The 72,089-nt window shown below is 37.7% G+C and overlaps 5 protein-coding genes and 1 long non-coding RNA gene across 8 annotated transcripts; 4 read left to right on the plus strand and 2 right to left on the minus strand.

Moving 5' to 3' along the window:
- The first annotated feature begins 9,397 nt into the window (after positions 1 to 9,397).
- Positions 9,398 to 10,450, plus strand: LOC113339370. Its single transcript, XM_026584657.1, has 2 exons — positions 9,398 to 9,558; positions 9,716 to 10,450. Exons 1-2 carry the CDS (start codon positions 9,477 to 9,479, stop codon positions 10,273 to 10,275), a joined length of 642 nt encoding a protein of 213 aa, XP_026440442.1. The 5' UTR covers positions 9,398 to 9,476; the 3' UTR covers positions 10,276 to 10,450.
- A 24,378-nt stretch (positions 10,451 to 34,828) lies between these two features.
- LOC113339600 lies at positions 34,829 to 35,347 on the minus strand. The gene has a single exon (XM_026584841.1). The coding sequence runs from the start codon at positions 35,345 to 35,347 to the stop codon at positions 34,829 to 34,831; it is 519 nt and encodes a 172-aa protein (XP_026440626.1).
- Positions 35,348 to 38,928: 3,581 nt separating this feature from the next.
- On the minus strand, positions 38,929 to 41,159 carry LOC113339816. 3 transcript variants are annotated; one of them, XR_003355142.1, is made up of 6 exons: positions 40,898 to 41,159; positions 40,752 to 40,814; positions 40,131 to 40,225; positions 39,899 to 39,998; positions 39,502 to 39,635; positions 38,929 to 39,387 (listed from the first exon to the last, which is right to left on the minus strand). It is a non-coding gene; the product is annotated as an uncharacterized LOC113339816 (long non-coding RNA). The 3 variants fall into 3 exon arrangements; XR_003355143.1 differs by having other exon boundaries at positions 38,929 to 39,628; positions 40,898 to 41,158; XR_003355144.1 differs by having other exon boundaries at positions 38,929 to 39,635; positions 40,898 to 41,157.
- Positions 41,160 to 47,937: 6,778 nt separating this feature from the next.
- LOC113340323 (pectinesterase-like) lies at positions 47,938 to 50,353 on the plus strand. Its single transcript, XM_026585530.1, has 3 exons — positions 47,938 to 48,709; positions 49,118 to 49,480; positions 49,573 to 50,353. Exons 1-3 carry the CDS (start codon positions 48,001 to 48,003, stop codon positions 50,262 to 50,264), a joined length of 1,764 nt encoding a protein of 587 aa, XP_026441315.1. The 5' UTR covers positions 47,938 to 48,000; the 3' UTR covers positions 50,265 to 50,353.
- A 353-nt stretch (positions 50,354 to 50,706) lies between these two features.
- On the plus strand, positions 50,707 to 53,093 carry LOC113340232 (pectinesterase-like). Its single transcript, XM_026585441.1, has 3 exons — positions 50,707 to 51,781; positions 51,916 to 52,076; positions 52,211 to 53,093. Exons 1-3 carry the CDS (start codon positions 50,856 to 50,858, stop codon positions 52,903 to 52,905), a joined length of 1,782 nt encoding a protein of 593 aa, XP_026441226.1. The 5' UTR covers positions 50,707 to 50,855; the 3' UTR covers positions 52,906 to 53,093.
- A 10,003-nt stretch (positions 53,094 to 63,096) lies between these two features.
- On the plus strand, positions 63,097 to 66,065 carry LOC113339944 (pectinesterase 3-like). The gene is made up of 2 exons (XM_026585164.1): positions 63,097 to 64,495; positions 65,286 to 66,065. Exons 1-2 carry the CDS (start codon positions 63,376 to 63,378, stop codon positions 65,963 to 65,965), a joined length of 1,800 nt encoding a protein of 599 aa, XP_026440949.1. The 5' UTR covers positions 63,097 to 63,375; the 3' UTR covers positions 65,966 to 66,065.
- Positions 66,066 to 72,089: the final 6,024 nt, after the last annotated feature.

The following is a 72,089-nucleotide window of genomic DNA, read 5'->3' on the forward strand; positions in this document are numbered from 1 at the left end:
ATAACGTACCATATGTAAATTCGCTCTAACTAAATCTGGATTAGAGCTGTCAAACGGGCCAAGCTAGGGTCAACCCGTCCCTAGCTTGCCAACCCGTACTAGGGTTAGGGTCAACCCTAGCCCTAGTACTATTCACAAACAAGCTCAAAACCCCAACCCTAGCCCTAGACGGGTCAACCCTGACGGGTTGGCGGGTTGGCTTGTTAATGTTATCAATTTAAAGGTCAATTTAAAGGTCGAACCTAGGTCAATTTGGTGTTTAACTAGAAGCCCCACCACTGAGTTGTAAAGTGGACGTTTTTATTGCCACTTAATCAACGATATAGCCGGTTACGGCGCTTTAGTTTTCTTAGGCAGAGAACCCTAACATCAACTAAGCATTTTACTTTTTTTATCATTTTATAAGTTTAAATTAATGTGAGTAAGACTAACTCACTGTTTAAATTATGCTAGTCTTTTTATCAATTTAGGACATCCTGAATAAATATGTGATTGATGAATCTAAGTTGTAATTTAATTTATTGATTGATTATTTAAAATCTAAAAATTGTTATATTTGTTTGGGTAGATCCAAAATTAGGTTTATTTATTGATTTAAAATTAACTAATTCTAATATATGTTTGCAAATCATGGATTTTAAAGAGTTGGTGGGATTGAGGGATATATTTATTAATTTTGACGGGTTGACGGGTAACCCGCGGATTGGCCCTAGCCCGGCTTGTTTTCTAGTAGGGTTGTATATGCCAACCCTAACCCGGCCCGTTTATACAACAAGCCAAGCCGAGCCGGGTTGAAACAAGCCGGGTTAGGGTCAACCCGCAAGCCGGGTTATAAATTGACAGCTCTAATCTGGATGAATCCAATTTCTTCCTAGTTCGAATGGGTTAGAGAGAAAATCAATTCACAACATACAAATGACAATTTTGTAAACCTGGATGAATGATTCCGGTTTCATCCTGGTTTAATGGGTTAGAGAGAAACGATTTGGTATGAAATCAATTTCACAGTATACATATAACCATTTTTGTAAACCATGATGAATGATTCAAGTTTATCTTAATTTAAATGGGTTAGAGAGAACCAATTTCATATGCAGATGAAACCAATTTCATTATTATAAAATAAATTTCAAGGAAAACCTAAATTGAATAGATAGGAACAATAATTACCTTTTTTGTGGTAACGATTAAGAGATCAATTGGCTAGGGTTTCTGATGGTGGTAACATAAACTTCCGATTTAAAATCATGCTGGTGGTGGTGGTGATTAACATAGATGAAACTAATGTGGGTTTTTGTTGTCGGTGGTGGTGGTGGTGGTGGTTAATATAGATGGAAAAGAGAGTTTGATCTTTTATGGTGGTGGTGGTGGCGGTGCAGGAGAAAGTTTGATGTACAAGAAGAGAAATTTTGATGTTAATGGCGGAGAAAGCTTGAGCAAACTTTGTGCTCCTGAAGAAAGATGGAAGACGACAGATATTTTTGAGATGACGTAATACAAAATAAAAGATGCTTCAAGGGTACAATAGCCAATATACTATTTAATCTTTTCCCGTCCGTTTTACCCAGGCGGAAAGTTTATCCGTCCATTTGACCCAGAAAAAATACATTTTTGGCTAAATAGTCCATTTTCTGTAATGATAACAGCATACCGAATTGATCAAAAAAATAAAATAATAATAATAACAGGATACCGAAGAATAAAATAATAACGCATAAAATTATATGTGCGGTTGATAAAAACGGTAAGAATGCTTCCAATTCAGACAACAGCAAGACTCTTTAAACATAGTAACACTAGTTTTACCTCCATAATAGTAATCAAATGGAGCCTTTTTTTTAATCCTCAACGGCGTCGCGTCTACTGATGTAATCACTAAATAGGGATCAAGCATACCATAGTCAGTGTTAACATCATATTCCAATCAATTAGATAGCAACCTATTTTCCTACCAATTAGAATAATTGGCAATCTAAAGAATACTTTTTACACATGAGTTCATTATCCATGCATAATCAAAAAGGAAATCCGACTCTAAATGGCTAGCATGCTTCTACTAAAATTGACAAAGCACAGAGGAGGAAGGATTAAAAAAATCTTACCTTAAAAATCATTTGCAGAGGCAGGGAGAGTAAGATCTTCTTCTTCTTCCACAGGGATTAATGCGGAAACCCTTTGTTTCCTCTGGCATAATTTGATCTATTCAGTGTTTTTAGGAACTGGGGATTTCCCGAATTTTGGTTTAGAGATTTTGGAAGAAATATAAGTTTGTTAAAGGATAGAAGAAACTTCATTCTGTGACAAATATAGGGGTGAGCAAAAAGTCCGGAATCGCGGACATCATCCGTATCCGTCCGTAAAAATGCGGGTGAAATTCAATCCGCAAGATTTATGGATCGGACACGGTTGGATTATCCAAATCCGCACTTTTAACGGTTTGGTTGCGGTTGGATTTTGAAATCCGCGGATTCATCCGCACCGTAGGGAAATAAACTTCTTTATCTTCTTATCTACGTGCAGACACATGAATGTCTCAACCAAAACTTACACTTTTTCATTTCTTCATGCATTTTAGTTATCTTACTTACTGAAAAACAAAAAGTTGTTCCAAGTGTGTTTTACAGCTAGAAATGGAAGAACAAAACACAGCGCATTCTGCAAAATGAAAGACAATGTTCATTTTCTCCCTATGTTAGTATTGAGATCTATAATTTGAAGTATACATGAATGGTAAGATTACCTTCTCTTGTTCACATATACATCACCCTTCAATTCTGCATCACCGACCCTGGAATTGGTAGACTGAGTACGTTGTTTCGGTCTGATCACAAACTTGCTGGAGCTAATGACTGATCATGAACCTTGAACCTTGAACAATTTTGCTTTTGAAAGGCAGATGTGCGTGCCACCAGAAGAATCTCACATTCAAGTTTGGGACAAAATAATAAGACACCACTAGTTAATGCTACAGACAAATTCTGTTGGCTTAGTTTTGTTTATGAAAAGAAGAAAACAAAACGATGGGTGTTACGATGAAAACAGATTCACAGATAACTAAAGATATACTCGACAGAGAAATAGTAAGCTTGAAACCAAAAAACAAACTAACGATCGAACACCTCAAATTTGCTTCATTGATCACCGCTGCAGCCATTTTTTTCCCTTTCCCACTATTGAAAATTATTGGCTAAATCCGCGGTTCATCCGCATCCGGACCGTATCATCCGTTGATCCGCAGATGGAAAATCCGCGGATGATTGGGCCGAACACGGTTGGATTTTTCAAATATGCAATTTTGACGGATTGGACGTGGGTGACCCATAATCCGTATCCGTCCATCCGTTGCACAGTCCTAGACATATATAAGGGATGTAAAACGGGCCAAGTCAGTCTGCCCAGCCCATTTACTAACTCAGATCATGCTGCTCGGCCTAATTATTGAGTGAGTTTTGTGCCGAGTTCCAGCAACATTCTATTTAAGCAATGGCAATGGGATACAAAATTTGTGAAGATATAGGCCAATAAGTGATTATCCCACCAAAAAATTTTTGGAAAAAAAGAATATATGGTAAATTATTGGTTGAATGATTAAAATTCTAAAATTTGTAAGTAAAAAAAGAAATAAAGTTTATAAGTAGGAAGATTTGACTTTTTTTCTAAAAAAACAGAAATGCTTTGTGAACCGTGGTTTAAACTACAAACGGCTAGACACACCAACCCATTAATAGGATCCCCTGCTTTTCCTTGGTTTTATACCACAATTCATATAGTGTCGAGGGATGAATATAATTTTGGTTCTACGAGTCATAGCCTACACACCCAATTCCTAAGAGAAGAAAGAGAGATAAAGAGAGAGAAAAGGATCATTTTCTATTATATTATACTAGAAATAACCCGTGCCGTGACGTCACGCCATGAAGTTAACAGAGAGTTCTAATAAATATCTAGAGATAGCTCGTGCAGCAATGACATTACTTTAATATGATATCTGACTGATGTAATTTTTCTTTTTTTACGGACTTTAAATTGTGTTCCTTTGCAAAATAATTTGGCAGTGACTAAATACAACCCACAGTTGACTTAAATAAAACCCCGACTAAATGTAATCCCCTTAAATATGTAATTAGCTAATTACAACCCTTATCATTTTAACAATTCTTTTATATACAACCCTACACAGTTGACCGGTTTAATCAAATCTTAAAACCTCTTTCATGTTCTCCATCGTAAAATCTCCAAAATCATTCGTTTAACTGCTTATCATCTTTCGTACTTCGCCAAGCAAATCAATAGAAATTATTAATCGATCACGTCCAGAAATCACAAAACGAAATCAATTAAATTGATATGTAAAATATGATTCACGCCCAACATTTTATGTGTTCGTTCCCCCTCATAACGTGTGTCATTATTAGGGATGCACATACCCTACCCATACCCGCCAACCCTACCCTATCCGCCAGTTTTTTAATCGTATCCTATCCTATCCACTATTCGGCGGGTAGGGTGGCGGGTAAACATTTTCTTAACCGCCAGTAAACGGGTAGGGTGGCGAGTATAAGCCATATCCTACCCACCCTACCTAGAAGTGCACATACCCTACTCCTACCCGCCAACCCTACCCTACCCGCCAGTTTTTTAACCGTATCCTACCCTATCCATTATTTGGCGGGTAGGGTGGCGGGTAAAGATTTTCTTAACCGCCGGTAAACGGGTAGGGTGGCGGGTATAGGCCATATCCTACCCACCCTACCCGTTGTGTAACCCTAGTCATTATCTCCACTATACCTTTTTTGGCATTCATGTAGTTATTTGATATCCAATTTCATTATTAACATAGGGATCTCTTTACATGTTTTTTTTTCAAACACAGGCTTCGTTTTCTTTGTTTTAACGTCTGGTCACAAGGAGAGGGACGATCAGAGGCGTAACTTTGATGTGTATGAAATTCCATAGGGAACACAATTTGCTTCACTCCTAGATGCAGATCAAGTGGAGATAATCCCATCTCATGAGTCAGTCCAATGCAAATCTTTTTGGTAGTTATTTTTAGGTTATGAGTAGGACTTGACATTTTTGGATTGTATTTAGTTATTTTTAAAATAAAATAAACTAAAAATTTAAAAGTGATACCTTGGTTGCATTTAATCCAAATGTAGATTGCATTTAGTCACTGTCAATAGTTTTTTATTTTGTTTTAAGCGAAAATAATGTTTATACATTGTAAAATTATTCATATACATTATCCAAAAACGAACACAAAATCATTTAAGTAATGTGTATGCATATCTCACTTATGAGTTATGAATAGAAATAAACAAATAAACCTCATTTCCCATTAGATTCATCATGCCACCACTAAATACAATTAATGCACGTATGACATATTATGATTTCATTTAATGTTTCTTTGAATATTTTGAGTTAAGAGTTTATGCAATAATTAAAGATTAATAAATTTTGGTTCATAATGAGAGAGGTTACAGAAACGACCACCGTCGGATGTCTTTCGCTGGGATGAGACTGGGATGGTCAGATGCAATGTTTGTCTCTCAAAATATTATCCGTCCGTCCAAAGCTCAAAAACATATGTTGTTTTGTACTACAGATGCCTCCTTTTATAAAGCCCTTCCTTTTATGACAACATGCCACATGTCCTAAACCTCCTAAATTACCACTAATTCTATAATACTAACTTTCTCCTTTTTCTTTAATTCCCTCCTTGTCCTTTCCATTTTATGGATACCTTTTAGTGGATTCGGACCTTAATCTCTAAGTCCCCTATGTTTCATGTTGGGTTTGCCTCTCCTTTAGGGGCTCCCTAGCCCTGTTAAAGAATAGTTATTTTCATGTATCAACATATACAACCACTGAAGAAATTTTTTTGTCATTTATCTTACATTTTCTTTGTACGGCACTTCAATTGCCATCCGGTGAAGATTAGAATTCTTCGGCTAAAATTGTGTTTTGTTGAGTTTGGGAGAAAGGGCTGTACCTGTTCCCGTGGTAGTACCAAATATACCATATTTTACTGGACTCTTTCATTTTGAAGGAGACATATTCGGTCATTCATATCTACCCACTAAACAGTAGTTTAATCATCATGGCTATATATCTACATAACTGATACACATGCAACATGTGACTTTACCTGTGCACCGTTGGTCCTTCGTAATCGTTCACTAGTAGTAGTGATGACTCTCTAGTCTCTTATCAAGTTAAGCAGCAAAATCTGAGATCTTTGCCTTAAGACACGGTTTGTTATCTAGAATCCTAAAACTTTGAATTCATTTTGTTGATTTTTAATCTTTGAAATAATTGTTTTCACCAAATTATTCCATCATTAATAATATTACGTACAAACAATGCAAAGTGGCGAAGGTGTGGAACGGTGGATCCAATTTGACTTATAAATGTACAAGTCATTGAGTCTACTAATGTACTCTTTTCTGAGACTTCTACCGTGAATTATTGAATCGTGATAGGCGCCACGGCATTTGCAGGCGGCTTTCTCGGGTGCCAGCCTAGACCATAGTCCTTAACTTTTTTTTTAATTTTCTTTTTTGATGTGAAAGATCATATGTTAAAGCTAGCAAACGTAATACAACAGATTTACAAAATTATTTTTATCAAACGAATTAAAATCTATGCTAGATTTATGAACTCTTTGGTTTAGGTTTACTGACATGTATTGTAGCCTTTTAATCCCCTCCTTAGCGATGTAGTCCGCTGCATTGTTGTTCTTTCTCTTTATAAATCTCACTTTAGGTTGAGGTAGATCGTCCAATATTATCCTAATTTCCTGCAAGGTATTTTCTGCCGACCACTGAGATTTTGAGATAACCCTGTTTAAGTTGTCTGTCAAAGCTTTGCAGTCAGTTGCAATGACTACACTTGATAAAATATTTTCTTTTAACCACATATTTGCCTTCAGCAATGCCTTTTCTTCTGCGTGAAAAGCTGACGTTTCCCAGTCCAAACCCGCGGAAAGGTGCATGAAAACCTCTTCATCAGCAGAGTACAGGATGAAAGCGTATCCCATCGAAGAATCCTCTTTCTTATAAGAAGCATCAACGAAGATTATCCAGTCTGAATTTAGGTTGGACCAAGAATTGGTGTTTGATATTTTCTTTTGATTCTCCTTATTGCTTTGTAGGGTATTCGACGGGGAGGAATTTAGGAAATTATTTATTTGTCTTATTAAACTGACTGGGTCTGGGTGGATTTTCTCAAAAACTACCGAACATCTGTATTTCCAAATGAACCAAAGTGTGGTGGATATTTTTACCTGAAAATGGCTCAAATCAGCTTCCATAATCCACTATTTAACCCAATCAATGGCCGTGCTTGGAGAGTATCTAAGGATTAGGTTATGTAGAGATAGACCAAACCAAACGACTCTTGCAAGAGGACACTCGCAAAAGAGATGAACCTCCGTCTCTTGCACTTGATTGTTACATAGTTGGAAAATCAGGTCAATTTCCGTATTGTGAGCACCTAATCTAGCCGACGTTGAGAGAACTTTTTGACTATTTTCTATTTGAAAAGTCTAATTCTAGGAATGGCTTGAATTTTCCAAATCTTACTCCATGGAAAATCTAGATTATCATTATTGTCGAGATTCTGATTGGCTAGAAAAGTATAAACATTTTTGGCCGAGAATTTTTCTGATTGATGGTGTCTCCATCGAATAATGTCTTGCTCATGTTTCCTTGCATTTAAAGCTTGGATTTTTTCCTTGTTGGTAGAAGAATTGGTTTAGCTTTTCTTGATCCCGTATATTCTGATCCGTAATTAGATCTTTAACTCTTGTTGGTGCCTGTTCCTGACTGTTGGGGATTTTTTGGATTATCGCTGCCTCAGGTAACCACAATGTGTTCAAAAATTACATTCCTGGATTCTAGGGATGTGAAAGTGGAACTCGTCGGGAGAAAAGTGAAGATGACACGAGTAATATTTAGCTACATCCGAAGGGACGAGTAACAAGTGATTAAATCCGTTGTTTTGCATCATTTTCGTAATTAAATTGATAATGAAAACATTATTTTTTTCTAGTAAGAAAGAGGAATATGATAAATTAAACTACGATTACAGGAGGGAAAATTATTTGGATAGAAAATATTAGGTGTTATAAGATCCTAGGTTGTTGCCAAGAAGTTGGTTTCTAGCTGTTGTCTGTGGCGAGATCGGCTAATCCATCCGCAACTTAATTGGTGTTTGTACCTCATTAAAATGGTGTACGTGCGTACCGCACAAGCTACTAGATATCGGTGAAATACGGTTTATTGGAGAAACCCGTTGGTTTATTATAGAAACCCATCGGTCTATTAAAGAGACCCGTCTGGTTTATTATGGAAACTTATCGGTTTATTAAAGAAACCGGTTTGGTTTATTATGGAAACAAGTCGATTTATTAAAGAAATCCAAGGCTTATTAAAGAAACCTAGTTGGCTTATCATGGAAGCCCAGTCGGTTCATTGAAGAAACTCAAGGCTTATTAGAAAAAGCTCGGTTGGCTTATCTTAGAAGCCCAATCAGTTTATTAAAAACACCCAAGGCTTATTAAAGAAGCCCATTTAGCTTATCTTGGAAGCCCAATCGGTTTATTAAAAAAACCCAAGGCTTATTAAAGAAGCTGAATTGTCTTATCTTGGAAGTCCATTCGGTTTATTAAAGAAACCTTGTTGGTTTGTTAAAGAAACTTGTGGCTTATTGTAGAAGCCCAGACGGCTTATTTTGGAAGCCCAAACGGTTTATTAAAGAAACCCAATGCCAATGGCTTATTAAAAAAATCCCGTATAACTTATTATAAAAACCCAAAAAATTTATTTTGGAAGTCATTTAAGATAGCCACAAATCTTAGAAATGTAATATGGATCCTCCAAGATTGATACAAATCTTGAGAGATAGATATGGATCTTTGAAGATAAATACAAATACCAAAGATTGCAGCACGCGCAAAATGGGTGTTCTAGTGGGAATGAGAAAACGAACTACCTAATATAAGTGGATTTATTATCTTGTGAAGGCTGGTTGATACAGTTGGACATGTCCGGATAACCTCGACACCACCGACACTATACTTGTAGCCTTTATAAACCAACTTTCAATGGAATTACTTTGAACTGAGTGGGTTGATATGTAGTTGAACATCCTTACCAGTACGTGTGCAACGGCCAGTCTCTAGAAACCACATGTAACTTTCTCCCACTTGTATAGATTCATAAAGTAGCAAACTCAATTAGTAAACGTGGATTAGACTGGTGGAAACAAGTTGCAGCACAAATCTTATTCGAGGGTATCCAGAAGAGAGAAAAGGATAATGCTTTCCATTCCTATGGGGACGGTTAATTTATTTATTGATATTGATACAGTAGTAAGGCCATATACATCTAAATCCTCAATGTAATATAGATCTTGAATTGAACTATAAATATACATCGACTTTCAGTCGAATAAACACAAGTAAGGTGATCATGGAGAAGTTTACTCAAAGAAATTTCGCATCTGCTTGGTTTGTGCTGTTTGCCGGCATAGTAGGGTTTCCATTAATGCTGCGTAAGTAGTATTGTTGTACCTCCTTTTCTTACTTTCTCTTCTCACCAAGTAATTGGTGTGTCTATACACTGATGCTTCTACTACTCATAAATTTGGTTTGTGCTTAATTGTTTACATTTTTCTTTTTGTTCTTTTGTACATACATATATACGTGTAGAGATGGCGTCGGCACAAAATCCTTATACATGTTGGATGGGAGGGACTACTCATGTAGCAACAGCCTACCATACAGTCTCTGGATATGGGACCGAAGCTAAATGCACTGCTGTCCTACGTGAATGCGCAGCTTTATGTAATAGCCAGGGAAGAATTGTAACTTGGGACATTTGCCAATGGTATCCTAACACTCAGGAGTACGCATGCACAGCTTGCTGTGGATTTGCTGCTAGTCCACCTCCACCGTCACCTCGTCTTCCATGTTTGCCACCACCTCCATCTCCACCATCACCATCACCACCACCAGCTCCGCCACTTGACCCAAGAGATATGTGCGAGCCAGGTCGGATTTCTGCTTCATGGAAAGCTGCAAGTTGCTCGTCTTGCACACGTTCTGATTGTTCAACTAGATGTGGGGCAGTTGAATCTGCATTGTCTGAGTACGGAAAGTATTGCCGTCATGATACTACGTACTGCATCTGCTGTTGCAGTAAAAGTTCCATTTCATCATCAACAAGGACTCATAGTCTTGTTTCAACATTACTCAACGCAGCATGGTAAAACTATCACCTGGTCATTAGGTAGCTTAGATGCTGCCAATGTGGGACGTTATAATCTGTATTTCTCATTCTATAAAAGCAGACATGTACTTTTGTTTGTTAGAATCTGTATTTCTCATTCAATAAAAGCAGACATGTACTTTCGATTGTTATAATCTGTATTTTTCATTGATGAATTGGTGTTTGGTATCATAAATCAAGATATGTTTTTATTATTTTATTTTTTTTGACAAAAAAGATATGTTTTTATTACGAATTAGATGTATGTATGTTTTCATTATCCACTAATTCAAACTACGTCTAGTGCACCCTAGATTGGACTTAAATGTGCTTTTGTTTGTTATAATCTATATTTTTCAATGATGAATTGGGGTTGGTATCAATAAAATATTATATTGATCTATCACTTATTTTGTGAGAAATCCAAGTATTCTAAGATAAGATTTAGTTTTATTATTTATTAAACAAAAACACCAAGTTGATCAAATTTGGAGTACAAAAACTCCGTTCAAATGTTGAGATCCATTAAAATTTCATGTTAAACAAAATTGATACAAAAACTCTAAATTTTTAAAAACTGATACAATAACCCCAAACAAAATTGGTTTCAACTTATTTTTGCTTATTTTTTATCATGAAACCAAAGATTTTAATGATAAAACTATAAGTTTATGATGAAACCAACTTTTGGTGGTACTGTTTCTGGTTAGTGGTGGTGTTGGACGGTGCTTTTTATGGTGATGGTAGTCCTAGTCTCAACCATAAACGATGTCGACCAGGGATCGGTGAGTGTTTCTTTTAGGACTCCGCCGACACCTTATGAGAAACCAAAGGAATCGACGGAAGGGCACAACTAGGAGTGGAGCCTGCGGCTTAATTTGACTCAACACGGGGAAATTTACCAGGTCCATACATAGTAACGATTGACAGACTAAGAGCTCTTTCTTTTTTCTATGGGTGGTGGTGCATGGTCGTTCTTAATTAGTTAATGAACGAGACCTCAACCTTCTCACTAGCTATGCGGAGGATTCCCTCTGCGGCCAGCTTCTTATAGGGACTATGGTCGTTTAGGCCACGAAAGTTTGAGGTAATAACAGGTCTGTGATGTTCTTAGATGTTCTGTGCCGCAATCACGCTACATTGATGTATTCAACGAGTATATAACCTTGGCCGACAAGTCCGGATAATCTTTGAAAATTTCATTTGATGAGGATAGATCATTGCAATGGACTATGTCCAAAAGTAATCGGACAAAACCATAAACTTACTAGCTTTGACTGACCAGTGACAAAAATGATGATAACATAAACAAACAAACGGTAACCAATTCCTGTGCTATGCTATTTACTGTATCTTGTTGTTTTTGCAAGTTAAAGCCATCTGTCTTCGATTGGATGTTTCATTCATACTTTCAAACATAATAACTACTCACCCGTTAGAAAACAGGTAAGACATTAGGAGGAAAAGAGATTAAGAGGTGACAAAGCATTCTTACTGGCCATAATGAAAGCATCTCCACCAAATTCATAACCATGGGTGTGGCACATTAGCATCTCCAGATGTACAAAATAACAGCATCTCCACCAAATTCAAACCCATGGATGTGGCACATTAGCATCTCAGATGTACAAAATAACAGCATCTCCACCAAATTCAAACCCATGGATGTGGCACATTAGCATCTCCAGATGTACAAAAGAATGATTTTTTAGGGACCATGGTTTTTTTGAGGGGACCATGATTTTATTAGGCCACCTTCCCTATAGTGATAAGGGGTGTCCTAAAACGTTGAAATGACTAACCTATCCTTAACCTAATTTAATTTAAAACCAACCTAATAACCAACTATATATATATATAACCACCACCTCCTCCCACCACCGCCAACCACCACCGCCGATTACCACCGCAACCACCTCCGATTATCACCACCACCAACCACCGATTACCACCACCACCACCTCCAATTATCACCACCACCAACCACCGATTACCACCACCTCCTCCTCCCACCACCATCACCGCCTATTTAAAAAATGTAACAACATCAATGCAATCACAATTAAGTTGGGTTACATAATAATTTTATCGAGTATAAGAGACGCCAGCCGCAACCTGATTCTACCATGGGACCACTCCGGAGGTATTTTCCAACAAACCCTTCGCTTTAATTTGATTTTGATTGCTTCAATCGAATAGAAATCATCAAAATAGGGTTTTAATAGGAGTTACAGAGCCATGTTCGGCTAGGTTGATTTTTCAAAAAACCCTAGTTTACTAACCGAACTTCTTGAAAATGAAGAACACGAAGAACAGTTCGGTTCTATTTGATTTAAAACTAAGTCATCGAACTCTCTGTTCTGTTGTTTCGCAAAAAAATTTAAAATTACAAAGTAACCGAACTCCACCCTTAGAACCGAAAAAAAAAACAAATCCAGTCTAACCGAACTGTGTTGTTGTGGCCACTATGTTGAGTTCCAAATTAACCGAACTTAGCCAATAGAGTTCGGTTTGTTTGCAAAAAAATTTAAAACTACAAAGTAACCGAACTTAGCCAATAGATGCTGGAACTTCACATTTTTGTTTGTTTGTTAAGTTCGGTAACTTCACAATTTTATCGCACCAACCGAACTCAGAGTTCGGTTGGTTAGCTGTTAGGTTCAAGTTTGCGAAAGAACCGAACTTTGTAAACTTATATACTTTTATATTACGTAAAGTTCGGTTAGATCAAAAGTGCATGAAGTTTGCGAACCAACCGAACTTTGTATACCAAAGTTCGGTTAGTTGAGAACCAACCGAACATAACGCTGTAACTCCTAGAAATTATTAGAGAGTTCGGTAACCTTCGTGTTTGGAACAAGTAACCGAACTACACTTTCAGATGAGTTCGGTTACTTGTTCATCTCACGGGACAACCGAACTACAGCTTCAGATTAGTTCGGTTACTTGTTCTTCATATAAAGTAACCGAACTGTTCAAAATGCAGTTCAAATCCGGATCATTTTGAAGATTAACAAATATTCTAGGAGAGGATGGAGATGAAGAATCAGATGAGTTTTCATCATTTAAATACTCAAACTTAGTGAATTGGAATTTTTTTTTATTTTCCATGTTTTTCTCCTTCATCTTCTCTGACTCTACTCTCTCAATAATTCTACTCAACTAATGATAAACCCATCTTTTAATTTAATCTCACTAATTGTTTTTAACTAATCATTCACTAATCATAACCTAAAATTAATTAAGAGGGTACATTAGGTATTAAATAAATAACTAGATATGGGGTGACCTAGAATTACTTCTAATGCCTTTACCCAAAATAAAATCATGATACCAAAAAAACCATGATCCGCAAAAAATCGTTCGTACAAAATACCAGCATCTCCACCAAATGCAAACCCATGGATGTGGCCCATTAGCATCTCCAAATGTACAAAATAGACAATTGCATCCCCTAAAGATCCAAGTATATCTACATCAAAAATAAGTTCCCGAATAAATTTTGTAGCCAATATTGCGAATGAATGGACTATAATTCATGTACTAACGATTAAAATGGCAGGTTCATGTTAACGCTAAAGTTAATGATAACGATAACAATATATCGAGGATATACCTACGCACTAGGCAAATAGAAGCTATATTTAATGCTCAACGGCATGCAAAAAGTGCAAGAGGTAATAGATTCTGAAGAATCCTAGGACAGTGAGAAACTAGATGAATTTTTTCCTCTAGAAATAAAAGAAAAAATTCTTGCTATTAATCCAAATAAAGAAGACAAAGACCGAATTAAATGGACACAAAACCATTTGGGAGCTTTTTCGGCCAGAGACATCTACAACTTCCTCATCAATAGAAATACAAAAAATGAGAACAATAGTGATTTCCCTTTGAAAAAATTATGGAAGATGCAAGTGATCCTTCAGATTAGACTGTTTCTATGGAAATTAGTTCAGAAAGTTTTACCTACCACAAGTAGACTAGCAGCTCATAACTCGGAGATGTTACCAGAGTGTCCAATGTGCAATAATCAAGATATGGAAACAAAACATCTTTTTAGAATATTTCCTTTTGCGAGATCAATATGGTTTGGTTGCTCTTTGGATGCAGTCAATTCGCAGATTAGCACAGACTCGATTAACACTTGGGTTGAAAAAGGGATCTCATATCCAAAATATTCGCAGTTTAGCGAAAATTTTGACACCATACTTTGGTTCATTTGGAAATCCAGATGCGATGTGGTTTTGAGTAATACCAATCCAGATCCAATATCATTAATTGAAAAAATTAAAATATTTATCCATTCTTTAAATTTCAAGGAAGATGCAAAAAATCAAGGTATTCGGAAATAAAAATCTACAAAACCCTCTTGGACTAGCCTAAGGTGGGATTGGATAATAATCAATGATGCGTCGTACAACAAAGAGAATCTATCCATGGGATATGCTTTCATCATGTACTCGATTGACCAAAAAGGGTTCATGCATATTTCAGCGGGTTTAGATTGGGCCTCTTCGGCGTTGCACGCAGAAGCAAAAACGCTATTGTAAGCTTTAAAATGGATAGAAGAAAATATACTTTAAAGTATCTTTGTTGTAGCTGACTGTAAACTTCTAGCAGATACAATCAACAAAAAAGGATCAGCTGTTTCTTGGCTAGGAGAGAATACTACAGAAGAAACTATTTTTATGTTAGGAAAACTCCCACAAGCACAAGTTAGATATATAAGCAGAGATCACAATGTAGCAGCGGACTCGGTGGCAAAAGAAGTAAGGATTAGAAGACTCTGACATATATAAATGCACCTGCACCAACGAGTTCGAAAATAGAGCACTTTGTCTAATGTATTTGATAAAAATGAAATTGTTGATCTTTTGTATCACATTGCTTAATTAATATTGTTAGAGCATATCTCGGTTGAACCCACCAAGCGTTGGTATGTAAAGTTTTGTTGTCATATTTTAGTGAATCAAAACTCATTTTAAGATTCGCTTGATTATGTACTAGAGTCAACTTTGTATAGGTTAGATTGAAAGTATTACGATATGAGACATTACAAATATTGCGAAGACTTGAAGAAGTGAAGAAGTAAGAAGCTACAACGACAACATAATCCTTCCACCTGAGGTTAGTGATATTTGACTTGAACTGTTTCGTTCGCTAACGTATCTTTCAAGTCGTGCATATTGAAAACAAAACTGTGAAACATGAACACTCCAGATAGACATAGTATTAAGGAATACAATATGAAGTTTATTGCTTAATCATTAAACTTTGTAGATAAGACATCGACATAATCTTTTAAATGTTATTGTGATTATGTATGGGTATGAGGTTAGGATTTCATCCTAGGAAACAATGTTTTACATGTGTTTTAAGGAAGTAAGTTCATAAACTTATTTATGAATCGAAAAGGAAATCGCCAGACGTTTATTGGTATTTTTATTCATTGCATATCTTGTGAACAACCAATATGTGTGATTTAGTATAACCACTCATGACTTGTTTGTATTCTTGGTAAAACTATTCACAAATGCTTGACTTATGTGATGGTGTGACTTGCATCAAGTTTCTAGAAGAAAGGGGAACCGATGACATGTGCAATACAGTTTTAGGCGAAGGCAAAGCGATCCTATGGACATGTGCAACACATATAAGTTAGATACCATATATATGTGGGGAACCGATCCTATTACCTAGTCAACCAAATTTTGGAAAGCTAGTGTGACTATGCACAGTACTCACATGGAGGTAGAACCTGAACTTGTTTTGGTAGAACCGTTAAACCCATGATTTGTGATTGGGTGTTCTTGATCAATCACATAGTTCTTGAAAGTCAGATGAACCAATTATAAACTTGTTTAGAAGTGTGGCAAATCGGTTTCAAGGTTGTAAGTATGAAAAAGGACTTGCAAAGTAAGGATGTCGAAATATAAATAAGTTAAGAATCCCAGGATTTGGTTGAAAGAAATAAGTGTGGCAAATCGGTTTCAAGGTTGTTCAAAGTTATTCCTTAATAGCTAAAGAAAGAAAACCCCAGGATCGAAATATAAATAAGTTAAGAATCTTTTATTTAAGTTTGTTAATTTTATTTTAGGAAAATGATAATTAGTAATGTGCATTTACTAGATAAAGATTTTCCAAAGAGATTTTCGGTCAATATTTTGGACAGAGCATTTCCAGGAATTATGGAAACCGAATTTGGAATATATTGCATATCTTCAGAATATTTTCGGTTTTAGAAATTCCATGGTGTCCAAACTTCCTTGTCTATAAATACTTGAAGTTTGCATTTCTAGCAAACTAATCCTTCGTGACAGCAAACTTCCTCGGTTGTGTTGTTACTGGTGTAACCGCCTATTCGGAGAGGAGAGTAACCTAATTCGGCGAAATCTCTTTCGGCTGTTCAGTTTAAAGTATTCTTTGGGATTTAAAATCTCTATTAGTACCGTTGGTGGGAAACTAGATAATTGCGGTTTATCTTATGTTTTCGATTGATTTGATTGACTAACTGTGGTTGAACTTTGATTGCACCTAGTTTATTTATGCTTGAGAATCTTCTCTTCTGATATAAGATTCACTCAAACTAGATCGAAGTTTCGACGGGGATCTTTAGACTGTTTTTAGTTCTAAAGACGATCTTGTGATAATCCATTGTTAACAGACTCCGTTCTGTGCGTGATTGATCAAAAGAGATTCAGGTTGTTGTGTTCAGGTGTTTATTAAAGATCTAAGAATATTTGAAGAAAAAGAAGATATTGAAGATTTATGATTTGGGTTTCATAATCTTTGGTGTGCACAATACTTGTTTCGGTATAGAGGATCCAACTATAATCGATTTATCCTTGTGGTAGATTGGATTGATTAGTTGTGTAAATCGGCGTCAATACAATTTTTTGTGATTAAACGTATTGATTGCAAAATCTTAACAATTACCTTTGGTAGGTGAGAATAAGATATATCTAAGAACCTGACGAAGGAGTTTATTGAGATAAACAGAAGAGCCTTTGTCGAACTCATATCACTTGGTTGAAGAGAGTTGCTAACAGACAGATTTGTTGTTCCTTTACTGTTTGGAATACGAACCAAAAGAATTGTTCCAAGTACGTGACTTATTCATAGGTCGTAGGCGTGGGAATACAGACGAAACTAGGTGAACTATAGGTTTACTTGCTTGGTTTCAATTATACGAAGTTGGTTTGATTTTGTGTAGGGGCTTAATCCTGAGAGTATTCAATTCTTGACAAGGTCCCTGGGTTTTTCTGCATTTGCGGTTTCCTCAATAACAAAATCTTACTGTGTCATTTACTTTTATTTTCCGCATTATAATTGTTTTATTATAATTAAAGTAAATTACACAAACATTAATTCCTATTTACTTGATAAGCAATCGTATTGTGTTTTGTTAAGTCTGAACCTTTTTATCAAGTAAACATACTTCGTTGTTGTATTGTCTCGATCTCGTATCCATAGAAGATCACACGAAGTGTGAACCGATTAGTTGCATTGTCTCAGTTCAGTCCATAGACAACCACTTTCGGAGAAAGGACTTATTGGTATGAAAATTTTTAGCTTGAGGTATATTTGGTTATCCTCGCCTTTTCAATTGGTATCAGAGCAGGCAAACACGAATTAAATCTAACGAATGATTCAATTAACGTAAATCAATACATCAAGAGTTTTGAATTAACACTTGATGATGGCATATACGATTCAATATATGAAGAAATCATCTCTAGAGATTCTACGAGACAAGTTAATCTTGTTAATAATGTATAAACCGATGACGAGTGGAAAATACGTCTTCAGGGGTAGAGGAAGAGGAAAGAAGATTTCCCATAGTACTTTTGATCGAAAAAGAAATCTGATTTATTTCGTACCCTTCGCTCGATGATAAAATGGGTCAGATTCTACAGGATCAAACCTATGGGACTAAAGGAATGATGGAAGGGAATAAAAAGAAAATAGAAATAAAGAAGAAAATAAATAAGTAGGAAATAAGAAGGGTTAGATGAAATTTCCGATGATGATGACTCAGATTTTGAACAAGAAGTAGAAAAGGATATCTCAGAATACTCTAAACTGCTGGATCCTTTGAAAAATGAAAAACTGAGAACTTCAGATTTTATTGGTTTTATGACTCCTCTTTGTTGTGAGAACAAGAAACTGAGGAAGGTTTTTCAAGGATATTATATTGGTTACCGCACCAGTGATTATCTTCTTAAAGATCGTACAGACGAGCTAAATTCTAAGAAATTAGAATGTGAAAATATTCGAAGTGATCTCTTTTTGTCGAAAAAGAAACTTGTTGAATCTGAAGCAAGGGTTAATTCTCAACCAGAGAGTTTTGAAGAGAAAGAAGGTGTGTATCTCTCACGAGAAAAACACCTTAAGGCTGATCTAGCTGGTGCTCTTGATAAAATAAAGACGTTGGAAGAAGATATTTTGGACCTTAAAAAGTTCAATGTTAGCTCAAAAAATTTAACCTCAATGTTAGAAGCAAGTAGAAATCATCGTGATACACGTGGATTGGGCTATAAGGGAATACATGCTTCAAATATTAGCAAAGAGGTAAAACTTGTTAAAGCTAAAAATTCTTCTAAACCATAGGCTTCCACTGATGACAAAGATGCTCATAATTCTTGTAAAGAAGAAAAGTTTGTCAAGCCTAAGAATAGTGTTCAACCAGCAGTAATCAAAGAAGGCGTTTTTGCTAATGTCAAGAAAGCAACAAATTTGAACAAAGACAAGAAGAAGAAGAAAACTCGTCGAGCTCCAATGCAAGAGGATCCACAAAAAGGTAACATCAAAACTCATACTTCGTATATTTATTGTTATTATTGTGGTAATAAAGGACACTTGCAATTGGGATGCAAAGTTCTTAAGATGCATGATGCACTTTCTTTTGTATCAAACGAATTGGCTAAGTTTTATCCTCATAAGAACTCAGATCGTTATTGTCCTAAATTTAGGCAAAAGAATTATTATTATGATAGTTCAAATTTTGGATATCGCTCGACAAGGTCATCTCATAAAAGACCCGAATATAGAAAGAGAGATAACTTTGTATATGCAAAGACAGGATCTGATGTTCCAAATTGGAGAAAGGGTGTTTCGCAAAATATTCAAAAAGACAATGATCCTAATGGTATGAAGGAGAAAGCTGCTCCTGCCAAACCCAACTCTAAATGGGTCCTAAAATCCTCCATAGCCAAAAGAGGACCAAAAGTTTGTCACAAGAATGACTCTCAGCTGTTAATTTTTTCTTGAAAATAATTATAAGAGTCTTCTTCAAAGACTTAAGAAATACATCATGTCTGAAATCTCTTGTACTAGTGAACGTTGTGATAATGACACTCTTCATCACAGGTCAAAGAATAAAAACAAGAGATGGAACAAGAGAAAACAAACCAAGCAAGAGGTCAAGAATAATGATTTTGTCTTAGTCATTCGTGGCGAACAATACAAGGATCAACTCAACACAACCTAGTTGTGTTAGAATGTGCATACTCACCTTGGTGCTTAATTTTTTGAAATGTGAGGAAGCACATGAAACTGAGCACATGATCTCTCGGTTATTACACGACTAATTAACATCTTTAAGAGATTTCTTTTCTTCTATGCCCATACTTTCCCTATATATATTTGGGGTTTTGATAGAAACGGTAATTGTGAGTTTATGATGTTGACATCTACTAATCATTTATGTGTATCTCTTTTTTTTTACTGTTAAAACGAGCCAAAAATCACTGAATTCGGACCTCGTATGCAAAAGTTATGTCAAAAACAGTTTAGTGTTGTGATCCGTCACAAGTAACACTTGGGGTACCTATCCTAGTGAGAGGTCCCCATACGAGGAAGTGTAAAACTTTTTTGCCCACAACTTCTTCTTCCGAACTCGGAATGACCTCATTCATTTTAAGTTGTTTTCGCAATTCAATTCCCTACAAGATAGAGGTAATTGAAATACTTTATTCTTTATTGAATATTTATGGTGTATTGCATTTGTGTTTATGGTATGCTTGATTTCGGTTTTCTAACCTTGATATTCGATCTCATAAAGTTGTGAACCCTTATGGTTTGGGTAACATTTGATTTAGCAGGATTAAGTTCTATCCCATGTTGGTAGGCTTTATCAAAGGATCATGAAGGGTTCTGGTAGAAACAATATGTGAAAAAGTCACATCATGTTGAATCGGTTTTGTTTTAGCATAAAAGCATATGTGTTTCGATGGTTTTCAACTTTTGCTTGCAATAGTTAAAAAACGGTTTTCAACCTTTCTCTGGTAAAGGTTGGTTGTTTTTATTCTTTTGTTTTGCATAAGGATGACAACATAATGATATTTCTATATCAATTCTCCCTGGAAGAAGATGAAAACATATTGGAGAAGTGAATGCGAAATTTGAGGTAACAATCTTGTTACTTAATTGTTTTCCTGTTTAAGAAAAGCCTGATTTTATTTCATATAATTTTTCTTTTGCTTAACAAAATTTCGGTACAATTGATGTTTTATTCCATTATGTGTGTATGGATGTGTGTGTGATTCAATTGGTTCCGATTAATAAAAACTATTGTTATCTTACTTTATTGTGTGGTATCAATTGTTTAGGCTTACAAAATTTCGGTGCAATTGCGGTGCTCTAATGTCTATGTTGTTTTAATTGCTTCCGGTTGAGGTGAATAATTATGCAAGTTGATTTATTTGGTTTGTATGAATTTTTTATGGATTAACGAAAGAAAAAGTTTATGGGATGAATTGTTTAGTCCAATTCTATTCCGAATAAGAGAAACTAAGTTTATCTTAGTTAGACTTATCAAATTGGAGGTTTCGGTTATTCAACTCTAATCGAATGCCTTAAAAATAAATACTAGTTAACCTTGTCTTGTTTAAAAGTGAAAGGTATAAGTTATATGGATAATTAGAGCCTGATGATAAAATAGAATTATCTTTATTTTGGTCTTATCGAATGAAGCGGTTGTATTTGTACAATAGGTTTAGCAAAGGGACTAAGGTGCTTAGTTGTTTTTTGGTTTGCTAAACTAAATTGGGAAAATTGCTTCGGACAATTATCTCCTTGATAACATATCAAAAAAAAATACTTTGTAGTTTCGGTTTTGATATTGGTTATCAGAAATGGTGTGTGGAACCCTCGTGCTTAACTCTATAGGTTTGCAAGTCTATTTTGAGATGTGTAAGATTATTTTCGGTTTGTCCTTTATTTTTTTATTTCTTTGTCATTTTGTGACAAAAAGGGGGAGAAATATATGGAGTAAACAAGTGATACTGGCATTGATTTTTATTGATTGGTATCACTAAGGGAAAGGACAATTGTGCTTAAACGTTTATCTAACGAAAGAGTGAAAGCATAGACTAAGGAGGGTAGCATATCATATTAATTGGCATAACAAAGACGTGCGGATTGATAAAATCTACCTATCTCACCTTTAGGGTGAGTATTAACTTTGTTATTATAATGTCAACAACGGTATTTAAGGATTGAATGTATACATGTTATTGTGCTGTTGAATTCGGGAATCAAGCGTATGTATAATTAATTCTTGAAATTTGTTTATCCATATGATTGTAAGAGTTTTGTCACTAAAATTGACAAAGGGGGAGATTGTTAGAGCATAGCTCAGTTGAACCCACCATGCATTGGTATGTCAAGTTTGGTTGTCGTATTTTAGTGAATCAAAACTCATTTTAAGAGTCGCTTGGTTATGTAATAGAGTCAACTTCGTATAGGTTATCTTGAAAGTATTAGGATATGAGACATTACAAGTATTGCGAAGACTTGAAGAAGTGAAGAAGTAAGAAGCTACAACGACAACATCATCCTTCCACTTGAGGTTAGTGATATTTGACTTGAACTATTTCATTCCCTAACGTATCTTTCAAGTCGTGCATATTGAAAACAAAACTGTGAAGCATGAACACTCTAAATAGACATAGTATTAAGGAATACAATATGAATTTTATCGCTTAACCATTAAACTTTGTAGATAAGTGTTGATGATGGTTTTTATTTCAGGGCTAAAATTATAAAACCAGTATTTAATGCGCTATCACCCTACAAATATGACGAGTGCTCCTCGTTCATTAAGCAATTTAATATATATGAAATTCACTCATAACGGTGCGCGTAGTAGCAATCCCAAATACTGTGAAATCTATTTTATACCAGCATTATTAACTAATGCATGACTTTCCTAGTATTTGCGAATGTTATGTTCTCAGCCGAACTCTCATTATTTACACGACATGACGACTAAGTGTCCACTTTCAGCAGAGTAGCATGAATCTCCCGAAGTGCCAGTATTGAGATATGCATGAAAATACCCACACAGGCTACATCACTCTCTGACAAAGTGAATCTCGTATCGACATACTTTTAAATTAGCTCGATCACGCTTGAATTCCTTAAGGAAAATCTAGACTGTTAATATCAGTCTTAGAAACGATCACGGCCACACGATTCAGACGCGTGTTTCAGCAAGCCTAAACCACTCCTAATAGAGTTAGGCAATCACCATAGTGACCACCGATGGACCCACTAACGTCCTAGTTGATCGAATCCTATTCAATTAACTCCCAAGAACTCCGAACATCAACTCTAAGATGAGTGTTCGCGCAAGCTCAAACGAGCTAAGACCGTTTAAAGAGTTCTTAAATACGTCATGACCGTCCAACTTTTCCATCCTTGTTGGACGACCGAGATCTTCTCTGGAACGATCAAAAGAAGTGCCGGCACGTTCACTGCCGGCCCAATTTCTTTCCTGCTCGACCGACTTGCTTGCAGCAAGTCCATAAGGTACCAAATCGCTTTCCCAAACCAGGGCAAACGTGTTATTCTAAAAACTCTAAAATTCGAGTTGCGGCAGTATATAACTATCACAAACCAATCATGACCATCCAACTTATCCAGCCTAATTGGACGGATTAGATCGCGTTGCAGACGATCGAAGAGGTGTCAGTGCATTCACCTCCGACCTAATATTATTCCCGACCAATCGACTTGCCCATGGGAAGTCAATAGCATGCTGATTCGTTCGATTGAACTAGAGTGGACGCGGTTGCATTAAAACCCTAGTTTGTGCTCGCGGCAGCAAGTTACTGTCGCAAATTGATCATGATCTCCCATCTTCGCCGGCCGAAACAGAGGGCTTAGATCTAATTTTGGGCGATCCAGGAGATGTTGGCGTGCACGACAGCATCCCGTCTTCATGCATGGACGATCGGCCTGCTCCAATTAGCGCCCAGCGCTCACGTTCGATTAGTAAAACTATGGTTGACCACACGGTTTCGAAGCCCTAATTTGAATCAACGACGGAAAACATATGCCGCAGACCATCTCGTCCATCCAACTTCGCTAGCTTGTTCGGACGGCTTGGATCAAACATTAGGCGATTGATAAGGTACCTCAATGATCATTGGCCACCCCTCCTTTACAGGGAGCGATCGACTAAGGAATAGCTTGTCCCTAGAGCTACCAAACGGTCACCCAAAGGTGGTCGGTCAGGCTACCTTCTTAAGGCGCTTAATTCGCGACTCATTCAATCAATCTCTAAAACAACGATGCTTCGTACGCATCAATTACTTTGAGCTGCTTAAATGCGATGCTTTACATGCATCGAATACATACGATGTTTTATATTGGCCTCATAAACAACTTAGTTGTTTCATCTAAATAGCACCATATGATATTCTCCGCGGCAAGTCCCACGACTTGACCCACTTACTCGAGACATCAAACATGTCACAAACTGGGTGATACTTACTGGGGTATTGGTCTGGCGGTTTACAGCGTGCGGCGTGCAACACGCCCATTATGAGAACGTGTCAGGAAATGATGGACGGTTGATAACAATGATAGTAGTGGACAAAGATGTGACCACGTGATGATCACCACTTCTTACACGGCCACACTAATCCATTACTTAACTTCTTCCACTTCCTAACGAGATCAGGGTTGCGCTCAAGTGGCTTGTATAAATAGGTTTTCAACTTATTTCACAAAAGAGAACAAAAGTGTTATCAACATAAGTATCCAGAAAAAACCCAGAAATGATAACTTACATTTAGCAAGCCAGTTCCACATTCTGATACAAGTCATAAACAGTCACACCTTCATAATTTCAATCACCTTCTTCGCTTCCCTCCCTAAGATCAACCCTTGTCCTTCACCTTGTGACCGAATTGAATCTGGAACGACCATTTATTGGTTTAGGCCAGAGTCTTATAAATCGATCTCTCGAATCTAAAAGTACTCCCGTGCAGTGCATTTGTTTAGGGTTTGAATTCGTTTCTCATCATTACCAAAAATAGTATAATCATTTTTTGCCATCAAACAATAAGACATCGACATAATCGTTTAGATGTTATTGTGATTATGTATGGGTATGAGGTGAGGGTTTCATCCCAGGAAACAATGTTTTACATGTGTTTTAAGGAAGTAAGTTCATAAATTTTTTTATGAATCGAAAAGGAAATCGCCAGGCGTTATTGGTATTGTTATTCATTCCATATCTTGTGAACAACCAATATGTGTGATTTAGTATAACCGCTCATGACTTTTTTGTGTTCTTTGTAAAACTATTCACAAAGGCCTGACTTATGTATTGGTACGACTTTTATTAGTGAAACTGATCTTAAGTAATCACCTGAGATGGTACGATCGAGTTTGTGATTTGTGTATGACCGAATCTGGGTAAAGGGGAACCGATCCTATTAAGAGGTGCAACACATCACAAAGGGGAATCAATCCTTGTATGATTTGCATCAAGTTTCTCGCAGAAAGGGGAACCGATACTATTGACATGTGCAACACGTTTTTAGGCAAAGGGAAACCGATCCTATGGACATGTGCAACACATATAAGTTAGATACTATATATATGTGGGGAACTGATCGAATATTGATAGTGGTAAATAGAGTTGTCCTTCACTCGGACTTGTTGAGAATTTGTTTAAAGACTTAAAAAACAAAATAAGGAAAATATATACAAATATGATGTCAGGATGAGAGAGGCTGGGACTCAGGATTCCACTGTTTTTCATGTTTAGACATTTATAGCTCAAAACAAAGGAAATATCAACTCTATTCTTTGCCAAAGTAGATTTCATAAAATATTACGCGTAGGTCATAAGCATGGCGCATCAAAATTACTTAGAACTAAGCATGCTCCATCAAACAAAGTCACAAGTAGTTAATAGAAATCATAATTCGTTAAAAAATCAATGCAAATAGTAAATAAAAAATTAATTAAATTACTCCAATGGTGAAATCCAGCTTCCTCCGTTGTCCCAATGTTGGGTTTTAGCTCCTCATATTGTAGACACGCTCAAAGGATAATTTATTGCTCAAAAAGATGTTTACAATTGATGAAAATGAGAGAAAATGATTAAAACCGGGTTTGTAACAAATATAATTGTTACAAAACAAACTGTTACAGAGAATGGTAAATGATAATTGTCACTGTCACTGTCACTGTAGCACTATGACCCTCCAGTGTTGTGTCGTTGTCACTGTAGATGAACGACAGTTCTTTAGGGTCTTATGTTCTTCGTTCTCTCCTTCAATGGCAGCAGCAGAGACAAGCTCTGCAACTCTATTTCTCGCCCTTTTTCGTCCCCTAACTCTCTATAACCCATCTACAACATCCCAGCAGCCCATATATACTGGACAACATCAAAAATCTTCGATCATTAATCCGAGTAATCCTCATTAATTCTGCCAGCTCCTGATTATATTTTTATTCCTTTTTCTTCAATGCATGCGTATATTGGAGGCTTACACACGCCATACTCGTTGATCCTCCTATCAGTCGGAGCAAAACACTGCCTATCCACATGCCAGCTACCCAAAAATATCACCAAAATCCCGAGAATAAAGCCACCGTGTATGACTGCCCTGTTTTACTTCTAACAAATTCTTCAGTCAAATATAGCTGAACCGAACGACTGTAACACGTCTGTTACACTCAGAGGAACAAACCCAATCAACTTCACTCGTTGAATCTCCTTAAAACTCCTCCTAATCCAAAACAGGGTTAATCGGGTTTTTAAAAGAAAAATACGCAACTCCCTGACTTCTTCAATCTAAATCTCCAGCCAATTATAACTCAAAATGTCTATCATACCATGCCTGTTAAGCCTAAACAGGCCTTCCCATGAAATTTCAGCCATTGAGTCTCCTTCAATTCTGCCCAAACCGCGAACCCTAAATTCTGTCATTGATGAACATAGTTTCCCGCCAAACTGAAAATTCAAATGAAGGGGACGACCTCCCGCTAACTGAGATGGGGGTGCGAATAGCAGTTGGTGCCCCTGAGGTGTAAATAGTAATTGAGGTGCCCCTTAACCAAAGTGAGAGTCCACATAGCAAATGTCCTCCAGGGGTGCTGTAGAAAACTTTTCGAGCCGATTTTTCCAAAAATGTTTATTTCCAAAAATACCTAAAAATACATAAAAACACAATATTAGTAAAAAAATCGAGTTCTAACAATACAGAAAATTGAGGACAACTTTTCAACCAAATTTTGGAAAGCTAGTGTGGCTATGCACAATACTCACATAGACGTAGAACCGAAACTTGTTTTGGTAGAACCGTTAAACCCATGATTTGTGATTGAGTGTTCTTGATCAATCACATAGTTCTTGAAAGTCAGATGAACCAATTCTAAACTTGTTTGGTAGTGTGGAAAACCGGTTTCAAGGTTGTAAGTATGAAAGAGGACTTACAAAGTAAGGATGTCGACATACTTTGAACACGTACAATAATGTTTATCTTTAATTGTTCAAAGTTATTCCTTAATAGCTAAAGGAAGAAAATCCCAGGATCGAAATATAAATAAGTTAAAAATCTTTTATTTAAGGTTATTATTTTTATTTTAGGAAAATGCGAATTAGTAATGTGCATTTACTAGTTAAAGATTTTCCAAAGAGATTTTCGGTCAATATTTTGGACAAAGCATTTCCAGGAATTATGGAAACCGAATTTGGAATATATTGCATATCTTGATAATATTTACGGTTTTGGAAATTCCTTGGTGTCCAAACTTCCTTGTCTATAAATACTTGAAGTTTTCATTTCTATCAAACTAAACCTTCGTGACAGCAAACTTCCTCGGTTGTGTTGTTACTGGTGTAGCCGCCTATTCGGAGTGGAGAGTAACCTAATTAGGCGAAATCTCTTACGGCCGCTCTGTTTAAAGTCTTCTTTGGGATTGAGAAGCTCTATTAGTACCGTTGGTGAAACTAGATAATTGCGGTTTATCTTCTGTTTTCGATTGATTTGATTGACTAACGGTGGTTGAACTTTGATTGCACCTAGTTTGTTTATGCTTGAGAATCTTCTCTTCTGATATAAGATTCACTCAAACTAGATCGAAATTTCGATAGGGATCTTTAGACAGTTTTTAGTTCTAAAGACGATCTTGTGATAATCCATTATTAATAGACTCCGTTCTGTGCGTGATTGATCACAAGAGATTCAAGTTATTGTGTGCAGGTGTTTATTGAAGATCTAAAAAGATTTGAAGACAAAGAAGATATTGAAGATTTCTTATTTGGGGTTCATAATCTTTGGTGTGCACAATACTTGTTTCGTAATAGAGGATCCAACAATAATCGGTTTATCCTTGTGGTAGATTGGATTGATTAGTTCTGGAGATCGGCATCAATACAATTCTTTGTGATGAAACGTATTGATTGCAAAATCTTAACAATTACCTTTGGTAGTTGAGAATAAGATAGATCTAAGAACCTGACGAAGGAGTTTATTGAGATAAACAGAAGATCCTTTGTCGAACTCATATCACTTGGTTGAAGAGAGTTGCTAACAAACAGATTTGTTGTTCCTTTAATGTTTAGAATACGAACCAAAGGAATTGTTCCAAGTACATGACTTATTCATAGGTCGGAGGCGTGGGAATGGAGACGGAACTAGGTGAATTATAGGTTTAGTTTCTTGGTCTCAACTATACGAAGTTGGTTTAATTTTGTGTAGCGGCTTAATCCTGAGAGTATTCAATTCTTGACAAGGTCCCAAGGTTTTTCTACATTTGCGGTTTCCTCGTTAACAAAATCTTAATGTGTCATTTACTTTTATTTTCCGCGTTATAATTGTTTTATTATAACTAAAGTAAATTACACAAACGTTAATTCTTATTTACTTGATAAGCAATCCTATTGTGTTTGGTTAAGTCTGAACCTTTTTATCAAGTAAACATACTTCGTTGTTGTATTGTCTCGATTCCGTATCCATAGACGATCACACGAAGTGTGAACCAGTTAGTTGCATTTTCTGGACTCAGTCCATATACAATCACTTCCGGAGAAAGAACTTATAGATAGGAAAAGTTTTAGCTTGAGGTATATTTGGGTACCCTCGCCTTTTCAAATATATCTAACTTTTCCACAAAAAATAAATATCTAAATAAAAAATAATGCTCAATGGCACCACGTCTACCAATGTGACCACTAAGGGAGGATATGGCACACCGATTAGATTTCAAACTATTTTCCTACCAAGTAGAATAATTGGCAATCTAAACACTACTTTTTTACTCATCAACCTCATGTATACTACTTATGCACATAGGAGGAAATCATACCCTAAATGGCTGGCATTCTTCTAATAAAATTGACTAACCTATAAAAAGGAGAGAGGATACAAAAAATCTTACCCTAAAAATCTCTAGTCTTTTCATTTACAGAAGTTTGGAGGAGAGTAAGATCTCCTTCTTATTCCACAAAGATTAATGCAGATATCCTTTATTTCCTCTGCTGTCATTTGATCATAATCTAATGATGACCGTTAATATATTTTTATGCCTGTGCACTGAAGAGAAAACTGAAGACCGTTAAATTATCGAAAAAAATCACTTCTTGATATCCATTGTACCATAAAAAATATAAACGAAATAAGATGACACAGTTGACATGAAAGAGTTTGTAATGAATCAAATAGCTAAACGAGTATTTTTAGGATTATGATATATCTCCTTTCTTTTCTGTCATGAGCTCCTTTTTTTCTGTCATGAGCTCCTCTTTTTTCTGTTATCCTCCTTTCTTTTCTTCTTTTCTTTTATTTTTTCTTGTTCATGATCTTCTTGATTAATGAATTTTAACCTTTCTCCATGATACATGTGTATTTTCCTCTCTCCGGGAATTAGTGATCCTCAAGACTGATTGAGGTTATTTTTATAATTACGAAGGGATTACTGATTTAAGGAAGTATTCATATAGAAGGAACATAAATTGCTAGGAGGTTTGGGAAACCAAACCAAAGTAAGGAAGTATACCTAGATAAGGAAATATATCCTAGACAAGGTAATATACCTAGATAAGGAAATATTCCTAGAAAATAAATTATTCCTAGATAAGGAATTAGATTTCTAGAAGGTTTGGGAAACCGTTAAAGCTATAAATAGAAATGTATAGCTCATAGCTAAGACATCAAGAATGTGGTTTGTGATACAGACACAATTAGACATCTAGAGAGTGTGGTTTTACACCTAGAAAATGAGGTTTAACCCACATACCTAGAGAAAGCTTGTAGACAAATACTTGTGTTATTGTCAAAAGCAAGCTTAGCAAACAGTGTAAGGTTGATCCACTGTTTAGAGAGATTGTGAGCGTAATAAAAAGAGAATAGTGATAGTTTTCTTGTTCATAATCTAGAGAACATATTTTCTTCGAATCTGGTTTCTAGTCTGTTCTGTTTTCTAGTTTTCTTCGAACCCAGTAAACGTATACCCAATTGTGTGTGACAAGCTAAGTTTTCTATCTAATGGTTGAGAAATATTAGCTTGAATCTAAATCAGGTTTTCATCTAACGGTGAATAAGGATTGATTTGCAACTAAGGAAAAACCCTGATTTGAAGGCTATATAAAGGAGACATCTAGCATCGTGAAAAACTAATCCCCACACGTCTGTGTGCTACTAGTGCACCCGCTAGAGTCGATCTCCATTAACCTTTGATTTTCTTCTCTAAAATCAGGTTAACTACTTAAAGACTTCATTGGGATTGTGAAGCCAGACTGATACTACTTTATCGTAGTTGTGTGATCTGATCTTGCATCATCTACCATACGAGTACAGTCGATTGATTGGCTTGAGATTGTGAGATTTCTCCGATAGGCAAGATAAAGAAGTCACAAACATCTTCGTCTCACTGTTTGTAATTCCTCGACAATCCGCTTGTGTAGTCAGGAAGGATTGTATAGAGGTGATTGATTAATCTAGGTTGTTCTTCGGGAATATAAGACCGGATTATCAATTAGTTCCTGTTCACCTTGATTTTATATCTTAAGACGGAACAAAACCTAGGATTTATCTGTGAGAGACAGATTTATCCTTTAATAGACTTTTCTGTGTGAGACAGATCTGTTTATTATCAAGTCTGTGATTTTGGGTTACATCAACTCTTGGTTGTGGGTGAGATCAACTAAGGGAATCAAGTGCGTAGTATCCTGCTGGGATCAGAGCCATAGGAGTATAACTGTACCTTGGATCGGTGAAAGACTTATTTGGGTTCAACTATAGTCCAGTCCGAAGTTAGTTTGCAGTAGGCTAGTCTCTGTAGCGGCTTAATACAGTGTGTATTCAATCTGGGCTAGGTCCCGAGGTTTTTCTGCATTTGCGGTTTCCTCCTTAACAAAATTTCTGGTGTCTGTGTTATTTCTTTTCCGCATTATATTTTATATAATTGAAATAATTCAGGTTGTGCGTTCATGATCATCAATTGGAAATCCAAACTTTGGTTGTTGATTGATATTGATTGATCCTTGGACATTGGTCTTTGGCACCGTCCAAGTATTCCTTGTATTTGATAAAGACTCGCTATTGGTTTTAGCTTGAGGAAAAATCAAATCAAGAGAAGGATATTAACTCCTTGAGATACTTTTATCTTGATTGAGTCTGACTGTCTAGTTGATTCTCTAGCAAAGTATTTCGGAGTTAGTCCATACAGATTGTTAAGCGAAATATTGGGTGGTGTTGTTAGACCCCCGCTTTTTCAAAGAGTGATTTTGATCTTCATGGTTACGACATCAGACTCTTGTCGAGCCAAAGGGGCGTTCTGAAGAGAAGTGATGTTGTGAATTTCCCTCACTCGGCCGAGACGACCGTCATCACCAAAGGTCAATGGGAGCTCGGGCTACGATTCCCTATGTACAACCTTAGTCGTCCATTCATGTATGAGGTTCTTTCAAAGCTTCGTCCTCATCGTGCCTTGGCTCAGTGGAATGGTAATACTTTTTGTCTCATAAAAGAGTGGGAGAGACGAATTCAGGGCAGTTGCACTCCTACGGCCTGATCAACCTATGATCTGCCCGAAGCAAGAGAGTATACCCCCGCCAGTTTTGCTGCCAATTATCGGAGTGAAACTTCCACTAATGGTCACCTCGCCGGTTTTGCTGCTAGTCCTCACCGTAATAAGACTATCCCTGATGGTTTCAAGAAGCTTCTCCTGGACGAGGACCCTGAGGGGAAGACGAGTAACAAGCATGCCCTACATACCACTGATGTGGCTTGGGACCGAGTTCCGCTTCCTATCTACGGTCCTCTTCTTAATGGCCAATTTCCTCCTCCAGCCGAGTCCTACCCGTTCTGGGTAGTCAGTGTTGATAGAGTAAGTCGCTTCATATGTTTTAACTTTGTCGGCCCGGGTATCCAGATGGGCCATGTTTTGATTCATTGTTGTTTTGCAGTCTCAGTCTCAAAGTAGTCAGGTTAAAGCTTCGGTTTCTAAGAAGAGAGATAGGGGTCCTAGCACAGGACCGAGGGAGAGGCAGGGAAGGTAACAAATATACTGCTCTTCCTACAGTACATGTACTTTCCCTTATTTGTTGCCTTGAATGGATCTAACGAAGACTCATGCGCAGAAAAAGCTGATGGGAGAGATGTGGAGAATGCTCCGGCGATTGAGGGTGAGGACCCCGACGAGCGGCTTCCCTTGTCTCATTTTCTGAGGAAGTTGTATGATAAATCTTCTGATGTTTCTTCTACCGTTGTAGGTGGTAAGCCTAGTGGAGGGGAAAAAAATCGAAGGTCGATGAATCTGCCCCAGGGTAAGTTATGCCCCAGCAATCTGTTAGTAGAAGTGTCACTCTTTCCGATGGTGTTGTTCTCCTTGTTTCTGATGGTGAGGATGATGACGATCTTTTTGAAGAGGAGGATAGTACTGGTGGTGTGGGAGAGAAAGAGGATGAGTCTGGTGCTGGTGAAGAAAATGTTGCCCCTGAGGGTGTGTTGTTGGAAAAGGTCTCTCATGTTATTTCTACCCCGAGCTCGGGTAGGGCTACCTTCTTTACCATCTCGGGTACGATGTGCAATTCTCTCGGGGCTCTCACTTCTCCCAAATTTGCCTCATTGCCTGATGATCAGATGGTCAGTGTTGTATCTTTGTACTCTGCCGGTCTGAAGGGCACTTTTGATCAAATGGTGAGTTGTGTTTCTTTATTAATACATTTATAACGTGGAGTGGTTGCCGACGTTCATAGTGTTTTCAGGTTGCAAATAAGGAGTTGTTGGAGGCTTCTCTTCGGCAAAAGGAACTAGCAGAGAAGGAGAGTCTTCGTCTCCAATTAAAGAAAGAGCAGGTATTTGTTTAGAACTTAAGTAGAGAAACGATTGGCCGAGACCCAAGGTATTTGTTTAGAACTTAAGTAGCTATGATTGAATCCTTAGTGCCAATATCCTGAACTTAGTATTATCTTGTTAGCCGAGATGTCTTGTATAGATGTCTATGCAGCTTCTGAATATCGTTTATTAAAGAGAAAACTTGATATTGAGCTGAGCCATGTTGAGAATCTCCGCCAAAGAATCATTAACAAGGATGACAAAGTTGATCGTCAAGAAACTGAACTTGGGGAGCTCCGAGACAAACTATACCGGTATGAGACCTTCGAATATGTGCTCGAGGAGATAGATAATATGCGGGCGAGTCTTTCCCGTGCTCAAGGTGTTGTCGCCGATAGGGCTCTGTTGGTCGATAATTTGGAGGGCCAGTGTGAACGTTTAAGGCGTCAGAACGTGGATTTTCATGCTGATCGTCAACGCATTTTAGAGGAAAAAGACGTTGCTGATATGTCCAATCAGGAATTACAAGGGAGTCTTCAAACTTTGGGCCAAGTATCCGAAGAGTTAGAATGGGTTCGGGCTCAGTTGTTAGTATTATAGAAGGCACATGATCGACAGAAGGCCGATTGGAGTGATCATAAGAAATATTTCCTTACAAATGAGTTTAATGAACAACGTTATCATGAGTTAACTTCCAAGATTTCATCCCTTGAGTGTAGTCTACTTAAATCCGAGGAGACCGTTAAAGTAGTTTTTCCTTTGATAGAAGGTGTTGTAGACCATATTGTGTGTTGTTTCCTCGTGTTTTGGTGTTGTGATTTTGGTGCCCCTGTTACTAATCGTTTTTCTTATTCGTAGTTGAACAAGGAAAAACGAAGTCGTTGGAGGAGGAAGTTGCTCGGTTAAAGGCGAGAAAGACCCATCTACTCGGGCAGGTAGCCATTGTCTAGGCGGCATATCTTTAATTGACTCAGGATCTTGCGGCCGAGAAAGAGAAGTTCAATACTGAGCTTATCATCAAGGTCAAAGAAGGTGTGAAGGAAGTCATGGATAAGAAGCGAGCTGATGCTGCTGCTAAGAAGGTTGGTTCGGGATCAGTTCCGCCAAAGGCCTGAGTAGATCTTTTGTAGTGTTGCGCCATTATTATGCTCCTTATGTTGGGCTATAAATCGTTTGAACATCCTTATTTTATATAACATTTTCTTTTTAAGCGGTGCTGCGTCGGCAAACAGTTTGTTTACTGAACTTCTGACATTTTCATGCTTGTTGTTACGATTATCTTTCGTTGTTTTGTCAAAGCATGTCGACGTTTTCCTGCATGAAAGTGGTTGAACTAGTTAGTATAAAGTCCATTTCTGTCGAACACACTCAACAACGAGGGTCATCGGGCCCAATGCCATGTCCCGATTGAGGTATCTCATCACCGTCATTTAGATCTAGTGGTAGGGTATTCGGTCATTCCTAGGTTTTATTGGATCGATACCCCAAGAAGTTATCAATTAACTAGCTTGGGCAAGTGATTTTAGCTACTTGCGATGGGAGCAATGTTGTATGCTCGACTATCGGGTACTGATGCCCCGATAATCGGCCACTGGTTTCCAACCACCAGGGCCCTTAGACTACTTCGGCACTTGCACACTGCCACTGCCCCGAGTTCGAATAGCCCGTCGAGTGTAAGACACCTCAACACTTGCACACTGCCATCGCCCCGAGTACGAATGTCCATTCGAGTGTAAGTCACCTCGGCACTTGCACACTGCCGTCGCCCCGAGTACGAATTACCATTAGACGCAATTGTCACATTCCCTACCCCACGTGGATTTTTAAGGAAATAAATGACAGAATATCATACCTGTTGATACACCTCTCATGGGTGATATAGCTTCAGATGTTGGGTGTTCCACGGTCTCGGCTCGGGTGTTCCGTCTGGTTTCAATATCTTATACGCTCCTTCGCCGACTTTTTCCACTATAGTGTAGGGTCCGCCCCATCTTGCCGCCAACTTCCCACCCTTCTTATCTCGTTCATAACTGGTAGCTCCTTCAATACCAATTTTCCAAGTTGAAATTCTCTCGGTCGAACCCATTTGTTGTATTCACGTTGTAACCTCCTTTGGTAGTTCTCCATTTTTTGTAGGGCCATTTCTCTAGTTTCTTCTAAATCATCCAGCTTAGCCAAAATGAGGTATGTCGAGATGTTCCTTCTCCACGCCTTAGTCCTTGTAGTAGGTATCATTTCCTCAGTTGGGAGGATAGCTTCGGTCCCATATGTTAGCATGAAGGGTGATAAGCCTGTTGCGCCCCAGCGGGTGGTCCTATATTCCCATAGAACATTGTAGAGCTCCTCGCACCACTCGCCATATTCTCCATCCAACTTCTTCTTTAGGTTGTCGGCTATGGTTTTGTTTGTGATCTCGTCTTTCCCATTACTTTGCGGGTAAATAGGCGTAGCCTTGCTTTTGCGGATGTTATAGGTGTTAAACAACATGTCGATGTTCTTTCCTTGGAGTTTTTTTCCATTGTACGAGACAATTGCCGCCGGCACGCCAAAACGACAGATAATGTGCTCCCAGATGAAGCGAAAGACATCTTTATATCAAATGTTACTTAGAGGTGCCGCTTCCACCCATTTGGTGAAGTAGTCAATGGCCACGATCAAGTATTTTCCCTGCCCCGACCCGACGTGTAAGGGTCCCATGATATCGATCCTTCACTTGGCAAAGGGCCAGGGGCTGATTACCGAGTTCAAAGTTACTGCAGGTGCATGTATCTTTTTTCCAAATTTTTGGCATTCATCGCAGATTAATGCCATGTGTTTGCGTCATAATTCATGTATGGCCAGAAATATCCCATGGTCTTAGCTCGGGCTGCCAGACTTCGACCCGAGCTGTGATTCCCCGCCACAACATAATGTAGTTCATTCAGGATTGAGTCTCCTTCTTCTTTGCTTAGGCACTTCAATAGTAGTCCTAGGCAATGTAGTTAATATCGGATATCGGTTTATCTCGGCCAAGACCGATACATTGGTACGACTTTATATCGGGGATATTATAGTCAAATATCGGTTCCAAATTTAGAAACTATAATTTTATAGCTACCATCAATTTTATCAAAAAAACACAAGAGTAACTTCAATAACTTTAAAGTTGACTATCTAAAATGATAAATAAACAAGTTCTAACTAGAAACAGGAGAGTAACTTCAACAACTTAAAAGTTTACTGCCTAAAATGGTAACTAAACAAGGATATTACAGTCTTATTTTAAATCATACGAGCCACTATAGATATCATCATCTTCAGTAACTCCATTAGCTTCATCAAGTAATCCATAATCTGTGTCTAACATCAATTGATCATTATCATATCCATCATACTCAGAGTCGGTTGGGTAAGTAGACTTACTTCGAGAGCTACATGCACCTCTACTACCAACTGGTCGACTTTCTTCACCAAGAATATCTTGCAAATCATCCAAAGTTACATTATCACATTCTACCGCAAAGTCTTCCAAGTTCTGTGGATCCAACCATTCATCATTTTCATCATGCTCATCAAGAAAAATAGGATCACGAAATATCCCCGATATATCAGTCGATACGGCTAATATCGGACGATATTATCGCCAAGATATCGTATCGCCGATACAATGCCTATCCTACCGCTCCAAGGCCGATATCCGAAATATCCCCGATATGGACCACACTGTTCCTAGGTAGGATTTGCTATACAGAACACTGTCTCGTAGTTCGTATGCCGCTGCTTTGCTTTTAATTTTGTTGATCTCGGGCCGTCCTTTAGGCAATTCTCCCGTTTCCAAATATTGGTGAATGGGTTTACGCCAATCGCCGATCTCGTATTTATTAGCTGTAGTTACCGTTACATATGCTCTTGCGGCTACTGGCTCAGGGACGGATGGCATCATGATTCTCATGACTCTGATGCCCTCAATGCTTGAGTCCGTTAGCATAGAGGCGATATACGCCAGTGCATCTGACTTTCGGTTGTCTTTCCTACAAATATGTCGGAATTTGATGTTTGGTATTTGGCCGATATAGAATTGGGCGAGCTCCCAATACTTCTGTAACAATGGATCATGTATGGCATACTGCCCGGTGATCTTCCTAATGACTAGATGGGACTCACTGGTTAGTCTCACGTCGTGGATCCCCATTTCCACTATCATTCGTAAAGCATGTATCACGGCTTCGTACTCGGTGACATTGTTTGTTTCCTTAAACTCCAGCCTAAAAGAATGAACCATATTCTTCCCCTTTGGTGTGGTGAAGAATAACCCTAGGCCCAACCCATCTTTATTGGTCGACCCGTCGACGAAGACTTCCCATCATTTCGGGCTGCAGGTTTCAAGGACGTCGGAGGGGTCTTCTCGGTCTTCTTCCATGCCCGGGATATCTTCAACTTCTTCGTCATCGTCTACGGGGAAGTCTGCGAGAAAGTCGGACACTGCTTGTGCCTTTACTGTTGTTCTCATCTCCATTTAGAAATCCGTCCTGACCTTGCTGCATTGTCGAGCACTGATTCTATGGAGGACTTCGTAAGCACTCGAATTCTGTGGGTCTGGAAGTACGTTCGAAGTTTTTGTGTTGGAAATACTAGGGCTAGTATTAGTTGCTCAATTCTGGTGTAATTTCTCTCCACCGGGTTCATGGTTTTGCTTATGAAGTACACAGGCTTCTCCTCGGTCACCATAATCTTGACTAAAACTGCGTTTATGGCATAACCTGTTGCCCCGAGATATAGGGTAAGCACTTCATCGGGCTCGGGTCTTGTAAAACTGGTAGGATTGCGAGGTGTAGCTTAATCTTTTGAAATGCATCCTCACATTCCTCGCTCCATTTGGATTTTTCTCCCTTCTTTAACGTCCTGAAGAAATCCTTACATTTGTCTGAGGATCGTGAGATGAATCGCCCTAGTGCCGCCAAGTTTCCGTTCAGCCGTTGTACATCTTTGATTGTTACCGGGGACGACATATCCAACACAACCCTAATCTTTTGTGGATCGGCCTCTATACCTTTATCAGGGATTATGTATCCCAGAAACTTAATCGATGTAACCTAAAAGGTGCATTTGGCCAGGTGCGTCTTATGTTTTCTCATGGTTAGAAATATGTCCCTAAGATCGTCAATATGATTGTATGCTACCTTTCTTTTGACTAACATACCGTCCACATACACTTCGATGGTGTCATGTATTTTGTCCTCAAACATTTCCTCCACAAACCTTTGATAAGTGGCGCTGGCGTTCCTCAATCCGAATGGCATTTTGGTGTACCGATATATCCCCCTAGGTGTGAAGAAAGACGTATGTTCTTGATCCTCGGGTGCTAAGGGAATTTGATTATACCCTGAGTATCCATCCATCAGTTTTATCGCCTTGTACCCAACTATGGACTCTACCAATTGATCGATGCTAGGGAGGGGAAAACTGTCTTTCGGGCAGGCCTTGTTCAAGTCGCCGAAGTCGATGCAAATTCTGACCCCTCCGTTTCTTTTAGGGACTATCACCATATTAGGTATCCACTGGGGGTATTGAGCCTTCCGAATGATCCCTGTTATTTGTAGCTTCTTTAACTCGGCCTCTACCGCTGCCTGCCACTCTGGTGCTATTCTCCGCATTTTTTGTCGGATCGACCTGAATTTAGGATCTATCACTAGTCCAGAAGGCCCTATAAATAACGAATGAAGTCTGTTATAAAACATGATTTATCATGATTTTTGACTGTTATTCGAACCGTTATTTATTTGGTGTGACTTTTTATAAATAACGAATTGAGAATGTCACTAAGTACAACGAATAAAATGTGTGACTTTAAATCACGATCATAATCTGTTTTTTAAGTACCACGGTTATCGAATGTTATACTTAATAACAGTTGATGTCTGTCCTAACAGAGACATTTTCATCAAATGAAAATGCTCCGTCAGCATTCAGGCTGCTGATTCAGACAGTGGTATTCAGATCTGGCGTATTTGAAACTAATTGAATCTAAATCAAATCTTTCAACTAAATATTAAATGAAACGGTTTAAGTTGAACAAAACTAATTGGAAGTTAAGGATAAATTTAACATTATATTGATACTCAAAATAACATACAAAACATAGAATCTCTGACTACAAACTGAAAGATAAATTATATCAAGTATCAACCTAAAATTGCACGCTAAACATTAAAACTAAATTTCTGACTACTAATCTTGCCACTCTAATTTGGTAGCTCTCCTACAAGATTTACATAAGTTTTTGGCCACTTAATCATGTCGCCTCTTGCAACATCTCCAAGTACTTCTTCTCTATCGCATAACATAGCACCTGCATCCATAATTTTATCAAACATAGGAGCCTTTAAGATCATGACCTTCCTAATAAACACATTCTACAATGGGTAAATGCTTGATGTAGCCTTCTCAATATCCTTTCCGATCATCACTAGGATAAATTTTGCCACCAATTATTTATGATCACATGAAGAGGCCTGGTTTACCATTATTTCAACCATCTTGCGACAAATCTGACAAAACAATACAGATGCTACAATCATCAAATAATAAGAAAATGTTGAAATCCAAAGACATAACTTCACTTGTAGAATCTGGCTAGATTGAGCATAACAGGTTCTCTTGACCTGTTTGTCTCGCTTCATGGTGAATCTAATGCAGAACATCCTCAAGGTGAAGTTGTCTGTTGTCTTCAATCAATGTCTGCCACTTTCTTACAAGAGATATCAACTTATCTGTGGTAAAGTCCATTCCCTGAATACTAAACAATTATAAATATATGTATCAGATTCCATTCACTCAATTTTGTATCAATAAAAATCACACAAACTTGTGAACATCAAAAACACATCTAAGACTGTTGATCCAAGTACACTGACCCAGCTCAATCACTAATGCTCAGTGAAAAAAACCCAAAAAATGAAGTAAAAAAAAGCTTACAATGAGTTTCCAATTTCTTCACAATAGCAGGACTAGAAAACCAGAAAATTAGAAGATACTATTGAAATGAATTCACACATATACCTGATGCATGGACTTTCTTGCTCTCCTCAGCTGTACATGCAGTTTTACTACCCCGAACACAAGGAACAAGCATGCAACGATAACCTTCTGCTGAGAAATACTACAAACAACACCAAATGATATTTAAAATCTCCAACTCTAAATAAACCTAAAAGAAATTCATAATCACAACAAAATATCAACAACCAATTACTAATGGATAACTATATATAGAGAACTAAGAGATTATTACATTTAAGAGCTCCTGGAAGTCCTAAGGTGCATTTCCCAATTTTCATCATAACAACAAATCTGCTATCAAGGCTCCCTGTTTTTCGCTGCAAAAATCTACGAAAAAATCAAAACAAGAATATCAGTACATCAGATTACTCCACTAGTACTGAATCTACTGATACATACTTATTAAGTACTAAACTATGGATACATACTAGAACGCTTAATGCCTACTTCGAAACTTCTCCATGGTAACATCAAACACGTTTCCAAAACACTATTCCCCATCGTAAAACCACTTGAAATTACTACTACAATAAACCCTCTTGACTCCCTCTATCAAGGACTGAATTAGGATCCCTAACCACACACATAAAACCAAACCTAACACAGCAAGAACAACTTACAAGGAAAATAGTAGAAAAAACTCACTCATGCACAACTTTCATCCACCCAAGAAACCTCATAATTAAGAAGAATAATGGGAAACCTATACCAAAATTGAAACACTACTGTAAACAATTAAAATCAGTAAGTACCCAGATCCACATTTCTAAACCTTAAATAAGCAAAAACAGATAAATTACGGAAACCCTAAATTGAGAAATTGAAATCAGAAGATGCAATCATAGTTGTATACCTAAGAAGCAGTAACATCAAAATCATTCTCATCATTACCCAACCCATTGAAATAAGTTATTCACTGCAAAATCATCAAAATTCAAGATATTAGAAATGTGACAATCACAAACACATTAAATATTAGAAAATAGAAGAAGAAACTACCTAGAATATAGATTTGTTATGAGAGCATATTAATTTCGTTTACTGGGTTCTAGGGTTTATCTTCTCAAATCACGGATGAAGAATTAAGATCGATTTTTATTTTTTGATTGGACCTTATCTCGTTCGGCTTGTGAAATTGGTTGTCCGAGAAACAACAACGAGAGAAGAGAACGAGACACAGATGAGTTTGTTAGGGTTTGTTAAGAGATGAGTCTCTTAGGATTTTTGAGGCAAAGAGAAGGAGGAGAAACAGCGAAAAGAGCGAGGAGAAATAGAGATGGGACCATATTCGAGTCGGACTTGGGCCTTCTTTTTTTTCTTTTAACAGCACAGGCTGAAATCACCATATCGCAATGGTGAAGGGTTCATGGCATACAAAATTACCACGTTTGAAAGGACGTTTTTATTATGTAAAAGGGTGGGTCCAGTTATTTTCATGTTATATCACGGATTTTGTTTGTAAAATCATATCAACGTAATTAATCCATCATTTAAAAGCGTGATTTACAACTCATTCTGGACTAGTGTATCCTTAGGTGGCGTGAGCATACTTCCGGATCGATACCCTCCATGTCATGCATTTTCCAGGCGAACACATCCAGGTGTTCTTTTAAAAAAGCTATTAGTTGTTATGTTTGTTCGTCTGATAGTAAGGTTCCATTTTTTACTACCTTAGGTTCCTCCTCGGTCCCTAGGTTGATTTGTCGGGTAGTCTCTAAGGCCGAGAATTTGTGCTTTGATTCTTCGACCGACGTAGCTTCCTTTGATTGCTACAAAATTTCTTGCTTGTCTGTTTCGTAGGTCGCAATGGCCTGTGAGAGCACCTTCTCCAACTTTTCCGCTGCTTTAGTCTCTTTGGCTTTGTTATTTTCTCGGCGCTGTTTTGACCGTCTTTCCTCATTTTGTTGAATATCTAACTGCATGCACTTCCTTGCAGCCTGTGGGTCGCCTAGTACCTCCACAACCCCTCGGTTAGATGGGAACCTTCATTTCTGATGGTATGACGACGCCACACCTTTGATTCCCGCGATCCAAGGCCTTCCAAGGATAGCCTCATAAGGCGATACGACATCCACTATGCAGAAGGTGGTAAGTGTATCCAAGTATCCATGTCCGTCCGAGACTCTGAGAGTGACCTCCCCCTTTGACACGGTCACTGTACCGTTGAAGCCGTAGATCCGATATGTTGAGGGGATCAAAATATCATATGATAGCTCCATCCTCTTGAACGTGTCGTAAAATAGGACCTCGACTGAGCTCCCACTGTCCATCAGTATCCTTTTCACCCCCACCCCTCGATGAGTAAGGTACCTACTAAGGGATCTCCATGTGCTTGGCCATTCGATGGGACGTCCTTGGTCGAGAAGGTGATAGGTTGCATCATCCAGGGTTCCATAGGCAAGGTTTTAGCTACACTAAGAATCTCTTTTCCCGTCCGATCTCTCTTTTGGATTCTAGAAGTGATACTTCCCCCTAAGTCGAATCCTTGGGTCGCCGAGTGTGAAATGGTATTGCAGGTGAACTGAGTTCCTCGGTTGATCCTCACTTGATGCACGGGAGCATCGGGCTGCTGGGTCGATGTCGATGTTGTCTTGACAAAATGTCGTAAGTAGCCATCTCAGATCAAATGCTGGACAATGTCTTTTACCTCTCGGCAGTTATTGGTTGAGTGTCCTCAGTATTGGTGGTAATGACAGAACTCGGGATGGTTTCTTGTCTCGTCAAACTGGATTCCCCTAGTCTTTGGGTATCTGAGGTCGTTTCGCTTTTCCACTTCCTTGAATATTTCTTCCAATGGTGCATTCAGGGGCATGTACGTCTTTGGTTCGTGGCGAGGTTTCTTTCCTTTCTCGACCCATTCTTTCTTGCTCGAGCCTGTCTGTGGTTCCATCGGCCTTTTTTCTAATCGTTTTGGGTCTTCTCGAGGAGCAGGTTCCACCGACGCACTGGCTTCTTGTACTCCTCTATCCTGTGCTCCTTCTTGTATCTCTTCCAAGTCAATGTAATGATCTTGCATCTTCCTCATCTCCCTTAATGTATGCGGATTCTCAGTATACATTGCTATCCAAATAGGGTCAGATTTTCCTAAAGAATTTTCGAACCCGAAAATTTGTTGATCGACCGATACATTCCCGATATCGGTACACAACTTCCTCCATCTGTCCGTTAGAGATCTTAAGGGTTCCCTGAACCTTCGTGCCAGTGTAAACAGTTTGTTCACTCTTAGGCGAGAAACACTGTTATGCATGTATGTTTCGAGGAATGTTTCCACTAGAACGCCATAACTTCCAATAGAACTAATTTTTCGCCTCGCCTTCCAAACTGGCTGGGAAGAACTTACACATAACTACGTCGTAGTTCTTCCATTGTAATATGGACATGCTATACATATTGATGTGCTCTCCTGCGTCGCCGGTACCGTCAAACCTGGATGGGAAGGTTAGGAGTGTACACTTTGGAGGGAACGGTGCTCTTTCAAGTTCCTTGGTGAAGGGAGTTTTCTGTGCTTCACTAATCACCTCTGCCAACTTATCGTCCTCGCCACTTCCAACCAATTTCTTAACCATTTCCTCAAGTTAATTAAGCTTAGCCTCAGTCGCCCCCTCGGGTCTCCCAGTATGCACTTCTTCATCGGTCGAAGAATTCTAGGGTGGACCGTACCCGCTTCTGGTTCGGTTAGAGTCGGGTACACGTCCTCGGGCCAGGGACGGAGTGTGAGTTTGTCCTGATCGGGTGTGGATGCTCGAAGCTCCTCGGCTTGATGACCCTCGTGACCCAGATCTCTGATTCCGAAGTTGATAGTTTTCGTGCTCCAGCGCCAGGTTCCTTCTCTGTAATTCCCTCATCATATCTTCATGTCTCCTCTGATTGGACAAAATTGCCAGCAGTGTCGAGTCGGTGCTCTCGTGACTGGAATGCCCATTTCCTTGGTTTCTTACCATATTGGGTGGTCGCACTGGTGGTGCCACTGGAGGAGCTACGAGGGAGCGGTTGCGATTGGTGGGATGTATCGGGTGGTGTTACCCAATTCTAGGTGCACTCGCCTAAGCCTCTTGCCTTCTTGTTCCAAAGCCATCCGATATTTTGCACGTTGCCTAGCTCGTCTACGGTCTTCTTGCATCATTCGTTCTTCCTCGTCTTCCTCAGTGTCCTATGCAGTCATTCCATCTATGATCTCCCCTCGCCTCAGTTGACTCGGGTCGATCCTTAGTTCCCTCGGGGTGAGATCATCGTCTTGGCCTAAGTCGACTTCCTCATCAACAGTTACCATACCTCCACCTGGTGCCTGGAACTCTTCTTGTTGATGCTGTCGACTGTTCTGTTATCGAGAGTCTGTTACTCCTTCCTGCGCGCTAGTTCCTGTTACAGTTCGATTCCTCAGGATCCTGCCCGTTCCGGAAGAACTCTCCATCGTCTCGGGTATGATTGATATTCTTTAGCTCGCCCTTCCCTACCTACGCCATAAAATAGACAACGCCTCATTTTGGACTGTTTTTGAAAAATTTAAGGACGAAGTACAACAACTCTGAATTTCATAAAAGGAAAAAGTTCACCCAAGTACGATTCCTTTTTACTTCAACTTGCTGAACTGAGCAAAAAAGGTTGTTTTGACAAATAAGACAATCTTGTGAAGTACTGTTTTGTTACGTCCCTTTCGGTACTTTTAGTATGCATTAATCATCATTTGTCCTAACATTCTTTATGCCAGAAATCATTAATTATCCGTGTTCGGTCGGAAAATTTCTTTCTTGACTAAGATTTGTGGTGATGATCTCCGTCAATCGATTTATCGGTGTCTCAACAACACAAGTTGTCCAAATGAGTTTTATCTTCCTTTTGGGTTTGTGATGATGTTGTAGGGCTCTTGTGACGGGGTTAAGATGAGACTATTGTCAAAGTGCTCATCGTACCCCTTATAGCCATAGATTTGGAAAACCCTAACTCAATGATTTCGAGCTAATTTTGCTGCTGCTACTGTTATGATGAAGTAACCCATGACGTAACATGACCAACGAGATGGAGTTTTTTCTAGATTCTACCAAGCAGTAAAGATGATTCTTTTCGGAGTTTCAAATCTTTCTAACCACTTGATTTATTCAAAAAAGAAAACACAACCGATCAAAACTTAAATCTGAACTCTTAATCAAAACTATTTCAAGGGTTTTGACGTATAGAGAAAGTTTTCAAAAAACATACATCACAAGCTTTTTTGACTCGAAATCGTAAGATAAAGAAAAGTTTGATTAATATGCAACGAGAATCTTGTTTTACGAGAGCAAAACATCTCTGACTATTGACGGTATTTTGTGAGTCTAAATCAGAACTTTACAAAATTGACGAAAGTTAGATGAAAATGAAAGTAACAAAACCGAGTCTCGAAAAAGAAAGAAAAACAAGAACAAAAAGCTTTTAAAGACTCATCTATCAACTCATATTTCTCAACCATAAGAGTCTTTCACTGAACGTCAACTAACATCAAAAGATGTTTTTAGGAGCTTTTGAATCTCTCTTTAATGGCTTTGATGCAAGGTATCAAAAGTTGTTACACGGTCTCCTTAGTCGGCGTCCGAATGTAGATGCGGAAAACCCTACAATTACATCCGAAGATAAGCATACACACTCATAATGAAGTAAAAAAATAAGAGAAGCACAAGAACACAAGATATATGTGGTTCGGTATGATTACCTACGTCCACGTGGGTAAAGGGATGATCTTATTACTTGATTCAAGGTTACAAAGGACGTCTCTTCTTACAAACTCTCAAGTCTCACTCTTAAGCTTTTGGTGTTCTCTCTTCCCTCACTGATTACTTACCTCTCAACTCTCTACATGGCCCTCTATTTATAACCCTGAGCGATGATACATCTAAGTTACAGTGTAAGCTGTGGTGCATCCATCTTGATGTTCTTATCGGGTTAGGAATAGGATTTATCCCGAGGTTCTGAGCCGAGCCTATCAATACTTCCTCCCGATGTTCCCTTGCCCGACATTGTCTGCTTAATGAATAGTGTCGATGTCGCCCTTGATATATTTAGCCGAGTCTTACTTTGACCAGATTCTTCTTCTCTCTTCAATCACTTTGTCAGTACATTTATTGCTCTTATACTCGATGGCCATCTCTTCATTCACCTCCGACCTTTACACGTATTGCCTTCGCGATCCATCTGCTATCGACGCTTCACTACTTAGGATTGCTCCACTTGGACTCGTGAATTATTTACACCTACACAGACCTAGTTATAAAGAATATTTTGTTTTATGTGGGTTTTTGTAACCCCATTAATTTGGGCGCTCTTGGATGGACAGAAGATGAAAAAGAAGAGGGAGGGGAAGTCTCTACGACACTAAACAGTAGGGTTCAATCATGTCTGTATATAACGCGTCTACTGCGACACTGCTACGTACCCCCACTCGTTCCCCCACCATTCTCCCCCGCAATGTGGCATTTTTTTTATTGGTGATGGAGCAACCAGGGGTCCATTGGTGTTGGATGAGCCACTAATGTGATGACATGTCGCGGGGGCAAAGTTGGGGGCAAGGCCGTATAAAGCATTTTCGCGTCTACTGTGAGGATTGTTACATTCCACACATGCAAATGTATGACTTCAGCTCTGCACATTCTGTCCTTGGTTCACTAGTGATGACTTTGTGCAGCTCTTTGATCAAGTTAGGCAGCAGATTTTGAGATCTTTAGGATGCGACCAAACTGAATTATATCGATGTAGTGGCCCAACCCTTCTAATAATATCCCATTGAATGTGCTGCATCATTTGACTTGCTAAACATTAGTAGGACACAGTTTGCTTTGCTAGCTAGAATCTAAAATTTAGAAGTTGAATTTTATTTCTTGCAAATAATTATTTTGACCAAATTACCAAGTCATTATTACGTTTACGTACTACAAACAAACTGTATATATCCAATGCAAATTGGCAATGGCGTGTGGACCGGTGGAGGTATGGATCCAATTTGACTTATATTTTTGTAACACTGTTTATACTTGCAAGTCGTTGTCTACTAATGAACACTCTTCCGACAACTATTCGGTGAATGAATGCCTGTGGTGTGTACGTCGAATTTGGATTAATATTTGCATGATTGTACAATAAACAAGATAATGGTACTAAATTTGAATGAGTGGAAAATATCATGGTTAGATATCCAAGGGTTGTTCGTCGAAAATGGTGTCCACAATCCCATGGTTTTCGTGTAAGATTAGTCTCAACTGCCCAAAAATAGTTCACAGCAGCTCTCTCCGAATTTTCCCAGTGCGTGTTCCAAAGAATTATTGATTTTGTTACTTTGTAGAAGAAACCTAAATATAGCAATAGCTAGCCATCTAGGTATATAGGTTGCTTGATCTAGGTGATGACATTTATATATAGCTGGCTTGCTGGCCTGCATATGAATTACACTGAAGGTAGTAAGATTAGGTATATATCAATTCCAACTACAGACACCTACATGAAACAAAACACGATATTCACTCTCTTGTCAAGATAGAAAACTACAAACAAGAGAAAAGAAAATGTTAAAAGCAGTGAGCTGTAAATTTTCACCGGAGGTCAAAAGTGTGTGAGCAATAGACTTGTAAAATATAGGTCTTATAAAATATTTGGATATTAAAAAAGTATCTAGAGGAATCTTGGTTATTTGAACCGTAATCATATTTTACATGTCTTATAGATCCAGGAATTCAAATCTAGAGCCTATTTAACCAAAAAACTGAATTTTTACTAGGCTAGATAGATATTTATTGTGATACCAAAGAATGGAACTGTGAAAGCTTAATAGTGGTTGTTTGATTTTGTCATGTGCCATAACAGCCACCATATGCATATGAAAGCCATTGATGAGGATTTGGTTAGATGCACATTTTAGTCAAAGGTAGATGAAATCATGGTAATTAATTTGCTGACATATTTTCAACCACCACCGTTTATATCCCACGCGCTTCCACTAGATCTATTGCCCATCTCCAATGCACCATACCACCACATTCTCTCTATATATAGATTTGCTCATCATTTACATTAATCTCATACTCCATTAAACCAATAGGCATAACATAATCCCGCCACCACCACCACATTATACGGCAATGCCCTCTATATTTTTTCTATCTCTTCTTCTAATAACCAATGCAATACTATTCATACCTTCAACTGCTTTTAACTCTTCACCACCACCCCCACCACCACAATCACGTACCTTAGCATGCAAATCAACACCCTACCCTAAACTCTGCCGTTCCATCCTGTCAACCATCCATTCCTCGCCCTCCTCTGATTCTTACGAAAACTATGGTAAATTCTCAGTCAAGGAATGTAAGAAACAAGCTAGGAGAACATCTAATCTCATAAACCAGTTTCTGAATTCATCAAAGAAGAAACGGTCCAAGTATATGACTCAAGCTGAGTCAAGAGCGCTGAACGATTGTAGCCAACTCTCTGAACTCAGTGTTGATTACTTGGATACTATATCAAACGAGTTAAACTCAGCCGAGTCACCATTATCTTTAGCGCTTGTTGACCGAGTTCAATCACTTTTAAGTGCTATAATCACTAACCAGCAGACATGTTTAGACGGTCTTAAAGATTCTGGAAGCACCATTCCCAGTGTGTTAAATGTACCATTCTCCAATACAACCGAGTTGTATAGCGTTTCACTTGGGTTGGTGAGTCACGCATTGAGTCTGACTCGTAAACGTAAAAGAAAACCAGGGAAAGTCCCAGCAGCAGACCGGTTCACCACCAACGCCGACGTAGACTCTGGATGGGGAGCCGGCATGTTCCATTCTGATTCCTCAGGTAATGAACGTAATTTTATCCACAATGTTGCGCAAGCTAGTTGTGCAAATAACGACATAGCCTAAACACGCCAGACTCATTTCTTTTGTAGCTTTGCCACCACCAGCTGCATACTTAGGATCATCACTAGTGTGGCTTTTGCTCATTATAGCACCGATATTTCCCTATCTGTGACCTATGAATATCTAACCACTCTTGCCTTAGGGGGTATACTGACCTTAACTTTAGACCCCACAAGACAGCTTTCTCTGGATGATGCCAATAATTCTAGTACTGAGATTTAACTTCTCATAATGAGCTTCAGAGACGATGCCAGTCTCTTTTAATATGGCCATGTGGTTGGGAGCCAAGCATATTAAATAATGAGTGTAATAAATTCACTAACTTGGATGTGTTGTTATTCATCAGAACCAAAATGGATTGAGAAGATGAAGAGAATGAGAAAAACCAAGGGCAACAGGAAATTAACAGAAGGTGGCGGGACGCAAGTAAGTGAGGATATTACTGTTACTGTTGCAAAAGATGGATCGGGGAATTTTACGACGATAAGTGATGCTATTTCCTTTGCACCAAATAATACTAAGAATATTGTTGACGGAGATGGGTATTTTGTGGTTTATATCACTGAAGGGATTTATGAAGATGAGTATGTTGTTATTCCCAAGTATAAGAAGTACATTGTGTTAATCGGAGACGGTATTAATAAGACCGTTATCACTGGAAATCGAAGCGTTATTGATGGTTGGACCACTTTCAGCTCAGCTACATTTGGTAAGTGCACATCATCTGTTGATTCCTGTCCGGGGACCGTATGGGGTGGTTATTGAATTTTTTCTAACTTTAAAAGTTTGATTTTATTGTAGCTGTTTCGGGGGAGGGATTTGTGGCCATGGACATAACATTCAGAAACACAGCAGGGCCAGAGAAACACCAAGCTGTGGCAGTCAGAAGCAATGCTGATCTCTCCACGTTCTACCGTTGCAGCTTCGAAGGATACCAAGACACTCTCTACATTCATTCTCTTCGACAATTTTTCAGGGAATGCGACGTGTATGGCACAGTTGATTTCATCTTTGGCAACTCTGCATCAGTCTTCCAAAATTGCAACTTAATTGCTAGGAAACCAATGCCAAGGCAGAAAAATGCAATCACGGCTCAAGGCAGGACAGACCCAAATCAGAACACAGGCATTTCAATCCATAATTGTACGATTACAGCTAGTCCTGAGTTAGCAGCTGACTTAAGCTCAACCAGGACATTTTTGGGTAGACCTTGGAAGGAATACTCGAGGACGGTATTCATGCAGTCGTACATTGATAACGTTATCGATCCAGTTGGATGGTTGGAATGGAACGGAACAGTTGGATTGAGTACACTTTATTACGGTGAATTCGAAAATCATGGAGAAGGAGCTAATACTAGTATGAGAGTACAATGGCCTGGTTATAAGTTGATGAATACTGATCAGGCTGTGAATTTTACTGTCTATAATTTTACCTTGGGAGATACATGGATACCTTCAACAAATATACCATTCTCTAACGGTTTATTGTAATCAAAATATAAGATTTTCTCTCTAATTTGGATAATTGTAATTTAACATGCATTAATCTCATGAAATGAATGATAATCCATTCTTTTCTAGTCGTGCATATTTTTAAAGGGCATATACAACCTCCAGTTAATCTGGATCTGATCGTAGCCGTCATCAAGAACAGACACTACCAAATGCATCACTTGCCATTTCTCTTTCAGTTCAGTTCCGAAGAAAGCGAAATTTGGAAGAGAATTATAAGGGCATGTCATGTCATGTGCATGAAAAAATACTTGTGAGGCCAAGAAAGAACTTGCTATTGTTAGAAAAACAACTAATCTTTATTAATTACCCTCTCACAAAAAATAGACAAGATTTCCCTCCAAAAGCGGTTAATATACGGTTAAGAATCCTTTTGTCATCCGTTGATTTCATTCAACAAATAACTAACTTTTAAAAAATTGAAGAAAGTTTGTCCAAGTATCAATCTCCTTTCATAAGAAAGAGGCAGAAATAAGATTGAAGAAAATAGACGAGAAAACGTGATTTCTCTCTGCCTTAGCTTAAAAATCTAAGGCAGCAGAGAGAAATCCCTCTGCATCATCTGAAAAGATGGCCTTCCAAGACTTTGGTGATTTGTCGGAGCGCCGAAGACGAGAGAAGCAACAAAGGCTGAAACAGAAGATTACAGTTGCGGTAATCTCAGTTTTAGTTCTTATTCTCATTATAGCATCTTGTGTTGTAGCCATTGTTTATCGATCCGGACATAACACGAAAAAGCAAGAAACTGCTGGAACCACAAAACAGGTTACCCATTCCACAAATCGGATCAAAATGATATGCGATGCAACCGATTTCAAACAAACATGTGAAAGTAAGCTAGGTAACATAATGAGTTCAAATTCTACTAACCATCCTAAGGATCTTCTCAAAGCTGCAATCTTTGCTATCATTGATGAGCTCGAAACTTCTTTTCTCAACGTGTCTTCGAAATTTAAAACGGATAATCCTGACGAGAGTAAGGCGCTCGAAGATTGCCATGTTCTTCTAGGAGATGCAATTGAAGAGTTGGATGCTTCCGCGGATCACGTTGGTGGTGACGATATTGAAAAGCTCCCACAAAGAACCCATGACTTAGATAATTGGCTAAGTGCTGTCATGTCTTACCAAGAGACGTGCATTGACGGATTCCCGGACGGGAAATTGAAATCCGATATACAAAAGGCATTTAAAACAGCAAAAGAATTGACTAGTAATTCTCTAGCCATTGTCTCGGAGATGACCACAATTCTATCAGCTCTTCAAGTACCAGGGATTACACATCGTCGCCTTCTAGGGAAAGAAGAAGATGATGAACTTTCTACTATTGTAAAAGATAAACGTCCTAATTGGATGTCCCATGAAGACCGTAGAGCTCTACAACAGGCTCCTGGTACTGCCGACTTGAAGCCTAACGTTGTTGTCGCTAAGGATGGCAGCGGAGCATTTAAGACCATTAGTGAGGCCTTGGCTGCCATGCCTGCTAAATACACCGGAAGGTATGTTATTCTCGATGTGATCATTTTAATCGGTGATTCGGTATTAGATTTTTCAGAGAGCCTTGTCGTATCATAATCCAAGCTTTGTGTTTGTGCTCAATGCCTTTCTTTTCTTCTTGTTTCTTGGAAATCAGATACATCATTTACGTGAAGACTGGGGTTTACGACGAGACGGTAACCGTGGGAAAGAAGATGGTGAATGTTACCATGTATGGAGATGGACCAGAGAAAACCGTTGTCACGGGGAGCAAAAATTTTGTTGATGGTGTTCGTACATTCCAAACGGCAACTTTCGGTAAGTTCCTGGATTACTTGATCGAAATCTCCAGAAAAAATGTCTCATTGTGCCGTAAAAATAAACATATATAGCTTTGATTGTTTTTTCAAATTGCAATTTATAACTTGTTTCTGTTGCTTTCCTCTTTGCAGTTGCTCTAGGGGACGGTTTCATGGCCCGAGACATGTGTTTCAAGAACACCGCTGGTCCCGAAAAACACCAAGCTGTGGCGCTAAGAGTCCAATCCGATCGTTCAGTGTTCTACAACTGCCGAATTGATGGTTACCAAGATACACTATACACTCAAACCCATCGTCAGTTCTACACAAATTGTACAGTTTTGGGCACAATCGATTTCATTTTTGGTGATGCATCTGCAATCATACAAGACTCCACGCTCATTGTTAGAAGGCCATTAGATAACCAGCAAAACTCTGTCACAGCCCAAGGAAGAGCTGATAAGCGTGAAACCACCGGACTAGTTATACAAAATTGTATTATTAAGGCAAATTATGCATTGTTGCCTGTAAAGTTTAAGATTAAGAGCTACCTTGGTAGGCCATGGAAGGAGTACTCGCGAACAATTATCATGGAATCGATGATTGGAAACCTTATAGCACCAGAAGGATGGATGCCATGGCAAGGTGACTTCGCACTGAAGACATTAAATTATGTAGAATACTCAAATAAAGGGCCAGGTGCAGCAACCGGGGCTAGGGTGAAATGGCCTGGTTATAAGAGTAGCATGACTAAAGATGAAGCCATGAAATATACAGTTGAGCCCTTCCTTGGAGATTGGGTGAAGCCTACAGGAGTTCCTGTTCAAATCGGATTGTACGACAAATAAATGAACGATTTTTTAAAAAAAAATGGTATTTATGCCTGCACAGACATGTTATAAACTACTTGTAAAAATACAGCCCTTCCTGTTCAAATCGGATTGAGAAATAGACTCCGTTACTTCTTGTTGTATTGTTCTTGTTGTTGTTGTTTGTTCTGATTTTATCATCAAGAATTTTGCTTACTTTGTTTTGATGACTGAGTATAGAAAACACATACGAATTCTTAAAACCTTCAATGCAATTTAGTGTATGCTACATATTCTTGATCTGCAATATACACATTGGCACAAAATGTATAGTAAAAGAAATGTCGAGTACGTGACAGTTGTGGAAGGCCACAAAATCACGTAATCCTCAAGATATTGCACCATTAATGCATTCATCTGTATATATATTTCTAACGCAATATTGCAATTTTTGGTTTTGCAAAAGAAACAATTCGAGAAGGCTGCCCACTTAAAACTGTTCCCGTTTCTTAACTAATTTGGACACAAAGATATGGCCAAGAGATCTGTATCAGTTGGCTGGAAGAATTCCACTTGCGTGTATTGTTGGTATTTCTCATTCCAAAACATATATTCAAACAAATTTCGCTATGAAGTTTTAGATAACCAAATTAACTAAAAATGTGCAACCGCGTTAAGAAAACACAAAATTGGTTAAAAAGACCAAAATCAACAATTCCTGGGTAAAATAGACAGTTAGATTTTGATATTGTTTAAATGGACAAAAATATAAAAATAGGCAGGTACATCGTGCCAATTTTCAAGTATTTTTTCTTATTTTTAATTTACACAGGATTTATCCAGTTTCATCCTTCCTATTTTTTAAATTTAAGCTAGGATGAAACTTTCATTCTTACTATTTTTTTTTTTGGTCATTTCACCCAAACCATTTTTTACTCGTCCATTTGAACCGTGATTTAAAAATATTTGGACAAATGACCCATTTTCTGTTAAAAAAAATGTAATTTTTTTTCTTGAAAGTAGGATCCTTGAGGATGATGAGTTAAAACTATCTCAATATTCAGTTGCTTTTTTTTTGTTACACTCCTATAAAAAAAAAAATTAACGCATTCTACAATTTGTAATTTTGCTATCTCCTGGTTTCAATTTTAATCGATTCAAGCACTCGGATGTCCCTTTTAAACTTGTTTGGTTGTAGGTCATTTCAGCAATGAGTCTTTGAACATGTGATTGGTAGGCCATCATGGACATACATACACATAAAATGGCCCTCTTTAGCTGTCTATATCGCTCATCCGCTGCTACACAGTAACATCCTATGAACAGATAAGAAATGACGCGGTTGGGGAGACATTCTGGAAAGCGTAAGCGCGTATATGGGAAGAAAATGAGCAGAAAACAACTGCATGAAGTAGGGCTCTAATTTGTGATTTGTCGCTTCAACAGTACAGCTATACAATTATCGTCATTTGATGTTTTCATTGAAAGCAAAGGACAACGAACCTTATCATCACCATACAAAAACCTGGCTAGCTAGCTGGGACCAGATGACAAACCAACAAAATATACATGTACTAAAAAAAAAAAACAAAGTGCATATGTTGGACACTTCAATGGTGTTGTGACTGATGAAGGAATGGTCGACTAGAGAAAGTTAAAGCACACATGTTGGTGAGACTTATTGTTGTTCCCTACCCTATCTAATTTTGTGTCTCATCACTCATGCCATGGCCATGTTCACTATCTTTAGGTACTTAGAGCGACTGCAATGGTACGACTAAACTCAAAGATCAAAGACCAAAAAAAAAGACTAAATATGAGTTTAATCTGTATTGTGACGTTATGGGGAGAAGACCAAATTTGGTCGCGCGTAAAACAATTTTACGCATGAAGACGGGCGGAAGTATTAGTTACGTTTCATTTCTGCGAGGAATTATAAATTACGTTTCAAACGGGCGTAAATATAAATCACGTCTGTTATCGAGCGTAAATATAAATTACGTTTCGTATGGGGCGGAATCTTAAATTCCGCCCGATTATCAGACGGATTCCAAATGACCGCTCGAAAAAACGTAAAAATAAATTCCGCCCGAGTTAAACACGGTCACACAGCACGTGTGAGATCAGACGGGCGAACATCTGGTGTCCGCGTGATGAATTGTACGGACGGACATCTGCTGTCCGCGTGATGAATTTGTCAGGCGTAAAATATTTTTACGCCTGAGACGGGCGTATCCAAAATTTCCTCCCATTAGGTTTTCATTAGGGCGTACTCTTCCCCTGTCCGTTGGATGAAATCGGGCGTACTCTTAAGCAACCGCCCCTTCCACAAATACCGCCTCTCCTTACCAACCACAACCCATCTCTTCTACACGAGCCTTCTTCTTCTCAGTTCATATTCTTTCACAGTTCATATTCTTCTTCTCTTCACCGCCCCTCTTCAGTTCATATTCTTCTTCTCCATTCCCATCTACCAACCGCACAAAAACCCTAAAAACTCCACAAAAACCCTAAAAACTCTATTATAAGGTATGTATTTTTTACTTTCTTTATTCAATTTGTGTAATAATAATATCATGTATTGTATTTTTTGTTCGAATTTATTTAGGGTTTTTACGTTGAAAATTGAATCAGACTTTATTACTAATTGGATATTCATATTGGGTTAATCAAATCTTATTAAAATTGGGTTAATCACATCTTAATCCAATAGTATGTTAATGTTAATGTTATTACTTTTGTTACTTTTTCGGAATTTAATTTAATTTTTAGTTTTATTTAATAGTTATAAATATTAATAATTGGATAATTATTTTTTGTTAATTTAGTTACGTGATTTAATTTAATATATTTTTTTGTTAATTTAATTTCGTAATTTAATTTATTTTTTTTTAATTATAAATAGTTATAAATATAGTTAATTGGATAATTATTTTTGTTAATTTAGTTACGTGATTTAATTTAATTTATCTTTTTGTTAATTTAGTTTCGTAATTTAATTGAATTTTTTGTTAATTATAAATAGTTATAAATATAGTTAATTGGATAATTATTTTTTTGGTTAAATTTATGTTTATGGAATTTTATGATGTTGAAATTTTGTTCGGTTAAATTTATGTCTATTATGGTTCGTGGATTGGTCTTTTAATTATGAAATTGTATTTAACATGTTTGTGCGTAGAATGAACAAGTTTATATCGAGGTTTAGTGGTCGCCAAAAGACCAACAAGAGACAAAAATATACCGAAGCTGATTACAACTTAATCTCTACCGGTCAAATTGACGAGGTCGATGTTCCCGGGTTAGGGAGGTTTCCTATAGTGGAAGATGATAAGCCGCACGCTACTGAAGACATTACATTTTCAGACGCACCAACATTTAAGTTTAAACATCGTGGATGTCTGGCATCGGTAATTATATAAATTTATTTCAATACATTGTCCTAGAGTTAAATATTTGATTGAAAAAGCGGGGTGGGAAAAATTGTTGAACATAGAGTGTAGCGTACCCAACATGCCGTTGTTGATTATATTGTTGAGAGGTTTTGGGATACAACCAACACGTTCCATTTTCCATTTGGTGAGATGGGGTTCACGCCATTAGATTGGGTCATGTTAACTGGACTGAGTATCGGTGATGGTTATGTAGTTCCGTATGATTCGAGCCTATACCAATTTGACTATGTCCGTGAGAAGATTTTTCCGGATATCACACAGGGAACAAGAGGCGCGTCGTGGATATCAAACTCAATTACAATTACATATTTAAGCTCATACTTCAAAGAAGATAAGTTGGTGGCGGCTAATGAAGATTCTCTCTCGCCCATAGAATAGCAATTGCCTTTTTTATGTATGTTTTGGGTCAATTTTTCTTTCCTAATGCAAAGAACTATATTGATGCTGGATGGTTAGCTGCTTTCGAAGAAATTGATAAAATACAAGACCTTGACTGGGGCGGTAGTGCCTTTTCGAGATTGTATGCAGGTCTCCGACAAGCTTGTAGGAAACAACAGAAGGCACTAAGCGGGCCCTTCCAAATATTAGAGGTATTTTGGTAATCGATTTTATTTTAATTTTCAACGTAAAGTATATTTTCATTTAAGTTTATTTCCTTGGATATATTAATTTGATTCATTAATTTTATGGACTAGTTTTGGGGGTATGAATACCTAGGCATATGTCGACCAGACATCTCAATGACCGGTAATGAACAGAAATGGCCTGTAATTTCCAGATGGAATGGAAGGAGGTGTCAGAATGATATTATTCGTTGTAGGATTTTACTGAATCAGCTGACGATTGACCAAGTGACATGGCACCCATGGGAATCATACACCGACGTCCTCAGTTCTGAGATGGGAAAGTCTGCTAGGAAGCTGTCGGACTCGAGATGGATATTTTCTTGGAATGGCGTTGTGAGTTAGACATGATTTTTTATATTATATCATTAATATTAATCGTCAATAACATAGTTTTTTATTTTTCGTTATTTATCTAATTAATAACGTACTCACTACAATTATATTCCCTTTTTGGTTATACAGCATAATGTTTAAGGAGAAAGATGTTGGAGGCAAAACCATCCCTCGTTTGCTGTTCCCATGAAACTACATGTAATTATTGGGCATTTGGGTGATGACCAAGCAAAACTCCTGCTAGCGGACGGTTTTGTTGATGCAACCGAGGTGGTGCAAGTTGTGCAGTATGAAGTATATTTAGAGTATTGGAAAAAGGTTACTAATTTCAGAAAATATGTGACACATCCTGATTGGGAGGTCCAAACATTTGGGTACAGCGGTGACTTCTATTCTACCGAACTTGGAAAACCAGATGAACATGTTCTTATTCCACCGCAACAACAATTATCGCCCGTAAGTGTTCGTTCAACTTTACATTGCTAATTCCAAAAAAAAAAAATCTCATCTATCTCATTTTTTCATGACAGGGCGATAGTTATGCATTATTCCAAGAATATGCTGATTTTACTAAACAATTTCGAGATTTTACATTACGAGAAACGAAAGATAGGATGGAGTGTCTATTAGCGAAAGATGAACTTATAGGAAACCAGAATAATAAGATCACGGAATTGGAGTATCAACTGTCTCTTTTCCGAACGCCACACACCATCCAACCTTCCATTGGATTCGGCGCCTTTTCCCCCACATTGCCACCACAAGTGTGGAGTTCTATGAGTCAAGGATCATCTTCAACGTCCTCGGTCAGGCCCATTCCGAGAACGGCTTTTATCCCACCGCGATCGGCGCCTCCGGATACGGGAAATGTTTAGCCTGTGATGACTATTTATATGGTTTAGCTTTGAATTTATTATGTTATTTATCTTTGTTATGTGTAGTCATACTAGACATTTATTATGTTATTTATCTTTGTTATGTGTAGTCAGCGAGTAGTCATTTCAATACTCAATCAAATTTCTATCAAATTTCAGCGAGTGGTTATTTGAATCCTTTATCAAATTTCAGCGAGTAGTCATTTCAATAGGCAATCAAATTTCAGCGAGTAGTCATTTCAATAGGCAATCAAATTTCAGCGAGTAGTCAGTTCAATACTTTATCAAATTTCTATCAAATTTCAGCGAGTAGTTATTTGAATACTTTATCAAATTTCACCGACTAGTCATTTCAATACGACAAACACCTCACTGACAAACAGTTTACAAAATTTGTCAAATACTTTATTATTTTATTTATTAATCCTGATGGAAAATGGAAGCATGTGATCTCCGTCACTCACTCTATAAATACCAACACACCTCTTTTTACAATCACACACTTATTCTGATTCGGATAGAATATGGAAGCATATGAGAATACCGCTCACTATTGTTCTTCTGTTTCATCTTCTTCTTCTTCTTCTAATAGTAGTTTTTATTCCTCGGATGATGATTCAATAGCAATTATGCAAAATAACATGGCCGTTAGTATGGGAGTCCTTGTTACCAATTCTAAATGGCCTCAAACTCGTATCAAAATACCAAGAGATCGTGAGACTGGTGCTGAACTTCTGTGGAACGACTATTTTTCTCCCCAACCAACCACCTAATGTTTTTCGCAGAAGATTCAGGATGCGTCGACAATTGTTTAACAGAATAGTGGAAGGTGTTACAGCCGAAGACAGATATTTTGTGCAAAGGCCCGATGCGTGTGGAGTTTTAGGATTAAACCCTCATCAAAAAGTAACTGCAGCGGTGCGAATGTTAGCTTATGGATGTGCGGCAGATGCAATAGACGAGTACTTACGCATAGGCGAAACCACGGTGTTGGAAGCAACTCGGAGGTTCTGCAAGTCGATTGTCAATGTGTATGGGAAAGAATATTTGCGTGAACCTACGGCTGGTGATGTTGAGTTGTTGCTCAACCAAAACAAAGATAGAGGATTTCCAGGGATGATAGGTAGCCTAGATTGCATGCATTGGAAATGGGATAAATGTCCATCTGCCGAATCAGGGGCTTACACCGCGTATAAAGGGAGCGAAAGTATCGTGTTGGAGGCGGTGGTGTCGTATGATCTATGGTTTTGGCATGCATTTTTTGGTATGCCAGGCTCTAACAACGATATTAATGTGATGAACCGTTCATATGTTTTTCGAAGTCTGGTCACGGGAAAAGCACCACCGGTGAACTATGTGGTAAACGGTCATTCTTATGACATGCCGTATTATCTAGGTGATGGAATATATCCAGAAATTGCTACTATTATTATGGCGTTTAAACATCCGCTTGGTAGGAAAAAAGAGATATTTTCAGCGATGCAAGAGGGTGCAAGAAAAGACGTAGAGCGGGGATTTGGTGTACTTCAACAACAGTTTGGAATCATCAAACAACCTGCTAGAATGTGGAATCCAGATGTGCTTGCCTATATCATGAAAACGTGTATTATCTTACATAATATGATAGTCGAGGATGAGCGTCTACCCGGTGAATGGCCACATGTTTATGATCATCGTAGCAACCCGACACCGGTTAATATATTAAGAGGCAACAGTGAGGAGTTTTCCCAAATTAGAGCTGAGCAACGCCGACGTCATATGCGCAGCAAAGATAGGCATATTCGCTTGCGCGATGACTTAATCGAACATATATGGGCAGAATATGGGAATTAAAAGGTTGGAGACGAGGACAAAATATTGGAATTAAATGTTGTTTCCCATATGAAAAAATTATGTGATTTTATTTTAACGAATAATTTTATTGAAATGTATTAACTCTATTTCATATACTCATCACTTGGTAAATTAAAGTAAGATGTTACAAAATAAGTTAAAGTTGATTAAATTAAATGAAGATAAAATTAAATCCCAAATATTACATAATAATACGACTAATGACAAAATTAATACATATTAAAACGTAAATAAACTACTAAAACTATTATCACTTATTATTAGACTTAATACTTAAGGTTCGAACTATCCCGTTTTGACGATTATAATTGGCTCCTTTTGTCCCGTACTATTAAAGCCTTTCGAAGTTCGAAGTACTCCTTTTGTACATGATCCAATTTGGAAAGATCCATCATCATGATGCGAAATTCATCGTCTGCGACCTCCTTGGCTATTTTAGCCGCATGCTCAGCTTGTTTTTGTGCAAACTCGGCCTTTTTTTGTTCCATCTTGAATCTTGATTGTTCCCGGTAATGAGAATTGAAATTTTCTTGCTGTGTAATAATTATTCCCATCAATTCCTCTTGGCGTTGGATTTCTCTCGCCCGGTTTTCTTCAGTCGTTTAGCTGCTTTTTTTCCCATCTGACGAAGGTATGTATTCTCTATGTCTCCTTTATCTGTGTCGTTACCGGACTCGACTTGAGTGCCATCTTCCTCGGTATTCACGCTACTATCCAAATCGTGCGTCGTATCAAAAACAAAAGTCGATCGACGATTATATTTTTATTTTCTATGACAATTGGGTAGCACTCTTCGTGCCTAAATTTTCTTCCATGATTGCATTCCTTAAACCGTTTGTTTACTTCTTCGAGCTGTTAATGTTTTTAAAAACAATTAGGTTCATGGGCATCTCAATATTAGAAAATAATTGTTTCAAAACAGAGAGAATACTCACGGTCATTTCCGGACCCCATCCCGTATGATATTCACCTTCCACTTCCGCCTGTTTTGCCGAAAACAACGCCACTTCTTTACTTATTCCCTGAAATCGTTTTTGCCAGGAACTCCAAGACCGCTCTGGTTTATCCGGTAAATGAGCTTCAATATCATCCTTGATACGAGTCCACAACGCAATCTCTGATTGATCGGCTCCAACGCCGGGATCTTGAGATATTGATAAATGAATTTTACACATCGTGACATCTTCGATTGTCGTAAAATTTGGACCTCTTGCTATTCGTGGTGTTGACATTAAAAACGATTCGATGAAAATTTTCAAAATGATTTGAAATATGGAAAACTATTTTTTCTTCCTGATACTATTTTTTTCTTGCCGAATACAAACGAATGATATGAAAATGTTAAAGGAATTCATCTGGTATATATAGGTATAAAATAAACCCGTTATTAACATTCAATTTCAAACGTTCGAAAGATATAAATATCTTACCAACGGTCAAAAATCTGCTACGCAATCTCCAACGCCAACGTTCGAAAAATTTATCATTCTAACGTTCGAAAATTTTCATTTCATGTTTCATAATTTTTCTGATAAGGCGTAAAAAAAAAGTCTGTTTGAGAGGGGCGGAATTTTGGTGTCCGCCCCAGAGAGGCGGAATTTTGGTGTCCGCCTGGCAACGCGCGGAATTCTTCTGTCCGTCTCATCAGGCGTAAATTTATGTTACGCCCGCAACAAACGTAAATTTAAATTCCGCCCCACCAACATACGTAAATTTGGTTTACGCCCGTTAACAAGCGTACTTTAAATTTACGCCCAGCAACAAGCGTACTTTAAATTTACGCCCGACTATATTAGAACTTGGGATTTGGTCGCGACCATATTTGGTCTGGAATTTAATCTTTGGTTGGGATTTGATCTTTACTCCGTCCCACTGTGTTACGATCTCATCCCAAATTTTTGGTTATACTCGCCCACTGTGGATGCTCTTATTCTCCTTCCATTCTATTCCCTTTCCCATCTTTCCTTCATTACCAAAAGGACATTTCATTATAGGCTAAAGGTGTTGGTTTCTTTGTAAGTCGTCCACCGACTCTGGAGAATCCAAACCTTTCAGCGAGAATTCTTTTGGAGACGTGACTTGGAAGTTGGAATTATATGTAAAATAAGATGCAATTAAGTTCCGACTTTCACAACGCATTACCATGTACATTGCCGTAGAATTTTGTGTTTTCCAGTGGGTTTAGAATAATTGTTTGTTCTCGGTCAATATCTCAATGGGGTGTAAGGTATAACATTACAAGAAACTTAACCTATTTCATCAGCCAATGGTTATGGCATAAACCACTAGTAGTGTCGCAATAACCTATATAGTAAGAAGTCTATTGCTGCACTTGCTATCTATTAATGCAGCAAGAGATCATATTATTTTGCCTCGCTCTTTTCATATTGTTTTACAGTTGTATGGCAAAAGTTTCATATTACAGTAATAAATTATAGGTTTTAGCTACACTTGAGAACTATTGCGACTAAAATTTTTCTTTTGCAATATATATATATATTTAAGGTGTGATAATATGCAGTATAGCGGTAGGTAGATTTTCATGTAGTGTTAATCTATTGTACTAAGGAACTGTTCCTGGGTTGTAGAATATGATGTAATAATGAAGTAATATTGATTAATAATATCAACAAGAAAAGAAAAAAAAAAAAAATCCTTTTTTGTCGTGATAAACATTTACCCTACAAAGGAAAGGAAATCGTCTTAGGATTCTTTTAGCCAACATAAATTATAAGGGCAATATCTATCGTTCTTTCTTTTGCCTGGAACTCCACTTCACATTATGTAGGGGCACAAACTTAGAAGGTGTGCTCAATCAAATCTTATGGGGACCCTCTACTCCTCTAGTCCTCTAATACACTTTAATCAGTGCGCTATCTAATGCCTCACTAATTAAAGTACACATGAGGATTTGATATGTAAAAATCATGACCAAAAAATAATCATGCAAGATGGATCCAAAAAAGAAAACGTGGTTTCCGGATTACTTTCATACATCCCCAAGTAAATTGGTATTTCCATCAGCAAAGTCGTATGTTTATCAATTGAGAATGGACTCCCTTTATCCAGTTAAGGTGTGGAAAATATCACAAGCCATAAAACTAACTACTATTCCTAATTCCATGTTTCCAACTACCTAGCTAGTCTTAAGCAGCTCTATTTTTCAGGATTAAGTTAATCAACACGGATTAGTTAACAGAAAATCTAAGTAAATTTCCACTCATCCTCCCTAGTAGAACTATAAAAACCAACAGACAACAACTAAAAGCTTTAGCCACTTCTTCCTCCTATACACAATCCTCTCAAAACCTCACTAGAAAACACAGACCACTTGAAGATTTCAGCTCTGATCATAGATAATCAGCAATGAATTCCATCAATTCATTCAAAGGCTACGGCAAAGTAGACGAAGCCGAAGAACGAGCATTCCGGCAGAAAACGCGACGGCGGATAACCATCATCACCGTTTCCACCATCATCTTACTAATAGTAGTAATTGCTTCTGTTGCCGGAGTTTTGATACACAAAAAAACCACTGAATCATCATCATCACCATCTTCATCAGCATCTAAACCGTTAACATTATCTCAATCAATCAAAGCCGTTTGTTCTGTCACACAATACCCTGATTCTTGTTTCAACAGTATCTCTTCAATGCATAACGGATCATCAAATAATGCCGTCGATCCCAAAGAATTGTTCTTGTTATCATTGAAATCAACGGTTAAGGAACTATCAGGTCTCACTTCTTTGCCGGATGATATCATTTCGGAGAAAATCAACGGTGTGGATCGGAAAGTTAAGAACGCGTTACTTGATTGTAAATCGTTGTTTGATGATGCAATTGATGAACTAAACTCATCTATTTCATCGATCACAAATGGGGGTCATGATCAAGATTTGTTATCAGCGGTGAAGATTGAAAATATGAAGACTTGGTTGAGTAGCGCAATCACTGATCAAGAAACTTGTTTGGATGGTCTGATTGAGATGAACACGAGCTCACCTATTCATGACAGAGTCAAATCAGCAATGAAAAACTCAACCGAGTTCACTAGTAACAGCTTAGCAATTGTCGCGAAGATCTTACCGATGCTTGAGAAATTCAAGATACCGATCCACAGAAAATTACTGAGTCACAAACAACACCGATTTATCTCAGTGAAGCAATTTCCGGACTGGGTACATCCTAAAGACAGGAGATTACTGCTTCAAGACGATCAGAATGTAATCCAACCAGATATAACGGTTGATCAAAATGGTACCGGTGATTTTAAGACGATTCAAGAAGCGATTTTGACGGTGAAGAAGAAGAATGAAACAAGGGTTGTGATTTACGTAAAAGCTGGCAAGTATATTGAGAACGTGATTATTGATAAGGGGCATTGGAATATCATGATGTACGGTGATGGCAAAGATAAGACTATCGTCAGTGGCAGCTTGAACAACATCGACGGGACACCTACTTTCTCCACGGCAACTTTCGGTAAGTTCTCTCTCATCTCATCACATGTTCAATCCATTTTAAAATAACCGAGTGCAATTGTCCTCGCTTTGCTAATTAAGTTTCCATGTTAGCTCCATGCTCTTAGTCCAAATGCAACATAGTGATAGGGGCCGAAGAAGCCAAGTATTTTTAACAACACTCATGATTATGTTGATTGTGATTATGATTAATCACATTGGATTCTCATGCAGCTGATAATCATGTTGTGGGTCCCACTAGTACTTAATCAGCATGCGGGCCTTTCTGTAATTTTGTCGCATCACTGTGATCTGCGCGTGGTCCTCTGCATTTGCAAATGTTTCGAAATGCATAATCATCACACTCAGAAGCTATTAATACGTATGCATGCATGATTTAAGGCCTTTAAGCTGTTTTAGGCACAAATAGCAGTACTTGATCATGAAAAAATATAGAGATACACAATCATGATACATATAGCAACAGTATACGGTTAACGTGGTGGACGGTTGACAGTGTTTGAAAAAGCACAGTCAACGGATCAGACAGTTAGTTTGATGATGATAAGGTTTGACCCACTTAACATGGTCGGTTTTCTAACTTTCTGATAAAGTGGGTGTCGGACCCCTGAATCATTCCACAAAGTCCACATTCAATGCGTAATTTAAGGGTGGATAAGTGTCTGAGGTACATCGAAACATTGCAAGTCCTACAAATACCTGGGGTGACACTCATCCAACCTGGCTATAGTAGCAGGCCATATTACCCTACCTGTTTTGTATTCTGATATCCATGTTTTTCTTTTATGCAGTCGTAACAGGGAGAGGGTTTATAGCAAAAGGAATAAGGTTCGAGAACACGGCCGGTCCTGCGAAACATCAAGCAGTAGCCCTACGATCTGGATCAGACCGTTCTGTGTTCTACCAGTGTTCCTTCGATGGGTACCAAGACACATTATACGCGCATTCTAACCGTCAGTTTTATCGTGATTGTGATATCACTGGGACGATTGATTTCATATTTGGAAATGCAGCGGTGGTTTTTCAAAATTGTCTAATCCAACCGAGACAGCCTATGGCAAACCAGTTTAACACGATTACGGCACAAGGAAAGAAAGATCCGAATCAAAACACGGGCATATCAATCCAAAGGTGTACTATCAAGCCGTTTGGTGTTGTTAGTCTTAAAACGTATTTGGGCCGGCCGTGGAAGGATTTCTCAACGACGGTGATCATGCAGACGGAGATTGATGCGGTTGTGGAACCAGTAGGTTGGCTTCCATGGGTATCCAACGTTGAACCACCAAACACGATTTTCTACGGCGAGTATTTGAACACAGGGCCTGGAGCTGGTGTAGAGAAAAGAGTGAACTGGACTGGATACAAGCCCACTATTACACCTGATGAAGCAGGGAGGTTTACTGTAGATTCTTTTATTCAAGGCAAAGAGTGGTTGCAACAAGCAAATGTAATGTTTGATTCATCGTTATGATTAAGTAGATTTTGGCAATTTAATTGTCCGTAGAAAGAAAAAACGATCATATATAAATTAATTAGATTATAAAGACCCATAAATTCATTTGCTTAATTTACTTTGTTATTTATAGTAATGATATAAATAACATTTTAGTTAAAAAAATTTAATAAGAACCCATTAGCAATGAAAATGATTTATTATAACACAGCCTTTTTATCATCAGTGGGATGCACTCCTAACTGAGCTATCCTAACATAACCCGATAATATTATAAGAAGTTTAGCATACTCCAATGTCTCAATTTTATTTTTTCTAGTTTTGGAAACATATTTTCACAAAAATGTATCACATAATTATACAAAGAATGGTATATATATATATATATATATCGGTGGCTAGAACTTAACAGGTGCGTGACTCTCTAACTGTACAGCTCAGTCCACACTTCTCATGCTTATTGTGATTTTTACTTTGTAATTAATGAATGACAAAAACTAATTAAAGTCATGAAATTATTGTAGTAGTACCATTATAATTTCGTAGAGGAGGAAAAGGAAAACAATTCATTCTGGCCTTGCTACTTTGATGCTAGCGTCTCATTTTTACCATTTTTTTTATTCGAAATAACCTCAGTTTTAACATCACCCCAGACAAAACTAAGTTGATGTGTTGGAGGAAATTGAGCTGCTAGTTTCTTGCCCAACTGTAGCCTGAGGCCATCCTCAGGAGGAATTAGTATTCATTCATGAGGGTGGCTAAAACAATAGATAGCTCTTTAATAAAGAAAGTTCTGCAGATTTACGGTGAAATAAATTAACTGAATGCATAGGAGATAAGTTATTGACTTATTGTGGTGGGTTGAATACTAATTTCATGCTGGGCTTACGACTAGATAGTGTAAGTTGTGTCATTACATTCATGTTATTTTATTTTATTTTTTTCTTTTTTTGAAGCATATATTTATGTAAGTGGTCTTACTGCATTTATTAAAGAACACCAACTAAAGATCGATATTCATCAGGGTTGTCAAGAAACTTACCATCACCGGGAACAAATTTGAGTGCAGGAGAATGACAGGGTTTAGCACTAACCATATTTGTGCGTTTAACTAGATTTAAAGCATACTTGGATTGAGACAAATGAAGTCTAGACTTATCCCTCTTAACCTCCAAACCAAGGAGAAAATGCAGTGGACCAAGATATTTAATTAAAAGAGTTGTTTAACTTGGTGATAACATATTGAATAAAAGTAGAATCATTACCGGTTAGAAGAATGTCATCCACATACACTAGACAAATAACCAAGCGCTTTTCTTGCTTGAGAACGAATAGTGAAGTATCTGCAGTAGAAGCAACAAACCCTAAAGAGAACAACACATTAGAGAGTTTCTCATACCAAGCTCGGGGAGCTTGTTTCATACCATAGATTGACTTGTGGAGACGACAGACTCATTTTCAAGGAAAGCGCAAAATGTAGTTACCAAAGTATAAACCCACACGTGGCCATAGGAAGGCGCAGGAATATGGTGAAAAGATCTTACTTCAAGCCCCGAGATTCGTCGTCAGGGACTTGTCAAATCAAGTCAGAATTATCCTTATCCACACGGCAACGAAGTAAAGTTTGGAACAAGGTAACTCGCCAAAGGGGACGTATAGCGCGAAAGGAATCAGATGTCCATTATGAAATGACCACGAAACTTGGCTTGGAAGAAAAGCTACCCCCGCGAAGTAGATGAATTGTCGAGAAAGAAAAGGGACAGGTGTCCCGACAAGACCACGTGAAGTCAGGGAAAGGTGGGGAAAATTTTATGGAATATGCTACAGGCGAAGCATAAAGTAACCTCGACGAGATGATATGAGTTGTATACCACTAGGGTTGCTTAGGCCCATAAATAGAGACCTTTGGACAATGTAAAGGGGATAGATCTTTTGGAGAGGGAAAGGTCTAGCATAGGAGAGAGAGAGTTAGGATTTCCTTATAATTCATAGGCTGGGAGAAGGGATTAGGGTTTCCTTGTAACCCACGAGTGTAACTTATATTTCGCTTGAGATTAATAAATAAGTTTAAGTTTTAGCGTTTATTATGTCTTAGATCTTGCATATTCTCCATTGGGGTGTTGCTGGATTTCCAGTAATCACAGTCTCAAGATGTAGTTTCTCTATTATTTGCTTGGAATTTCCCTCATCACAGTAAAGTTCAGAATCAAGTCTGGAATATCATTCATACAGTTATTCTTTAGAGCCTATGGAAGGAAAGAAATTTTAGAGTTTTTAATGGAAAGGAACATACAGTAGCAGCTGTGATCTGTAAAGCTCAATCGGAGATGTTCAATTGGTGTCTTCTATTTAAGAATTTTCAGTCTTTCATACTCTGATGTAACAGAACATTGGCCTAGAGCTTATTTTGACTCTTCTTAAATCATGTAGTTATTAATAACTACTGGCTTGGGGAGTGTTATCTTTAGCTCCTTTTCTTTCTTTCTTTCTGGGTAGTATCTTTACTATCTTGTTTTTCTAATCTCTAGGGTGGTACAAAGCGTTTGTACCCTCTGTTTTTGATCATTATATTATTTCCTCACCGATCAAAAAAAGAAAAAAACGCCATGACAAATTAACATTTGGAGTTGTTAGTCTTAAAACATATCTAAGGAGACCGTGTAAGGATTTCTCGAGGACGGTCATTTTGCGGACTGAGGTAGATACAGTTGCGGAACCAACAGGTTGGCTTCCATGGGTATCCAACATTAAACCACCTAGCACAACTTTCTACTGTCAAAGTATTTGAATACTGGATCTGGAGCCGGTGACACGGTGTGGATCTAATAGTAAACTGGACCGAAGAGACGGGCCTAGGAATAGGCTTACCCAACAATTTTATGCTAAGGAAGTTTTGCCAAGATTGTATCCACTCCGGCTATTATTGGAGTTAGCCAATGCGAATTCTGGATCAAATAGTTGATGCCTATCCATTAGAGAATGAAACTAAATATTTTTGTTTAAAACATGAAATTTTTCTTATCAGCAGCTCTATTTTCTCATTTTTCTTTTACAAACCTTAAATTTCCTTTCTCCAATCACCCTTTTCAATAGATTATTTTGTTCAATTTATCTTTATTTGTCTGCCTAGTATATTATTGGTAAATTCTTATTATATTATATACTTTTTTTCTTGATAAAATATTATATACTTTATAATAAGATTCTATCGGCCGCAGCCTGCCTTTGTCGCATTGGTAATATTCCAGACCTACCCAAGTAAAAATTTTGGGTTTGTCCCTGGGACCGGTTATAAGCCCACCATTACACCAGATGAATTTACGGTGGAATCATTTATTCAAGACAAAGAGTGGTTGCAACAAAGGAAATGCCTTTTTTTTCATTCGAGGAATATATATATATATATTTTAATTTGGATTATACAAATCTATAAACTGCATTTTATCGTTATTGACTAGTCAGGTTGTGGCTAGCCCTACTACGAGACAAAAGTCTTTTGCACACCCCATCCCGTATTGATGATCAGTATTTTTCTTTCACCGCCCCTCAAATTCTCTATATGTTAGTGTACTCCAGCATCTCAATTTTCTTTTGTCTAATTTTCCACAATATTTTCACAACAAGACGTATATATATTGGTGGTAGTAATCATACACAGAATGGCAGTAGTATATATATATTGGTGGTAGGTAGAAATTAGCGAGTTCAACAGTATTTAGTTGAACAACTCATTCTACACGTCTCATAAATATTGTGAGTTTTGTTCTGCCATAAATGAATGACTAAAGCTAACTAATGATAGTCATGAAATAACCTTACTTTGTTTGTTGTTTAAAGGATTTTCAGCAGGTTACCAAATTGATGAGATGTGATAACACTCCATTTTGGCCAAGCTACTTTGATGTATCACATTTTACAATCACCGCAAACAAAATTAAGTTGATATGTTTCAGGAAATTGAGCTACTAGTTCCTTGCCCAGGTGATGAGCTACTGGTTCATTGCTCAGGTGAAGTCGCACTCAGTGGGAGAATCAGGGTCCTTCCATGGGTGGCGCTAAAAGAAGTTTAAAATCCAGTAAGATAAAAATCAGCAAAATACATGATTAAGGCATTGAGGTGGCTGAATACATGATATGATCATACTGGGCTTACAACTGGATTTCTAATAAACGGCCTTATTTTGTGTATTGTAAAAGAGGTTAACAAAAACCTTGGGTGGTGCTGCACTGCTACTGCCAGAATATACATTCATTTTCAAGTTCTTAGGTTCGCAAAGCAAACTGAACATGGCATGTAATTGTAAATATTTTTTATATTTAGGTATTATTTGTGTTATGAAAATAAGTCAACATAACGATAATAAAATGTCAATAATTTGCTAGAATAAAAGCTCTTTTGTGAAATATATACAAAATGTGATGTATTGTGCCATGTTGTGTAGTATCTTATACATCGTATGATGTGCATACTAAACGTGTTGTGCTGTGCCGTGTCATGCCACGCCACGTGCTTATCCGCGCCACATGCTGGGCTGGGCTATACGGTGCCGATTAGTCTAGCCCAGCCTGGCCCATGAAACTTATGTGTTGTGTCGTGCTGGGCTGGGCTGTGCCCAAGTTTTGAACCATTTTTTGGGGACCATGGTTTTTTTGTGGACCACGATTCTATTTTAGGCAAGACATATAAGTAGTCTTTAAGTCACCCCTTATCTAAATGTTTTTCTTAATAACAAACTTACCCTCCTTAATTAAATGTGTTAGTTTAATAATTAATTAGTTATTAGTTAATAATTATTATGATTAGTAATGATTAGTGATTAGTATGATTAGTAATGATTAATGATTAGTTGTCATTAAGAAGTTTTATTACAAAAAAAATTGAAAATTTTCTTTGCGATCAAAACAAAATATATATTTGGTGTGACCAGTAAAAAATTTCGGTTACAAAGAAATTTTAAATTTTTTTGGTTACCCATATTTATGACCAAAAACGAACTTAATGATTAGTAATTAGTATGATTAGTAAGGATTAGTTACCAGTAAGAAGTTCGGTTACAAAAAAATTAAATTTTCTTTGCGATCAAAACCGAACTATATATTTGGTGTGACCATTAAATAGTTCGGTTACAAAAAAAAATTAAAACTTTTTACGATCAAACCTAAGTTCGGTTACCCAAATTTATGACCAAAAACCGAACTTAATGATTAGTAATTCATATGATTAGCAATGATTATTATGATTAGTTACTAGTAAGAAGTTCAGTTACAAAAAATTGAAATTTTTCTTTGCGACCAAACCGAATTATATATTTGGTGTGACCATTAAATAGTTCGGTTACAAAAAAATTTAAAACTTTTTGCGATCAAACCGAACTTAGAGTTCGGTTTCTCAAATTTATGACCAAAAATCGAACTTAATGATTAGTGATTCATATGATTAGTAATGATTATTATGATTAGTAATGATTATTATGATTAGTAATGATTAGTTACCAATAAGAAGTTCGGTTAAAAAAAATTGAAATTTTTCTTTGCGATCAAACCGAACTATATATTTGGTGTGACCATTAAATAGTTCGGTTACAAAAAAATTTAAAACTTTTTACGATCAAACCGAATTTAGATTTCGGTTACCCAAATTTATGACAAAAAACCGAACTTAATGATTAGTGACTCTTATGATTAGTAATGATTATTATGATTAGTAATGATTAGTTACCAGTAAGAAGTTCGGTTACAAAAAATTGATTTTTTTTTGCGATCAAACCGAACTTAAAGTCCGGTTATCCAAATTTACGACTAATCACTAATCATTAAGTTCGGTTACTTTGGAATTTATTCGTGATAACCGAACCTTTCTCTGAAAAAAACCTCCACTAAACCTCTCTGCAACTTCCATTTTCAACTCATTTTGATGATTATTTCTCATTTTTTCAACAAAAAATGAATGACAAGTAATGGATTTGTGAGAATATCTTCGTTAAAGATTTAAATTAAGCTATATACATATAGAGGTGGTGGTGGTTGGTGGTGGTGGTAATCATAGGTGGTGGTGGTATCGGTGGTTGTGGTGGTGGTAATCGGCGGCGGTGGTGGTGGTGGTGGGAGGAAGTGGTGGTGGTAATCGGTGGCTTGTGGTGGT

This window comes from Papaver somniferum, unplaced genomic scaffold (genome assembly GCF_003573695.1).
Source record: "Papaver somniferum cultivar HN1 unplaced genomic scaffold, ASM357369v1 unplaced-scaffold_21, whole genome shotgun sequence".
NCBI lineage: Eukaryota > Viridiplantae > Streptophyta > Magnoliopsida > Ranunculales > Papaveraceae > Papaver > Papaver somniferum.

Coding starts and splice junctions, on each gene's coding strand:
- LOC113339370 (XM_026584657.1), top strand. CDS start 9,477: ATGGAGAAGTTTACTCAAAGAAATTTCGCATCTGCTTGGTTTGTGCTG. Junction 9,559..9,715: donor AGGGTTTCCATTAATGCTGC/GTAAGTAGTATT, acceptor ATATACGTGTAG/AGATGGCGTCGGCACAAAAT.
- LOC113339600 (XM_026584841.1), bottom strand. CDS start 35,347: ATGTTGTTTAACACCTATAACATCCGCAAAAGCAAGGCTACGCCTATT.
- LOC113340323 (XM_026585530.1), top strand. CDS start 48,001: ATGCCCTCTATATTTTTTCTATCTCTTCTTCTAATAACCAATGCAATA. Junction 48,710..49,117: donor GTTCCATTCTGATTCCTCAG/GTAATGAACGTA, acceptor GTTATTCATCAG/AACCAAAATGGATTGAGAAG. Junction 49,481..49,572: donor TTTCAGCTCAGCTACATTTG/GTAAGTGCACAT, acceptor ATTTTATTGTAG/CTGTTTCGGGGGAGGGATTT.
- LOC113340232 (XM_026585441.1), top strand. CDS start 50,856: ATGGCCTTCCAAGACTTTGGTGATTTGTCGGAGCGCCGAAGACGAGAG. Junction 51,782..51,915: donor CCTGCTAAATACACCGGAAG/GTATGTTATTCT, acceptor CTTGGAAATCAG/ATACATCATTTACGTGAAGA. Junction 52,077..52,210: donor ATTCCAAACGGCAACTTTCG/GTAAGTTCCTGG, acceptor TCCTCTTTGCAG/TTGCTCTAGGGGACGGTTTC.
- LOC113339944 (XM_026585164.1), top strand. CDS start 63,376: ATGAATTCCATCAATTCATTCAAAGGCTACGGCAAAGTAGACGAAGCC. Junction 64,496..65,285: donor TTTCTCCACGGCAACTTTCG/GTAAGTTCTCTC, acceptor TCTTTTATGCAG/TCGTAACAGGGAGAGGGTTT.